The sequence below is a fragment of the Papio anubis genome, chromosome 12 (genome assembly GCF_008728515.1).
Source record: "Papio anubis isolate 15944 chromosome 12, Panubis1.0, whole genome shotgun sequence".
NCBI lineage: Eukaryota > Metazoa > Chordata > Mammalia > Primates > Cercopithecidae > Papio > Papio anubis.
Genome location: NC_044987.1, coordinates 118076951 through 118147245, shown reverse-complemented (window position 1 = coordinate 118147245; position 70295 = coordinate 118076951). Strand labels below are relative to the sequence as shown.

At 51.3% G+C, this 70295-nt stretch overlaps 2 protein-coding genes across 3 annotated transcripts; one reads left to right on the top strand and one right to left on the bottom strand.

The window, feature by feature from the left end:
* Positions 1–12294: 12294 nt before the first annotated feature.
* Positions 12295–49495, bottom strand: IGHMBP2 (immunoglobulin mu DNA binding protein 2). 2 transcript variants are annotated; one of them, XM_031653785.1, is made up of 15 exons: positions 49282–49495; positions 47134–47303; positions 43062–43254; positions 42767–42864; positions 40254–40417; positions 36908–37108; positions 33684–33831; positions 23774–23948; positions 19546–19728; positions 19113–19231; positions 18460–18554; positions 17547–17670; positions 15885–16733; positions 14587–14759; positions 12295–13408 (listed from the first exon to the last, which is right to left on the bottom strand). In XM_031653785.1, the coding sequence occupies exons 1-15, from the start codon at positions 49365–49367 to the stop codon at positions 13211–13213; spliced, it is 2976 nt and encodes a 991-aa protein (XP_031509645.1). In that variant the 5' UTR covers positions 49368–49495; the 3' UTR covers positions 12295–13210. The 2 variants fall into 2 exon arrangements, with proteins under 2 accessions (XP_031509645.1, XP_031509646.1); XM_031653786.1 differs by having other exon boundaries at positions 36914–37108.
* A 1-nt stretch (position 49496) lies between these two features.
* On the top strand, positions 49497–62547 carry MRPL21 (mitochondrial ribosomal protein L21). The gene is made up of 7 exons (XM_003909431.5): positions 49497–49628; positions 53498–53555; positions 56116–56201; positions 57448–57611; positions 61060–61112; positions 61522–61625; positions 62428–62547. Exons 1-7 carry the CDS (start codon positions 49529–49531, stop codon positions 62490–62492), a joined length of 630 nt encoding a protein of 209 aa, XP_003909480.1. The 5' UTR covers positions 49497–49528; the 3' UTR covers positions 62493–62547.
* Positions 62548–70295: the final 7748 nt, after the last annotated feature.

The window sequence follows — 70295 nt, the reverse complement described above, 5'->3', positions numbered from 1 at the left end:
GGTGCAGTAAACAACTGGGGACCCCAGGCCGTTGAAAGTCGCAGAAGTGAGCTGGCACTGCCTATTCCCAGGAATTTCTCCCAGGGAAAGATTTCACTGAAACGACCCCACAGAGCTGCCATGCAGATGAAAAGACGCAGTGCAGGTGCAGGACTCGGCGTAACGCCCGGCACACAACACAGACTCAAACGTGACTTCACTATTAACGACTTGCATGTAGCCCTCACTCCGGGCCAGGGCGGTTCCTGGCGTCGTAAGGAAGTTAATCACTCAGGCCCCCACAGCGCTGGATACTACTGTTCCTAGCACTATCCTCGTTTTACAGGCAAGGCCACGGAGGTCTGGAGGGGTTGAGTGGCTTGTCACAAAGCCAGGAGGCAGCAGAAGTGGACTCTGCAGCCAGATGTTGGGGCTCCAGAGCTGTGAGCGAGCATAATCAACAGGCTATTCTCGCTCTCATGGGGGGAAAGTGCGTCTCCTCCACCGTCTCACGCTCTCCAGCCAACCCCGAGCCCAGCATGGAGCCTGCATCCAAAAACACGGGCGAATGCTTAGTATCCTCCATCTCCAACAAAGCTCGGGTCTGCATTCGGGGCACCAGGTGGGACCAGGACAGGGATGACGCTCATTCTGAACACTGAATGAAAAATCAAAGTGCACACTGGTCGGGGGACACCCCAGCTCCCTGGGCAGAAAGTTAGAAGATTCTCCACTGGGTGCATTCATTACCTGGAGAGTAACTATGGCTGCTGGAACAAATGACTACTCAGGAGTGTGAGGTGCGAGGATCGCTTCAAGCCAGGAGGCGGAGGTTACATGCAGTGAGCTGTGATTGTGCCACCGCACTCCAGCCTGGGTGACAGAGTACAACCTTAAAAATAGAACCAGCATGATGGCTCACACGTGTAATCCCAGCACTTTGGGAGGCCGAGGTAGATGAACTGCTTCAGCCCAGGAGTTTGAGCAGCCTGGGCAACGGGTGAAACCCTATTTCTACAAAAAATACAAAAATTAGCCAGATGTTGGTGGCGCACGCCTGTAGTCTCAGCTGCAGGGGAGGATGAGGCAGGAAGATCGCTTGAACCCAGGAGGTTGAGGCTGCAGTGAGCTGTGATTACACCACTGTACTCCAGCCTGGGCAACAGAGTGAGACCCTGCCTGGAAAAAAGAAAGAAAATGTAAATCAGATCTTTCCCAGAGGCCCCCAGCTGTCCTCCCCTCTTCTGTTCGTTAAACAGAACCAGGTTCCCAGGTTCCCCTGGAATCAGGCTCCCAGGACCACCTAGAATAGGCACAGGTCAAGGGGACAGGCTTGCCATGACTGGCTGAGACCCCCATAACCCATCCCCTGGGGCCACGCACCACACCTGGAACCACAGCTGGGCTCTCCTGGCCAGGCTGATGTCAGATGTCTCCCCCAGCAACCAAGAGGCAGAACGTACCAAGGTGTCAAAACCTCTGTCAGAGAAGCACACAGTTCTACCAGCAGACAAGCAGGTACTGACACCTGCCATGCGACACAGCGGGCCTGTCACAGGAGGAGCTTGGCCCCTGTTCGGCTGACCCAAGTGACAGGAGGAGCTCGGACCCTGTCCGGCTGACTTGGAAAGGGCCAGACCCAGAGCTGCGTCCACCGCTGCTACAATGAGGACAAAGAGCTCTCAGCGGGGGAGGGGGGAAGCTGCAGCCTTCCCTGCTTCTGCTCACGGTGAGGGGCCCCAGGGAGCTCTGTAGAATTGTCTGGCAGATGCCAATCAGCCTGACATCACTAGAAAACCCGGAATTCTGCATACACAAGCATTTCCAGGAGTGCAGGACTTCTGGGTAGCATATGTACATTCAACAAGAAAGAAACACAATTATTATTATTAAGAACACTTGGACAGCGCTTCCTGAGCCATTAAGTCACTGGTCCCCCAAGCCAGAAGCGTGGGGATCTTCCCAGCCCCTCACCCCTGCAGAAGGCCTGTTTGCAAGTTCTGATGACAGAGCCCACGCATAGTCAGCAGATGCGCCCCTCTGTACCCCACCTGGCCTCTCCAGACTATAGCTGCTGGCAGGTGTTCTACCTCAGACACCTCCTCAGGGCAGCCACCAGAAGGAATTTTCTAAGACACAAACTGGGCCAATTTCCCTCTCCTCACTGCCCACCTGTGCCTCACCCCAGCCCACAGCCACCGAGACCACACAGGCCTGGGATGGAGAAAGAACGTGGAGGACCCCAGACCCACTGAAAATCTGGCCTTTCCTTGGCACTTGCTGAAAAATGGGAGCAGCTGCGACCCCATCGGCTGCCTAACTGGAAAATCAGCAGGAATTGTCCTGTTCTGATTATAGAACCAACATTCAACATTGGAGAAACTTTTTTTTTTTTTTTTAAGAATAAACGAGAGACCAAGAATCACACCAAATCCCAAAGATCAGAGGTGTTTACAGTGGCCATACGCCTTTGTATTTTTTCTTTTTCCTTTTTTAATTTTAGAGCCGAGGTCTCACTATGTTGCCCAGGCTTGCCTGGGACTCCTGGGCTCAAGCGATCCTCCCGCCTTGGCTTTCTGAGGAGCTGGGACTACAGGCGTGCGCCACCACACCCGGCTCCATCTTTTCTGTGCATATGTGTGTGTTTGGCGTAAGTGTGAGCATGCTGATTATGTAGTTTCATCTCCAACTTGTCATTAAGCACTAACATTAAATGATTATGTAGTATAATGTGATTATAAAATGATTCTCCTAGTTGCTTACAAAATATCTGCAAAGGGCCAGGCATGGTGACTCACGCCTGTAACCCCAACACTTTGGGAGGCTGAGGCAAGAGAATCACTTAGCCCAGCAGACCAGCCTGGGCAATATAGCAAGACTCTATCTCTACTAAAAAATTTTTTTTAAAAATTAGCTGGGCATGGTGGCGTGTGTCTGTAGTCCCAGCTACTCAGGAAGCTGAGGTGGGAGGATCCCTGGAGCCTGGGAGATTGAGGCTACAATAAACCGTGATTGTGCCACTGCACTCCAGCCTGGCCAACAGAGCCAGACCCTGCCTCAAAAAACAAAGTCTCAGCAAAAGATAACTTAAATATTACAGAGCAACAGTCCCCAGCCCGTTTTGGCACCAGGGACCGTTTTCATGGAAGACAATTTCTGCACGGACCAGGCCGTGGGGCGGCAGGGGAAGTGATTTCAGGATGACCCAAGCATGTGACATTTATTGCACACTTTATATCTATTATTGACATTGTAAAATATAATAAAATAACTCTACAATTCACCATAATGTAGAATCAGTGGGAGCCCTGAGCTTGTTTTCCTGCAACTAGACGATCCCATCTTAGGGTGATGGGAGACAGTGACAGATCACCAGGCATTAGAGACAGGAGAATCGCTTTGAACCTGGGAGGTGGACGTTGCAGTGAGACTCATAAAGAAGCGCGCCGCCTGGATCCCGCGCATGCGCAGTTCACAATAGGGGGGGTCGCGCTCCTATGAGAATCTAAGGCCGCCGCTGATCTGACAGGAGGCGGAGCTCAGGCGGTGATGCGAGCAATGGGGAGTGGCTGTAAATACAGATGAAGCTTCTTCACTCGTTCACCCACCGCTCACCTCCTGCTGTATGGCCCAATTCCTAACAGGTCATGGACCGGTACCCCTGGGACCCCCCATACAGAGAAACGTCCATGTAATGTTGGCGGATTGAACACACACATCTACACAAGGCCACTAAATAAACTGATGCCACGGAATCACCTAAAGGCTCAGGAACTGGGTGCCCTGGGAGGCCAAGAAGTGGGGGAGGTGGGGGGTGGGGAAGGAACTAAAATAAGGTGGGTGAATGAAAGTCTTTAAAAGAAGCGATCAGTCATGGAGACAGAAAATGAATAGAGATTCCAGCGGCTGGGGGCCGGGCTGGGGAGTTGGTATTTGATGGGGACGGAGTTTCCATGTGGGAAGATGAGAAAGTTCTGGAGACAGATGGTGGTGATGGTTGCACAATGCTGGGAATGTAAGGGATGCCACTGAGTTGTATGCTTGGTTACACAATGGTTAAAATGTTAAATTTCATGTTATATAGTATTTTACAATTTTTATAAAAGCAGCAGCAATCAGATCTTCTAATCCCATCTGCTACTCAGAGAAGCCTCCTCCTCTACTGTGAGAAAAGACCAAATACCCGACCAGGCTCTGCAGGGGGTAAAACAGAAGGAGTGTGCTCGAGAGTCCCAAGGCATAGCTGGGCAGGGGGACCCCGTACTGCGTGGAGGGTGATTAAGTGGGTGTATGAACAGAGACTGGGATTGCAACCTGGCACTTTCGGGGGGAAGACTTCTGCCCCCTGGCTCATCGGCCGGCAGCTGATGCCTCAGCGAAGCCCACGGTCAGCGGGTCCTCCGCACAGTCTGGGAGATTCAGTCCCTGGCTGATAGGAGGGGACACCTAGCAGAATCTGCAGAAAGCAGTGCGAAAGGCAGACGGAAGCCGTTCGGAATCAAAACACTGCAGGAAAAAGAAAGCATCACACTCCACAAAACCACACCCGCAGAGAGAAAAGAGGAGACACAGCCATGCAGGGAGAGCGCTGCAAAAGTGGACACGAGGGAAGGGCTCTTGGATGCTGAAAGGAAAATGGTGTGAATTTTTAAAACCTAAACAAAAATAAGGTTGGAAAATAAGGCTGAGGAACATCTCATTGTTTAAAAAGTAAGAGATGGAGAGATAGAATACAGGAGAAAAGATGTAAGAAGGCCAGATGCTGTGGCGCACACCTGTAATCCCAGCCCTTTGGAAGGCTGAGGCAGGAGGATCACTCGAACCCAGGAGGCTGAAGCTGCAGCGAGCTATAATCGCACCACTGCACCCCAGCCTGGGCCACACACTGAGATGCTGACTCAAAAGCAGCAACGGCTAGGTGTGGTGGCTCACGCCTGTAATCCTAATAGTTTTGGAGGCCGAGGAGGGTGGATCATCTGAGGTCAGGAGTTCGAAACTAGCCTGGCCAACATGGCGAAAACCCTCTCTACTAAAAATATAAAAAAATTAGCTGGGCGTGGTGGTGGGCATCTGTCATTCCAGGTGTAATTCCAGCTACTAGGAAGGCTGAGGCAGGAGAATCGCTTGAATCCGGGAGACGGAGGTTGCAGTGAGCCAAGATTACGCCACTTCACTTCAGCCTGGGCAACAAGAGTGAAACTCTGTCTCAAAAAACAGCAACAATGACAACAAACCCAGAAACTGATTCTCTCGTTTCAAGATAAAATCTCGAGGGGTGGCTCTGTTCTGCGACTTCCGGCTTCTGGGGGCTCTGCATTCCTTGGCTTGTGGCTGCACCATGCCAGCCTCTGCCTGTGTTTGCAGGCAGCCTCCTGATCTTCTCACGTGTCTCTTAGAAGGACTTCTGTCATTGGCTTTAGGGCCCATCCAGGTAACCCAGGATGATCTCAAGAACCTTTACTTAATTACATCTGCGACGACTCTTTTCCTAGATAAGGTCACATTCGCAGGTTCGGGGATTAGGATATGGACTTACCTTTGGGGAAGGAAGTGAGTGTTCAGTCCACTCCCCAGGGGCAGACCAGGCTTTGGATTCTGGAGGTGCTGCACTCGCCCGCCTACTAAACATCCCAGGGGGAATGTAAGTGGTACGTGGAGTGTAGGGAGGGATCAAAGCTGGAGATAATCAGCACATGACTGGCACCTAGGGCTGAGAGGCTGGGGACTGACGCTCAAGTCCGGTGCCCAGAAGACAGCCTGAGCCAGGGGCATGCGACTCACTGGGCGACTCTCAGGGTGGGTGCTGGGGAGCTAAGCAAACATGGGGTCTCAGCAGGGGACAAGGTCGGCCTGAACCCACCACAGCCCCCGGGGCAAATTTCACCTCAGGGTCAGTCCCACCGTGAGGCAAGCACCGGCCTCTCGAATCTCCATGTTCACTGTGCTCTGTCCAAATTCTTGAGCCACAGAACCCACGAATATGATAAATGGCTGTTTTGGGTAGATGTGTTATGCAGCCATAGTAACTGGAACAGTCTTTTTTTTTTTTTTTTTTCCTCTGATGAATCAGAAAGTCCTTCCTTACCATCTAGTTTCATAGTGTGAGCCTGGCTCAGATCCCACCTTGCCATTTGTGTTCCTTTTGCCCACAGGAAAAAGGCTCCAGGCTGCCCCTGCTCCCAACAGACGAGGACCCTAGCAGGTCCACAGCGTCCCCTCCTCGGCCAGCCCTGTTTCTTTTTCTTTCTTTTTTTTTTTTGAGACAGAGTCTCGCTCTGTCACCCAGGTTGGAATGCAGTGGCGCGATCTGGGCTCACTGCAACCTCCTCCGCCTCGTGGGTTCAAGCAATTCTCCTGCCTCAGCCTCCCAAATAAGCTGGATTACAGGCATACGCCACCACGCCAGGCTAATTTTATATTTTTAGTAGAGATGGGGTTTCACCATGTTGGCCAGGCTGGTCTCAAATTCCTGACCTCAGGTGATCCGCCCGTCTCAGCCTCCCACCGCACCCGGCCGGCCCTGTTTCCCTCTGTGGTCTGGAATACGGCGGTGTTTATCTTGAGTGTGGCTATATGTTTCCAAAACTCTTTCCATTTTCGCTGAGTCAGAGACGGGTCGGGGGGCACGTGCCTCTAAGCGTAAACTTGCAATGTCGCCATGACCAGAAGGCCGCCCTCGTGGTGGGGACGGGAGGAGCCTGTGGCATTGGCATGGCACAGAATTGAGAACCCAGAAATGAACCCCTCCATTTATGCTCAAACAATATTTAACAAGATGCCAAGGCAATTCCATGAAGAAACAGGAGTCTTTCAACAATTGCCGGGACAACTGGAGATCCGCATGCAATAACAAACCAGCTAACCCAACCAACCTTTGGCCCTTGCCTTATACCAACACATACATGAAAATGAACTCAAGACGATCACAGACCTGAACATAAGAACTAAATCTGTACAATGTCTAAAAGAAAACATAGGAAAAACCTCTGTGATCTTAATTTAGGTAAAGAGATGTTAGACATGACACCAAAAGTACAGCCATAAAAGAAAAAAAAAATCGATAAACTGGACTTTATAAAATTAAAACTTTTGCACTTCCAAAGATAATATTAAGGAAATGAAAACAGAATCCAAAGACTGGGAGATAATATTTGCATATCATACATCTGATAAAAGACTTCTATCCAGGCTATATAAGTATTTTGTTTTTGTTTTTGTTTTTGAGACAGGGTCTCCCTCTGTTGCCCAGGCTGGAGTGCAGTGGCATGATCTGGGCTCACTACAACCTGTGCCTCCCAGGTTCAAGCGATTCTCCTGCCTCAGCCTCCTGAGTAGCTGGGATTACAGGTGCGCACCACCACACCCAGCTAATTTTTGTATTTTTAGTAGAGACGGGGTTTCACCATGTTGGCCAGGATGGTCTCGATCTCTTGACCTCGTGATCTGCCCGCCTTGGCCTCCCAAAGTGCTGAGATTACAGGCATGAGCCACCATGCCCAGCCTAAAGATATCTTACATCTCAATAATAGGACATTTCAACTTATCTTAAAAATGAGCAAAAGATTTGAATAGAAATTTCACCAAAGGGCCAGGCACGGTAACTCACGCCTATAATCCCAGTATTTTGGGAGGCTGAGGCAGAAGGATGGCTTAAGCCCGGGAGTTCAAGACCAACCTGGGCAAAAAAGCAAGACTCTGTCTCTACGAAAATATATATAATAATAAAAGAGGCCAGGTGTGGTGGCTCACACCTGTAATCCCAGCACTTTGGGAGGCCAAGGTGGGCAAACTGCTTGAGCCCAGGAGTTTGAGATCAGCCTGGGCAACATGGCAAAACCTCATCTTTATTTAAAAAAAAAAAAAAAAATTAGCCAGGTGTGGTGGCATGCGCCTGTAGTCCCAGCTACTCGGGGAGGCTGAGGTTGGAGGATCCCTTGAGCCCGGAAGGTCGAGATTGTAGTGAGCTCTGTTTGCACCACTGCACTCCAGCCTGAGCTACAAAGACAGGCAAGAAAGAAAGAAGAAAAGAAAAGAAAAGAGAGAGAGAGAGAAAGAAAGAGAGAGAGAGAAAGAAGGAAGGAAGGAAGGAAGGAAGGAAGGAAGGAAGGAAGGAAGGAAGGAAGGAAGGGAGGGAGAAAGAGAGAGAGAGAGAAAGAAAGAAAAAAGAAAAAAAAATTTACCAAAGGAGATATTGAAATGTCCCATAAGCACATGAGAAAGGTGCTCAGCATCCTTAGTCTTTAAGAAAATACAAATTAAAAATACAGTCAGATCATAGTATATACCCACTAACATGGCGGTGATAGTAATCATAATCAGACAATACCAAATGTCGGCAAGAACAGAGACACTGGAACCTGCATACATAGCTGGTAGGAATGTAAAATGGTATAACCTCTCTGGAAAAGCTTGGTAGTTTCTTAAATAAATAAACTAACTTATTATCATATGACCCAGCAATTCCACTTCTAAGAATCTACCCAAGAAAAATGAAAATGCATGTTTTCACGGAAGGACTTGAACAATGAATATTCATAGCAGCCTCATGGGTCACAACAGCCAAAAAGCGGAGGCACTCTGAATATCCAGTAGATGAATGGATACACTAAATGGGTATATCCATACGACCGGTCATTGTTTGACGATAAAAAGGGCTGAAACACTGATACATGCCACCACATGGGCGAACCTCAAAAGCATCAGGTGAAGTAAAAGAACCCGGATGCAAGGGGCTGGATACAGATGTTCCTCCACTTATGATGGGAATCCGCACAAATCCATGGGGAACTGAAAATATTGCAAATTGAAAATGCTTTCAATACACCTGACCTCCTGGGCCTCATAGCTTAGCCTAGCCTACCCTACACATGCTCAGAACACTTACTGAGCACACCCATCTAACACAGAACCTATTTAATACAGTGTTGAATTTCTCACGTCATTTACTGAATACTGTACTGAACGTGAACACAGCATGGTGGTTTCTACTGAATGCATATCAGCCTTTGCACCATTGTAAAGTCAAAAAATCATCACATCAAAACCACTGGGACTTGGGGACAGTCTATATTTATATGAAGTTTCCAGAAAAGGCGAATTTATAGGGACAGAAAGCTGATTGGTGACTGCCTGGGCCTGAGGGCAGGAGCAGAGATTAACTGCAGACCAGCACCCAGCAGTAGGGACGGGTGGGGTTGGGTGGCCCAGCCCCATGTTTACTAACATCATCGAATCTGAATAGTACACTTACAACGAGTGCATTCTATGGCATGACAATTACACCTCGATAAAGCTGCACAACAAAATAGCTCATTGGCAGCTGAGGGCCAGGGAGATCGTGAGCTGTGGCTTCAGTGGAGAAGGCCAGAAGTGAGGGAGCGAAGTAATTCATATCCCGGGGTAACAAAGAACTGGCCCCAGTCTGCCCACCCACACGAGAGGCTGCTTCCCCACTCCGCTTTTCCTGCAAGCAAAGAAGTTTCCAGACCAAATAAGGCTGCAGCTTTTGCTATGCTCCCAGCAGTGACCGCAATTCCTTTTAAGTGCCAGGGTTATAATGTGGGCCTAAAACCTCCCAAAGCAGTGCGGTGCCCATCAGCCCACTCCGGGATCCCTCTGGGCAGCTCCAAAGAAACCAAGGTAAACAGAGCAGGCCTGCCCAAGGCCCGCCCTTGGCCCACTCGGCACAGGGCGGGGGCGAGCTGTTTGGGTGCAAGGAAGCCAGGCACACCTGCACCAGGGGACCCGCGACCTCCACCAGCAGCCAACCGGCGGGCTCGTGGGGCCTGGGCGCTCTCCCCTCTGTCTCTGGTAGGAAAGGCCATTTGCTGAACCCCTTCTATGGGCGGCACGTGCCGTCTCGTTCCTCTCCACTCTGCTTTGCCAGATGACGAGGACGGCAGCACATTTATTAGGCGCCAGGCGCCGTGCCCAAGGCCTTGTGTGTTTGATCATTTCATCTTCACAGCTGCCCTGAGACAGGTCGTTACTTCCCCATTTTACAGAGGAGGAAACTGAGGCCCCAAGGCATGCAGCACATCCCAAGTAAACTCAGGAGCAAAGCCCAAGGCGGGCAGGGGCTCCCGCCTGTGCCCACTGCCCTGCCTGGCACCCCCAGAAAGGAGCACATGGCAGGGCTGCCTCAGGGGAGCTGCACAGGTGGAGGTGGGCAGTTCCCCTTGGGAGGGAGTCCTCCACTCTGGGTGGTTCCGGCCCGGCTGGGCTACAGCCTGCAGCTACCGTCAGCAAGACTGTACTCCGCTGGCCAGGGAGACGTTTGGCTCGGGATATTTTTTTCTTTTTTTGGGTTACCCTGTCCAGGACAAACTGTAGGGTACTTTTCAAACAACCAGCTACAAATATTTTCCTAACAAGGTCTCTCTGGGATGAAAAATGGAAACTTTTTGTTTTGCAACCTTGGGTTCTGGCATTTGAACAATGCATCACCAAGGGCTGTGGTGGTCAGCAGTGGAGGAGAGAAGGCTCTATGTGGGGGGCTGGGGGGCACAGCCAGGGAGACCACGAACCCGGACCCAGGCCCTGCAAAGGCGTGATGCTGCACACCTCATTTCTTCCACTTCTCAGCACAGCTGGCGCGGCAGCAACTGTTCCCGTTCCACTTCACAGATGACAAACAGGCTCAGTGAGGGCAGGCAACTTGCTGAGGCCACACCTCAGGGGATGGTGGTGCTGGCTGGCGTTCAGACTCAGGTCCCTCCAATTCCAGAGGCTTCCACCCCGCACCCACCCCACCCACCACTGGCGCTGGCTGCCTTCCTCTACTTCAAGCTCCTCCTGGTGGGACGGTCCACAGAACACCTGGATAAAGGTACAGGCCTTCTCTAACGAGTGGGGCAACACTAATTCCGCACTGCCTCCATGCTGGGAGGGGTATACCCGATAAGATATACAGATGTGGGCATGACTGGGTCAGCAAAGATTCTTTGGCAGCAAGTGACAAAAACCCAAGGCAGATTTCTTCAGCTAAAAAAGGGGATTTGGCCGGGCGCGGTGGCTCAAGCCTGTAATCCCAGCACTTTGGGAGGCCGAGACGGGTGGATCACGAGGTCAGGAGATCGAGACCATCCTGGCTAACACGGTGAAACCCCGTCTCTACTAAGAAATACAAAAAAGTAGCCGGGCGAGGTGGCGGGCGCCTGTAGTCCCAGCTACTCGGGAGGCTGAGGCCGGAGAATGGCGTGAACCCAGGAGGCGGAGCTTGCAGTGAGCTGAGATCCGGCCACTGCACTCTAGCCTGGGCGACAGAGCGAGACTCCGTCTCAAAAAAAAAAAATAAAAAAAATAAAAAATAAAAAATAAAAAAGGGGATTTACTAGTTCAGGACACCAGGAAGAATGGGGTGGAGGTCAGGCACGGCTACATCCAGGTGATCTAACACTGTCATCAGGTCACTCTTCCACCCCCATTTTTGGGTCTGTTTCTCTTTGGCCTCCTTCTTACCTGCAGACAGGCAACCTAGGAGGCAGGGAATGCGGCTGTCGGCTGTCTCCCACAGAAGAGCCAACATCTTTCGGCATCCGTGTCAACCCCGGGGCAGGAGTCTGATCAGCTGTTTGGATTCTGGGAAGTCAGGGAGCTTAAGCAGGCACCCCCACCCCCGCCCCCGCCCCCACAGGAGGAACACCTGTCCCCGTGTGCTGTGTCAACCGAGATGCTTCCAATGATGCCCTCATCCCCCATAAGCATCATTACACGCACGCCTCCCACAGCCACGGGTCCTCTAGGAGCATGAGAACTGCAGCCTCCTGTGCGCGGTGCTCAGCCTGCCTGCAGGAGCGGCACTCTACGCTTACGGAAGCATCCAGATGAACTCTACCGCACTTGATACAAAATGCAGTAGAGTCCTGGTCCCCTTCCCAAACAATTCAGTCCAAAAGCCACTTGACGGGAGCAGGCAAGGCAAGCGTCCAGGACAGGGGGGAGGAGGAGGGGCCCTAGTGGCCCAGGGTGGGGCGTCAGCCCGGGTAGGAGGGGAGAGTGGCCCAGGACCAGCAAGAACAGGGCAGTCAAAGCATGCAGGCCTGGCTTGAGGACACACTAGCCGAATGCACTGCGTAAGTGGCCTCTGGGGGACAGTCACCCTAGGTGCAGGTCGGGGAAGCTCAACCTCACTCAGAACCATCGGGGACATAAAAGGACATGAATGGGATTTACAGAGAGAGGAGCCTGCACTGGGAGAGTCTGTCGCAGAGAGGTCAGAGGGAGACGGGGCTTGAGAGACGCGGCAGGGAGGGCACAGCAGCCGAGCAAAACCGGCAAAGGGTGCGCCCCTTAGACCCGCAGCAGACACACTGGAACAGTGCGCAACATTTTCATTTAATGTTTGAATAATTTATATCCCTCTGAAACAAAACCCTGAGGCTAAGGTACATCGTCTGAGGTTCTCTTAAATAGAAGAGTTGGTACAGGGCACCGGGGAAGGCCGGGAGGCTCTGGATCCGTAAGTGCTGATGGTGCTGAGGCTGTGGGACAGCCGGCTCACCTGGTCTCCATGGCGAGGCGCAGCAAGGAGGGGCTGGCACAGGCCAGGCGCCCTTATAAGCCAGAGAGGTGCACAGGCCAGAAAGAGGTGACCCCCAGACTCACAGGAGCCCTGTGGTGAGGGGGCAGGGGAACGCTGCAATCACCAGCGAACGGCGGACGGAATGAAAGTGGCCCTAGCCTCTGGCTGCACGGGGACATGGGGACGTGCAAGCCAAACGCTGCTCCCTGCTCCCCGCCTGAGCGCCATTCGCAGAGTCTTATTTCCTGTTTCCTCTCAGCACCCTCATCCTAATGGGCTGAGCTGGCAAGTCCCAGACACTGGAGGAGTGACTTCAATAGTTTGAGGCCCTGGATATTCTCCAAGGGACTGGAACCTTCCCCAGGATCCAGATGCTGGGATGTGGGTTCTGACGGGGAGTGAGGAGAAGGGACGGGGAGTGAGGGGAAGGGACGGGGAGTGAGGGGAACGGACGGGAAGTGAGGGGAAGGGACGGGGAGTGAGGGGAAGGGACATGCATTTCCCGAGCCCCACCTGCATGAGCACTGTTGTCCCCCAGGTGCTTTTCTCCACATTTTGACATTGGAAAAGTTCATCCCAGGGTCCAAAAACCCAAGCTTCCCCCACAGGCCCCTCCGCTCTTCCTCCCTGGTGTAGGCAGAGCGTGGTCTGGTGGCGCCTTGGGCTGGCATGGAGAGAGCTCCGCGGGGCCTGTGAGGATGTGGCCGGTCACGTCCCCCTCTCCTTCCTCCGGCTGGTCCTCTGGTTGCTGAGCTCGCTCAGCTTCTTATCCAGCCTCCTCTGCAGCTGGGCCCTCTTGGCTGGGTCCAGGGATCTGTCCTTGGTCCCGCTGCCGGCATAGAGGATCCCTTCCCGGCTGATTCTCTGCCGGGCGTGGGCGCGAGCCCTCTCACCACAGCCATGGATCTGGGGAGGACACAAGAATCAGCGCTGAGCTCACTGGGACAAGGAGACAGACCCTGCAGCTCTGCCCATCAAAGAGGTGGAGGGCCACAGGCACCCCAACAGAGAAGACCACTCCTCCTGCCATGTCAATCCTTCACCCTGCAGGCTGCTTGGTAGGAGGGCAGCAGGATGGTCTGTACCCTGGTGTGGCGGGAGCTCCCGAGTGTGCACACAGGAAATGGCACCACCCTGACTGACCACACAGTCCCTGCAGCCACTTCCCGCTGCCTCCCAGCCTCCGCCTACCTAATCCATACTGCAGCCAAGACCAGTGACATCACAGCCCTGCTGACACCCTCCAGGGTACCCCACTGCCTTCAGATCAGGCCTGACGCCTCCAGGCAGCTTGCCAGGCCTTGCCCAGCTGCAACTCCAGCTATCCTGCCTTACACGCTACTCCCAACTCCCTGACTGTGCCTGAGGCCTTATGCATGTTCTAAGGGTAGATAGCCTGCCTGCCCACCCGCCATTGGCCCTGTTCTCCCCAGCCCAGATCCCACCTTCTGGACCACAGGTCTCAGCCCCAGTGTCACTTCCTCCAGGAAGCCCACCCTGACTGCTGCATCTGGGTTGGTTCCCTGCTGCCATCTTGGCCCTGGGTTTCCTTCCTTGGAGCACTCAATACCTGGTACTGTATACTGGTCTCTTACTGAGATCCCCCACCAGGCCCAGCATCCTCCAGGGTAGGGACAAGGCTGGTTCAGACCTCAGCTTCCCACAGGAGCCCACACCTGGTCCCGGGGGTTCTCATCGACCCAGGCTCAGAATGAACGACACAGCAGCCAGGCCATGGCCAGTTCAGACCACGGGCTGCAGGCTCTGCCTTCCACCTCCCCTATCCCAAACAGACCAGATTAGGCCACTGACAGAACCCAGGGACACTGGGACAAAATTCCCTCTGCCCAGAATTCCCACTAACGTGGCTGCAGCTCAGCAAATAAGGCATTTTGTTTGCTTATGCCCTGATGTGCTCAAAACAGATCATGAGTCAGTGTCTGATTTCTGTTTCCGAAGGTATCTGGAGCTCGTTAATGAGCTAATTGTTCCAACTGGAACAAGTCTGCCCAGGGTCTGCTTCCTGGAGACGCACCCCACCACCCCTCCCCACTGTCTGATCCCAGGAGCGGAGGCCGACATACCTCGGGCAGGTGGTGGCTGAGGCAGTAGCGGCGGCTGCAGAGCTGGCAGAACTGGCCCAGGGCTGTGACGCTGGCTGTGCACTTGGCAAAGCCACAGGTGTTATCAGCCTTAATGGCGGCAGAAACCAGGGCCTCAAAGTCCTCCTCCGTGGGCAGATCTATGGCCGGATGTCCTGAAGAAGACCCGTGTCACTCAGGCAAACGGAAAGACAACAATGCCACACTGGCCCCTTGTTTAAGGTTTCAAAAGCAATTCACAGCTGCGCACAGTGGCTCACACCTGTAACCCCAGCATTCTGGGAGGCCGAGGTAAGAGGATTGCTTGAGGCCAGGAGTTCAAAACCAGCCTGGGCAACATAGAGACATAGTGAGACCCCGTCTCTATTAATTCCAAAAAAAAATTAAAAAGCAGCTCACGTGTCTTCCCTCTGCCACCCTGTGGGTGCCTGGGGGCAAGGGTGGCACCAGTCCTGTCCTCTAGCACAAAGCGCGGTATACAGTAGCTGCTCAGGAAGGGTTTGGAGTGAATTCCTCTGGAGCCCCAGGCTCTGGGAGGCCCCTTTCAAAGCCATGCATGTGCTGGTGGAGCTTCGCTTCAGGAATTCAATGAATCAATGCGAGCTGGAACTCCTGCATGGTCGTGCTGAGGAAAATGGCGGCAGCAGGAGTTCCCCAAGACCGATCAGGTCTACAAGCTCGGCCAGCGTATGCCTGGCCAACTCCCAGTGCATGCCTGGCCAGCTCCTGTGGGGTGGGCACAATGCAGGATGTGGGGTGGGCACAATGCAGGATGCGGCAAACGGAGCAGTGCCCACTCAGGGACTCCGCATGGCCAATGGGCAAGAATGGTTTTGCGCTCAGCCAGCTCCTGTGGTTCTGAGCATTTTGCCCAGGACGACTTCCAGGCAAAGTGCACCCCGTCACTGTGCAAGACCCCCACCCTCCAGGACCACCGTGGCACAGGAGCCCGTGACTGCTCCGTTCCCAAGGGGCTCCAGGGAGCCGTCCACGTCTGCTCTTCCAGGCCCCGCCCGCTGCCGTAAACATGCTCTGAGCGCTGCCTACTTGCCGAGTCCCACACAGGCTCCGGGACAAGAAGGTGCCTGTGACCTGATCGCTGACCTAGGGGGGCCCAGACGGAGCTGGGAGTGGCATGACTGAAAATAAAGCTAAAATGACACAAGCATGGTGCCACCCGGAGGAAGCCCTTCCTTCTGTTGATGGTGGCAGGCAGGTTCCAAGTGGGGCCAGCACCCCAGTGAGGGGACACTGCCCCATGTTCTTGTTAGTTGACTTACCTTTGGTTTCTTTTTTCTTTTTCTTTTCTGGAAGTTTCTGCTGCCCTGAGGCCTGCTGCTCCTTGCTGGCGGGCTGCCCCTGCGCACTCCTGACCCTCTGCAGTCTCAGATCAGGCTGGTCTGGGCCACGCTGCTCTCTGGGAGGCTGCTCCGTCCGCGCAGGGCTGGGGGGCACTGGCTGGAGAGGGGCTGGGCCACCGGTCCCTGCTGGGGGTCCCGGGGCTGCTGGGGGTCGCGGGGCCGGCGGGGCCCTCTTGCTCACGGTGATGAACCTCCTCTTCCCTTCCCCGGAACTGTCGTGCCTCAGCCCGTGCTCCTCGGCTATTTGGTGGACCCGCAGCCTGTCGTGGGAATTGAGGGAAGGTGGAAACTCCAACTGCGTCTTATCACTGGCCATGAACTCCGCAATCATGGCCCGGAAGTGGTCCACGCCGTCTTGGCTCTCCACTCCCTCCAGGCTGCCTCCGTTGAGGCTGGGCTGAGATGGGGCTTCAGCAGCCAGAGACTTTCCAGCTGGCTTCTTCCGGCCCTGTCTGGCAGCTGCTGCAGACTCCCGGCCTCCCTCCTGCCGCTGGCTTCCAGTCCTGGTGGATGTAGCAGGGCCCTGGGGCTTTGTGGCAGCATGGCTGGGACCCTGGGAGCTCTCATGGGAATAGTTTTCTGGGACAATATCATCAAGATACTCAAAGGCTGTGCGTACTTCCCCATGCTGTGTGAAATACTCCACCAGGGTCTTCAAAAATGCATGGTTGTTGACAGTACGGGAGTCACAGATGACCGCCACGTGGCGCCGGGCGCGGGTGACGGCCACGTTGATCCTCCGGTCCTCAGCAAGAAAACCAACTTCACCTACAAAAGGCCAGAGGGGAGTGAAAAGCAGGTTTCAGACTAAGAAACAGAGTCAGGCTCCTATGCTCTTATCAGTAACCACCACCAAAAGTGTGGTCCCCTGCACGTGGCCCACCATCTACACAGCTGCCCAGCCACGCATGGCGCCGTGATACCACATCTCCCCTGGCATCTGGCTGCCACAGCTGACTGAGTGGGGCTCTGGGGAACCCGACTGGGTTCTGTCGCTCCTTTCCTTCCACCTAAGCCCAGCCTCAGGGACTGTCTGGGGTGTGGCTGCAGGTGGCACCCGGGAGAAAGCACAAGAAACCTTCCAGCACCTTCCCCGCTTTCCCCCATAGCTTCTAGGCAGGCCTCATCTGCTTTCTGCCTTCTGAGAACGTCTCACAAAGCGCATTCACTAAACCTGCTTCTGGAAACAACTCTCGTCCCGAGTGGAAAGCCCACAACCCACAGCGGCACAGAACCCACAGCCACGGCCACCACGCCCCGCGGCGCTGTGCACAGAGGCTAAGGGCCAGCTCTGGGCTGGGGGCTCCACCTCCCCAGCAGGGGGAACCGGTCATTCCCAGTCCACCCTGCGCCCCCAGCTGCCACCCCAGCCACCTGCTCCCTGACAGCACACTCACGCCTCGGAGCCTCCGCAGACTCTCTTGCCTATGCTTTGCCTGATGTGAGCTTACTGAGGACAGAAGCTGCACCATGAGTACACTGGCAGAAACCAGTGTGGCACCCAGCAGACACCTAATATGCCCCTGAATTAATAAATGCACTTCTGCGCTGTCCCCAAAGGACTCTGGCGAGGCTCCATACCTTTCCTGTTGGACCTGACGAAGGACAGTATCACGGCCTCCTTCTCTCGGCCTTGGAAGCCATCGACGGACTTGATTTCAAGCTCGGGGTGCCTGTGCGCGAGGCTCTGTCTGAGCAGGTCCACCTGAAACAGCAGCCAGGCTGTGGCTTCCTCACCCCCATGCCAGCTCGGCAAGACCCTGCCCTTCAGCTCAGCAGAGGGACTCGTGCCGCCCAACAGCCAGGACCTGGGGAGGGGAGCCTGCAGCAGCCCCACGGGGAAAAGCTGCCCGTCCGCCCTCCTCACGGGCACGCATGATGCCAACACGACACCCTGTGGCTGGCGTTTTATCATTTCTTTCGGCTCATGACAGCCGCCAGCCTCAGACAGCGCTGTGTGTGATGCCCGCACACCAGGAAGGGTGATGGCCACTTCCACAGACCCTCCCCACACTCCCGCAGGTACGTTTTTCCTGCCAGATGAGACACGCGTGGGAACACGACCTGAGCCAGACCAACAAGGTTCAAGGCTGAGGCCCCTGAGGGAGATGCCAGAAAAGGACAGGGTGTTCTGCTAGGGCTGCCTGTGGAAGGGCTGTGTCAGCCTGAGGCTGCTGGGGTCACCCGGGAAGTCTGGCCAGAACACAAGCCAGTGCAGAAGGCTGGGGCACTGGGCAGGGCAGGGCAGCTGGGGCAGGGTGGGGCGGGGCAGGGTGGGGCGGGGCGGGGCAGGGTGGGGCGGGGCGGGGCGGGCAGACGAACACGCAGAACGGCCCTGACGACATCATGTGGGTCCTGGATCCAGTCACAATAAGGTCGGCCCTACCCCTGAACCTTTCAGTCACCACAGCCAGCAAATCACCCTTTTCCTTTCAGCCTCTAGGTTGTGTGAGCCCCAGCTGCTCTGCAGAGGGACAAAAGGAGCCCCTCGCACCTGGAGGTTGTATGGCGAGACCACGGCAACGTCACGGGCTGGAACACCAGCGTCCACCAGAGCCTGGATGTGCAAACTGACGAGGCGGACTTCGCCTGGAGGGAAAGAAAAAACGGTCGAGGCAGCACAGGCTCGCCCCGAGCGGGCATCCATCACCAACACATGTTTCGGGCACGTTTCTGTCTATCATGGCCAGCTGATCCTCCACTGTGCCTCAGGTGGCTTCCTGGGAGCTAAACATCTGTGTCCCAGGGCCCCAGGACCAGCCATGCCCAGCTAACTTGAATTTCACATCAGCAATGAAGGCCTTCTGACTCCTATGGCCGTGCATCCTGTTCAACGTGGAACTGGGGAGATGGTGGTGTCAGCTGAGCAATGCCAGTTCCCATGGCCAGACCAGCCAGGCAGAGCTGGGCCACCATTCAGGAGAAGGCCATGAAATGCTGCCAGGCCCATCTCACCCAGTAGCGGGCTGCTCACCCTGGAGAACACAAAGCTGCTCAGCCTCTTGGAGTGTGGGGCTCTAAACCTTCCACCGCCATCAGCAACTGCTCTCAGCTCCTCCCGGAATTAGGCAATTAAAATGCCTTTAATTTTTAAAGAGCTCGAGGAATGTTTAAACAAAAAAGCTGGCCGTCTGCAAGCAAGCTCACCAGGGTTCCCTTTTGACTGTTCATCCTCTTCCTCCAGCTCAAACAGCCCGCAGCCGGCGGTGTCCACCAGGAGCAGGGGCACACCCGTCTCTTCTGTGGCAGCCACGCCTGGGAGGTCCCTGGCACACAGGTAGAGAGCGAGCACATCAGGGGGGCCACAGTGCAGCACTGAGGCCCCACCCAACAGAACCGACCCCTCCCACGAGGAAAAGGCCTAGGCGGGGGAGGACAATGAGCACATCAGGACATCAGATGGGAGCCAGCGGGCCTGACCCAGCTCTCCAGGGCAAGGCCACCTTCTCTTCCAAAAAGCTAGCCTCAGAGTCGACTTTCATGCAGAAAGCTTCACTTTAGCTTGCTGTGTAGAAACAGGTGACGCAGAGGATTAGCCAGGGCAAAAGGATGGGGCGGGGGGTGGGGCCGAGCTACTCACCTCAGCAGGTGCCCCGCCACAGAAGGGTGGGCCGTGAGCTGCCCGTGGTACATGGTGTCAGAGGCCCAGCGCATGATGGTCTGGTGCATGCGGTACTGCACCGTCAGCGTCCGCACCGCCCTCGCGCCATACTCCTCGGCCAGGCGCTCCATCAGGCTGAGCGACAGTCCAGCCAACGCGGCCCTGCGCCCAGGAGGGAGAAACGGGGAAGGCAGGCCTGAGCCCCAGAGTCCAGGTGTGAACCACGGCAAGTGAGGAGGACAGGCCCCAAACCTCAGGACCCAACTCTCCCCTGGGTTCCAACCCAAAAGTCACCAAGGAGCGGGGTTGGCTGAATCACGGCCCCAAAGGCACCTACATCCAATCGCCAAGGCCTGGGAATGTTCCCTTATAGGACAACAGGGACGCTGCAGCTGAGCTGAAGTTAAGGATCCTGGGATAGGGAGGCAACCCTGGATGACCCGGGTGATAACCCAAGGGTCTTAGAAGAGGGGCATAGGAGGGTCAGAGACAGAGAAGGCCACTGAGGGGAGAGATTTGAGGACGCAACACTGCTGGCTTCATAGACAGAGGAAAGGGCGACAAGTCAAGCAATGGCCTTTAGGAGCTGGAAAAGACCAGGAGATGGGTTTTCCCCTGGACCCTCCAGAAGAAGCAACCCCACCCGCACCTCGATTTTTTTTTTTGAGACGGAGTCTCGCTCTGTCGCCCAGGCTGGAGTGCAGTGGCCGGATCTCAGCTCACTGCAAGCTCCGCCTCCCGGGTTTATGCCATTCTCCTGCCTCAGCCTCCCGAGTAGCTGGGACTACAGGCGCCCGCCACCTCGCCCGGCTAGTTTTTTGTACTTTTTTAGTAGAGACGGGGTTTCACCGTGTTAGCCAGGATGGTCTCGATCTCCTGACCTCGTGATCCGCCCGTCTCGGCCTCCCAAAGTGCTGGGATTACAGGTTTGAGCCACCGCGCCTGGCCCGCACCTCGATTTTAACCCAGGGAGACCGATTGCGGACATCTGACCCCCAGATTGACGTTTCTGGAGGTCAGAAAATCTGTTGTCAGCCACTAAGCTTGTGGTCATTTGTCACAGCCACAGTAGGGAACGAACACACTCCAGCATGCTCCTGCTGTCGGCAGTCCACTCCCAGCAGGGACGGCTGCAGCGGCTGAGCACTGCCCAGCGCCAGGCACTGCTGGGTGCGCCAGATGGGGATTCACTCCCTTCCTCCTTGTAACAACCTCATGAGGTGGCTGCTGTTATGACTCCCCTGTTACACGTAAGAAGGGTGAGACAGAGAGGGAGGCCACCAGCCCACAGCTGCCCCACTAGTGAGCTGCAGAGCCAGGACCTGCCCGGGCTGCCTGGTGCCAGAGCCCACCCTCTGCACCACTACAGCTCACCAAGCCCACCAAAACCCTGGGGCAGTGCCACCCCCACTTCAGAGACCTTCCCGCTGGAAACTTACAAGACCTCTGTGATTAACCTATTTTTAATTCCAACAAAGTGAGAACAGCACGCGATCATCAGTACCGACCGCAAACCCAAAACCCCCAGCACAACGCCACCCAATGTGTTCCCCAAAACCATCCTACTCTCTCCAGGGAACGCCACCCAATGTGTTCCCCAAAACCATCCTACTCTCTCCAGGGAACGTCACCCAACGTCTCCCCCAAAACCATCCCACTCTCTCCAGGGAACGCCACCCAACGTCTCCCCCAAACCATCTTACTCTCTCCAGGGAACGCCACCCAACGTCTCCCCCAAAACCATCTTACTCTCTCCAGGGAACGCCACCCAACGTCTCCCCCAAAACCATCCTACTCTCACCAGGCACACAACGGGGTCCCTGCCCAAGGGCACAGTTCCAAACTTCCTCCACCCAAAGGCTTTCCCGAGGACGAAGACCTCCTTTAAGGACATCTTGAGAACCTCTCCTTGGAAGAAGCCACTGAATAAGCGTCCTCCCACGCCTGTCCTCCCTGCTCCTAGGGAGGTTCTGATGGCAGTGGCTGTTGCCATCATGCCGGCGCAGCAGGGAACCCTGGCTGTGGCTGCACACTCCATGGAGCCAGTGGGAGCCCCGCCCCTCTGAGTTGGAGAGGTCACTGCAGCCCAGACAGCCCAGACCCAGGCCTCCTGCTCCAGGAGGGTGGGGCTACAGCCGCCCAAACTGCAGCAGCTGTGGATCGGAGCCTTCCCATGCTCTTAGGGGAGCCGGGAACAGGCAGGATCTGCCCTCCCGGGTGCAGCTGCAGCTGCCAGACCTGTGGCTGCAGACCTGGGCTTCCTGCTCCACGAAGCAGGCAGGAGCCGGGAACAAGCGGGAGCCCAGCCTCTTCTGAGGTGGTGGGGCGGGAGCTCCTGGGTGCAGCTGTAGCTGCCCTCCCACTCTGCAGCCCGTACTCTCAGGTGCCCCAGGAAGGACAACCCCCCACCATCCTTGAAGGCTCACGGGTGTCTGCTTCCACTGCCTGGCCTCTCTCGGCTCCCAGCACCCACTCCGACCTCAGAGTGGGATTGTGGCCAAGCCCCGGGGCCATGAGTGGCAGCAGGAGGCAGACAAGAGTCCTGGATGGAAGAGGACGGTGGAAGGCCAGGGAGGGCCTGGGGGCTGAGCTGCCAGACCTGTGGACCAGAGTGAGAACTCATGGTGCCTCTTCCAGGCCCGCCCATGGCCACCCGAGGACCAATTGGCATGTACTTCCTTCCCTCTGAGGTCCATAAAAGCCCTGGGCTCAGTCAGAGAAGGCGAGAGGATGGCCAGAGGACAGAGAGGGCAGAGAGACAATAACAGGGCACAGAGGAGCGAGACTGCAGAGATGTCGGAATGACGTGCCTGCAGACAAGAGCCGCCCTCTCCAGGGCTTCCTCTCTGCTGACAGCTGAACACTGGACAGGATGACCTGCCTACAGAGAGGAGCGGGCAGCTCTGAGCTGTTCTAACACTAAATAAAACTCTTCTTCACCCTTCCCTTATCTGCATACCTCATTCTTCCTGGATGCAGGACAATAACTAGGGCAAAGGTGCTGCGGCCACAGAGGTTTCCAGCCAGAAAAATCGACACCCGGAGATCCTGTAACATTTCCACTCTAGATCCCCACGTGTCTCCCATCAGGACAATCTTTCAGAGCACCTTTCCCCAGCACTCCCCTTTCTTCCACCGTCTTTATTTCCAACATCTTCCTCCCAAAGCTCACTCTCAAGCAGTATTTTTGACACCTCTCTCTACATATCCACAAACTCCTGCGCCGCCCACTCCCCTTTGATGAGATTCTACTCGACAGGCTTTCTTGCACATCTTTTTCTGGTCCTCAGAAACAGTGAAAGTTCTGAGTTCATTGCTTCTACACACCCACAGTGAAATAGAGAAGTGCTTCAAAAGGCAACAGAAATCAGAAGAAACCAATCTTCCCCCAGTGGAAGTAAGGGCCAGGATGCAGGAGTCTTGAAGTGTTTCGTTCCTCAGGGACAACTTTCTGAACAGGGACTTGTCCAGAGACAGTCCACGTGCCAGGGCCTGTTCACAGGCCTCGTGTAAGGGCAGTCAAGGGATACCATGCAGAGGGTTCATGCGGAGGGAGGGCACGCCCACGACACCCAGGCGGGAGTGGCCCAGGCAGAGGGGCCAGCGAGGCCTGTGTGGCTGGAGCAGTGAGCGCAGGGTAGTACAGGGAGGGGTGAGAGGGGGCCAGGGGTGGGCAGCACTTTCTCCACCAAGACAGCCTGGGCCAGGCCACTGCATCAGGGCTCAGGTGTCTCCACAGGGCAGAATTGTGGTTTGCTGCATCTCTGCCCTGGATGCCCTCCATCCAGGGATGTGTCTACAGATTGAAGACTAAAGAACCTAAGAACCCACATCCATCCAGAGGCCAGTTAGCCCAGCCCACGGCTCTCACGGCACTCTACCATCAAACTTGCCTGGTTCGTGAGGGGCTATTCAACTCAACAAGCAGGGATGGAGCACCAGAAACGTGCCAGGCCCTGTGTCCAGTTCTGAGGCTACAAAGATGAAGGTGATGCGACCCCACCCTCAGGGAGCACATGACCTCACAGATCTGACGTCCAGATGAATGAATGCTGTAAGACGGGGTAGGAGCGGTGCCGAGAAACACGCCGAGGTGGCACCGCAGGGGCTCCTGGTGAGCCTGGGGCTTCTGGCTGAGCCTAGAAGGACTGCATCAAGGGGTGGCGAGCAGGGGCAGAGAAAGGCACGTGCGGCAAAGGGGTCTTACTTGTGAGAGACTACGGTGGGGGGCAGTTGCTTGTGATCGCCCGCCAGGATGCACTTTCTGGCCTTCAGCAGGGGGATCCAGCAGCTCGCCTCAAGGGCCTGGGCACACTCATCAATGACCACCACGTCGAAGTGGCTCTCGGGCAGCAACTTCAGGGGGCCGTCGGCAGACGCACCTGGTGGAAACAGGGAGCCAGGAGTCTCCAGGGGCACGGCTGCTTCCCAACAGCTGCAGCCACACCAGAGGAGACACCACCAAGCCGGGGTTTCATCGAGGCTTGTATTACAACTGTGTGGGATACATTTGTATCTTGTAATAAAAACTTGGCCAAGACATTTTAGAACTCATGGTTCCAGCTCACCTGTGTTTTAAGCAGTGGGTCCTCTGGCCACAGGCCCTTCTGACCTTCAATCGGCAAAATTAATCACCCTTCGGGGCTGCGACCCCGAGCCCAAGGGACGCTGTCTGAGTTCTAAATATTGTAACTCAATTATTTTCTAAATGTAGAACCTAATTCTCCTCTAAGGTGACTTTCTTGGACATACAGAACAATCAACTGCTGGCCGCTCACCCAGAGAAAAGCCTCCACGCATTTGGCAACACAAATCCACTGTGGCAGCTTTTCCTTCCTGGGACGTGGAGCGGCAGAGTGCAGAGTTCAGCCGGTGAGCAGGACTCGGGCCCACGCCATCTCCAGCAAACAGCGTGGGGCCCTAGGCGAGCCTCCCACCCCCAAGCCTGTTTCCTCATCCACAAACACGGACAACGGCTGCATGTCATGCGACTGCACCACAAAGGACAACATATATAAAGTGCCCGGCACGAGAAGGCAGGTTTCCACAAATGTGATCCATGTTAGTTCCCACCCTTTCTGTCTTCCATCTGAGTGAATTATGCTAATGATATGTACATAATGCCATGATGAAGACAGACACTGAGAAATTTCTGAAGATTGACTCTCCAGAGATGGCTAGCAAAAGCACCCACAGGGGAGACAGAACTTGACTGGGCTTTGGATAATTGAGAGACATGTTTAGGTCACAGACATGACTTCACAGTCCAGAGAGAAACCAGACTTCGTGACGGAGAAGCACTTCCAGGAATTCACTCTAGCTCCCCAACAACCAGGAGGGAACAGAAAGGCCACACAGGCCACAAGCTGACCTTGTGGGGCTCTGGGGGTGCCTCCTGATTTCCAGCAAGTGCTGTCCTTGAAGCCAGAGAAGGATGTCAGCAAAGAGATTCTCACAAGCTCTGAGAATTCTCTCCTCCACGAAAGCAACACGACATCGGCAAATGGTCAGAATCAACTTTCTCAGAACTCTGGAAACTCGCCAAAGGCTTGCAGCAATCAGGGAAATGTTCATTCCAGAAAAGCGTTTGAATCCCCGTCAGCATGGGAGCTCCATGACACTGAAACCTGCCCTATTCCCAGCCATCCCTCCCCATCCTATGGCAGCCTTGAAACCCTCAGCCTGAAGTCAGGGTGAAAATCAGCACTTGGCAGCCCCGGGGGTGCAGAACAGGGTTGGCATTCTTGCAAATCCCCACTCCTGAAACTGTGCTTATCTTATCTGTCTGGGAATCCTCTGGTAGACCACACTCAAAAGACTTTATCTGAGCTCGTGTGATGCAAACAGCCTTTTCCCTGGTGGTGTCTGTCAAAAACAACCAGAGGTAGCTGCTGAACATCATAGTTTTCTAAGAAAGGAAGTAATGGTTGGAGCAAATGATAGGATAACCAAACAAAGTTTTAAGCTGGGGAATGAGATATCCTCAGGGGGCTTTGAAAAGCTCCAACATATTCCTGGGAATCTAGAAGACCACACACATGCACAGGGCTCACGAAAGACCTCAGGAGGCCCTCAGCTCTCACCTGTGGCTCAGCTCAAGGCACTGCACAAACAGGAAGTGAAAGCTGAGAGTCACGAACAGCCCGGCTCTGTGGTGGGGGTATGCTCAAGCACACACACAGAGCCACTCAGCAAAGACTGGGGCATTTATGGCTCCAGGAGTTCAGGGGGACTTCTGTCTCATCACTAGCTGGCCACTAAGCTATATTAGATTTTAGTGGCCACAAAAGACAAAAAATACAGATTTTACAGAATTAGTCCAGAAAAGTCGCTAAACAAACAACAAGTGGCAATAACAACAAACCCTGCGGTGGGAAGAGAACCTGACTTCCAGAGTTGCCACACTCTATTAGTTAAATGATTCATTTTCAACAAGAAACTACAAGGCACGTAGACAGTCATCAAAATATGGCCAATATACAGGGGAAAAAAGGCAATCAACAGATACTTGAGGCCAGGAGTGGTGGTTTATGCCTGTAATCCCAGCACTTTGGGAGGCAGAGGTTGGTGGATCACCTGAGTCAGGAGTCTGAGACCTGCCTGGCCAACATGGTGACCCCATCTCTACTAAAAATACAAAACTTAGCCAGGCGTGGTAGCAGACGCCTGTAATCCCAGCTACTCGGGAGGCTAAGACAGGAGAATCACTTGAACTCAGGAGATGGAGGTTGCAGCAGGCTGAGATCACACTATGGCACTCCAGCCTGAGCAACAGAGTGAGACTCCATCTCCAAAAAATTAAATAAATAAATACACCGGATACTTGAGAAAGCCCAGATGCTGATCTTACTAGACAAAGACTTGAAATATCAGCAATTCTAAGTATGTTCAAACAGCAAAAGGGAACCAAGTCTAAAGAAATAAAGTATGAGAATACTGTCTCACCAAATAAGAGAATATCAATAAAGAGACAGGAATAATTTTTTAAGAAGTACCACACAGAGGCCGGCATGGTGGCTCATGCCTGTAATCCCAGCACTTTGGGAGGCTGAGGTGGGCAGATCATGAGGTCAAGAGATAGAGACCATCGTGGCCAACATGGTGAAACCCCGTCTCACTAAAAATACAACAATTAGCTGGGCGTGGTGGCACACGCCTGTAGACCCAGCTACTCAGGAGGCTGAGGCAGGAGAATTGTTTGAACCTGGGAGGCAGAGGTTGCAGTGGGCTGAGATCACGCCACTGCACTCCAGTCTGGTGACAGAGCAAGTCTCCATCTTAAAAAAAAAAAAAAAAAAAAAAAGTACCGCACAGAAATTCTGGAGTTGAAAAGTATAACTGAAATTCACTAGAAGGATTCAACAGGACAGAACGATCAGCAAACATGAAGAGAGATCCATTGAGAAGATCCAGCCTGAAGATCAGGAAAAAAAAAAAAAATTGGAGGAAAATGAATAGAGCTTCAGACACCTGTGGGGCACTATCAAGTGAATCAACGGATTCATAATGGGAGTTCTAGACGGAGTGGACAGTAGAATAAGGGCAGAAAGAATACCTGAAAAAATAATGGCTGAAAACTCCCCAAATTTGATGAAAAACATGAATCTAAACATCCAAGAAGCTCCACAAACTCCACGTAATTTACTCACAGAGATCCACACCTAACACATCATAATCACACCCTCAAAAGACAAAAGACAACACTTGAAAGCAGCAATAGAGTAGCAACCTGTCACATATAAGGAGCCCTCAATGAGAGCAATAGCTGCTTTCCCATCAGAGACTGTGCAGGCAGCGGAATGACACGTTCAAAGGGCTGAAAAAAACTGTCAACCAAGAATTCTATACCCAGCAAGACTATCCTTCAAAAATGAAGGAGAAACTAAGACATGTCCAGATAAAGATGAGCTTAGAGAATCTGCCACAGCAAACCTGCCCTTCAAGAAACACCAAAGCGAGTCCCTTGAAGATAGTAACTCAAATCTACATGAAGAAATAAAGGCAACTATACATGGGTAAATATAAAAGACCCCATAAATGTATTTGCTGCTTGTGACTCTTTTTCTCCTGTCTGATTTAAAATACAACTGGATAAAGCAATAACTATAAAGCCAATTAGAACCTAGCCAGGTGTGGTGGCTCACTCCTGTAATCCCAGCACTTTGGGAGGCCAAGGTGGGCAGATCATTTGAGGTCAGAAGTTCGAGACCAGCCTGGCCAACATGGTGAAATCCTGTCTCTACAAAAAAATACAAAAAAAAAAAATTAGCTGGGCATGATGGCATGTGCCTGCAATTCCAGCTTCTCAGGAGGCTGAGGCACAAGAATCACCTGAAACCGGGAGGCAGAGGCTGCAGTGAACCAAGATTGTACCACTGCTCTCCAGCCTGGGTAACAGAGTGAGACATTGTCTCAAAAAAAAAAAAAAAGAACCTGGACTCTGTTCCTTAGAGCAGTCCAACAGCTGAGAGGTTGTAGCAAACAGACTCTAAGGCAGGGATATGCAATCTTTTGGCTTCCCAGGGCCATATTAAAAGAAGAATTGTCTTGGGCTACACATAAAATATGCTAACATTAACAATAGCTGATGAGCTTTAAAAAAAAAAAATCACACACACACAAATCTCATAATGTTTTAAGAAAGTTTACAAATTTGTGTTGGGCCACATTCAAAGTATCCTGGGCTGCATGCGGCCTGCAGGCCTTCGGTTGGACAAGCTTGCTTTAAGGTATGCCCCAGGATCCTGGCCACTGGTATTCACATCTTGCATATAATCCCTTCCCCTCGAGTATGGGTGGGGCCTGAGACTTGCTTCTAATCCACAGAATAGGGCAAAGGTGATGAGATGTGGCATCCTCAATAACATTACATTAAGACGATAACCCACTGTGCTAGGAGACTGTGTCTCTTGCTGGCTTTTAGGAAGCAAGCAGCCACGTTGGCAAGGCCTACGGGGCAGGCAGCTAAGAGCGGCCTCCAGCCAACACCCAGCAAGAACCCACAGGGAACTGAATGCTGCCAACAACCACATGAGCCTGAAGGCAGATCCTTTCCAGGCAAGTTTCAGATGAGACTGCAGCCCCCACTGACACCTGCATCGCAGCCTCATGAGATTCTGAGCAGAGCACCACGTTCAGCCGGGCCTGGGCTCTCCGCCCAGAAAAACTGTAGAATAATAAACGTGGGATGTTTTCAGCTGCTACCTTTGTGGTACTATTATCACACAGGAACAACCCAGAGGTCTCACAAACACATTCCTAAACCCCAAAAGGGCAGCTGACAAGATTCCCACAACAGTTACAAGGCGCGCGGCTCTGTAATGGGAGTGCTCTCTCCCAGCTACGAGAGAGTGTGTGTCCTCCACCTCTGCCCTGGATGGAGCAGCAGGGACTGCATTTACTCTCCCATCTCAAATAACACCCCCTGCCCCCGCCAGCTATTTAACATTTTTTTTAAATAAGCGAAACCACACCCTTCAGGACACTAGACAACAGGTAACAAAGAAAAGTAACCCCTGACTAACGACAGACAAAGGAGGTGAGCCCTGGAGTTGCCCCCGTTTTCTGCCTCGCGTTTCCAGGAGAGAGTACAGAGAAGGGGCAGCCAGGTGGAGCCTAGAAGGCTCCCTGAGTTGAGGAGACAAGGCTGAGCATCTGTGGAGACCAATGCAGGCAGTTTCCAGGACAAAATGCCAAAGAGATTTCCACACAGAGAGAAAAAACCCTAGCGATCTGCAGACAGGCTCCCTCGGGTATTGTGATTAGCACATGCTTACAAGAAAACTACTCCAAGCCTGGGAAAAATACCATCCCAAACAATGAGAGAAAAGTGCCCAGTGCTCACATGAGGCTGGGAATAGCACCTAATCCCATGAGTCAGACTCGAAAATCTCATGATGCAGGGTGTAGTGGGGAGAAAACTCAAAGGGTCTCACCTAGGTACAGGGGAATATTAACCCTGGACTAAGCACTGATCCAGACCCTAACACATCTCAAAAGTTAAAACTCAAAAGGTTAAACTGTTTACAAGCAAATTTACTGCTTCCTAAAACCAAGCGCAAGAATATTATAGGAGACTGGGCGTGGTGGCTCACACCAATGCCAGCACTTTGGGAGGCCGAGGCAGGCAGATCACTTGAGGTCAGGAGTTTGAGACCAGCCTGGCTAACATGGTGAAACCTCACCTCTACTAAAAATACAAAAATTAGCCAAGCATGGTAATGCGCGCCTGTAGTCAGAGCTACTCTAGAGACTGAGTTAAGAGAATCACTTGAATCCAGGAGGCGGAGGTTGCAGTGAGCCAAGATTGCACCACTGCACTCCAGCCTGGGTGACAGAGCAAGACACTCTTTCTCAAAAAAAAAAAAAAATCTTAGCAATACAAAAATATTCGATACTCAGCATGCAACAACATAAAATCCCCAATGTCCGGTATCCAAACAAACACTAGCAGGCCGGCAAAAAGGTAGGAAAACACAACCACTCGAGGGGAACAGTTCATTGAAAGAGACCAAAAATGTCACAGGCAATAGAAATAATAGTCTAGAACATTCAAAAGAGTTATTACAGGCCGGGCGCGGTGGCTCAAGCCTGTAATCCCAGCACTTTGGGAGGCCGAGACGGGTGGATCACGAGGTCAGGAGATCGAGACCATCCTGGCGAACACGGTGAAACCCCGTCTCTACTAAAAACTACAAAAAACTAGCCGGGCGAGGTGGCGGGCGCCTGTGGTCCCAGCTACTCGGGAGGCTGAGGCAGGAGAATGGCGTAAGCCCGGGAGGCGGAGCTTGCAGTGAGCCGAGATCGCGCCACTGCACTCCAGCCTGGGCGACAGAGCGAGACTCCGTCTCAAAAAAAAAAAAAAAAGAGTTATTACAGTTGTATTCCAAATGTTAAAAAATTAAGTAAAAACGTCAAAGATATAAAAAGACTCAAATCTTATTTCTGGATGTCAGATGAAAGTTACACTGGACGGGACAGATGTTAGATTAGGCATGTGAGAAGGAAACGAGTGAACTCAGAAACAGCAATAAGCAGGTATAAAGCTTCAGCTGTGCAAGATGAATCCTACAGATCCGCTGCACAACACGATGCCTGTAGCTAACAATATTATACTGTATACTTAAACATTTAAGAGGGTAGATCTCATGTTGTGTTCTCACCACAATTTTAAAAAACATGAGGCTGGGCACAGTGGCTCACGCCTGTAATCCCACTACTCTGGGAGGCCGAGGCAGGCGGATCATGAGGTCAGGAGTTTGAGACCAGCCTGGCCAATATGGTGAAACCCCGTCTCTATTAAAAATACAAAAATTAGCCAGGTGAGGTGCTGGGCGCCTGTAATCCCAGCTACTCGGGAGGCTGAGGCAGGAGAATCGCTTGAACCTGGGAGGCGGAGGTTGCAGTGAGCGGAGATAGCACCACTGCACTCCAGCCTGGGTAACAGAGTGAGACTCTGCCTCAAAAAAAAAGCAAAACAAAAAACCAACCAGCCATGAAGCAAACAGCACCAGGGCAAATTGTAGTCAAATTGCTTAAAACCAGTGATTAAGAAAGCATCATTTTCTTTTTTTTTTTTGAGACAGAGTCTGGCTCTGTCATCCAGGCTGGAGTGCAGTGGTGCAATCTGAGCTCACTGCAATCTCCGCCTCCAGGTTCAAGCGATTCTCCTGCCTCAGCATCTGGGATTACAGGCACCCGCCACCACGCCTGGTTAATTTTTTTTATACTTTTAGTAGAGACAGGGTTTCACCATGTGGGCCAGGCTGGTCTTGGACTCCTGACCTCAGGTGATCCACCCACCTTATCCTCCCAAAGTGCTGAGATTACAGGCGTGAGCCACCGCACCCAGCCGAAAAAATCTTAAATGCCGACAGAAGAAAAAAGACACATTATATACAAAGGCACAAAGATACGGATGACAGATTTCTCTTCAGAAATACTCAGGCAGATGACAGCGGACGACATCTTTAAAATATTGCAAGGAAAAGTGTTAATCTAGAATTCTCACCCAGCAAAAATATCTTTCAAAACTGCAGGTGAAATCAAGCTATTTTCAGACATATAAAAGCTGTTAGACTTCATCACTGGCTGACCTACACTACAAGAAATGATCATGGACGCCTTTCAGGTGGAAGGAAAATGATACCACATGGAAATACACCACCTAAACCAAAAAAAACAAAGTACCAAAAGTGGTAACTACATGGACAAATACACAAGATACTTTTCTTATTATTTAAATCTCTTTAAAGATAACTCACCATTAAAACAAGTATTGTAAGGTTTAGAATATACGTATAAGAAAAATAAATGACAAAAGCAAAATGCTAAGAGGAGAGAAATGTTAGCTTGCAATCATAAAGCTCTATACTCTATGTGAAGCAGCATATGAATAGACTATGATGATTTAAAGACACATACTGTAAGGCCTAAAGTAACCACTGAAAGAATCAAATAAAGATATATAGCTAACAAGCCAACAAAAACAAAAATAGGCCAGGCATGACGGTTCATGCCTATAATCCCAGCACCAAGGTGGCCAAGGTGGGAGGAGCCCCTGAGTCCAGGAGTCCGAGACTAGCCTAGGCAACATAGCAAGAACTTGTTGCTACAAATCATCTTTTAAAAATAAATAAATAAATAAAAATAAAATCCTAAGAAATCTTTAATCATGGGGCATAGTGAGAACTTATGTGGAAAAAAAAAAAAAAGAAATGTTCAATTAATTAATGAAAAGAAAGCGGAAGAGGAGGAAAATGTAACAAAGAACAAACAGCAGACACTGTCAACTGGGTAACAGAGCAAGGCCCAGTCATATATTACCTACAGAGAAAGCAGATCAACAACTGAAAGATGTCTAGAAATTTCCCAACTATTTGGAAACTATACAACATTTCTAAAAAACCAAAAGGCAAATGAGATGGCATTTTGAAATGAATGCAATATAACATATTAGAATTTGTGGGATGCCACAAAAGCAGTACTTAGGGAGACATTTATGGAGCTAAATGCTTGTATCAGAAAAAAAGAAAGGTCTCAAATCAATGATCTCAGCTTCTACATTAGGAAGCAAGAAAAAGAACAAGGCCAAGAAAACAGAAAACAATAAAGATTAATGTGGGAATAAATGAAACAGAAAAACAACAGAGAAAAAGCAAAAGCTGGTTCTTTGGGAAGATCAATTGAAACCTCCAGCCAGGCCGGACGGGGTGGGTCACGCCTAAAATCCCAGCATTTTAGGAGGCTGAGGCAGGGGAATCCCTTGAACCCAGGAGTCTGAGACCAGCCTGGGCAACATAGTGAGACCCTGTCTGTTTTTTAGTTTTGCTTTGTTTTTTTGGTTTTGGGGTTTTTATTTTTTTGAGGTGGAGTCTCACTCTCCGCCCAGGCTGCAGTGCAGTGGCACGATCTTGGTTCACTGCAACCTCTGCCTCTAGGATTCAAGCGATTCTCCTACCTCAGCCTCCAGAGTAGCTGGAATTACAGGTGCATATCACAACTCCTGGCTAATTTTTGTATTTTTAGTAGAGACGGGGTTTTGCCACGTTGGCCAGGCAGGTCTCAAACTCCTGACCTCAGGTGATCCACCCACGTTGGCATCCCGAAGTGCTGGGATTACAGGTGTGAGCCACTGCACCTGGCAGAGACCTTATCTCTTAAAATACATATATATGTATATATAAAATCTAAATTAAAAAAAAAAAATCCTCCAGCCAGAAGAGCAGGGAAAAAAAGAACACACAAACCAGTATCAGGAATAATACAGGTTATATCATGACAGATTCTGCAGATAGTAAAAGAATAAGGGCATATTAGGAACCACTTCATGCCTCTAAATTCAACAATTTAGATGAAATGGACAAACTTCTTGAAAGCTACCAGCTCATGGAAGAAGAGAACCTGAACAGCCCTTTATCTATTGAAGAAGTTGAATTTGTAGTTCAAAACCTCTCTTTGAAGAAAATTCCAGATACGGAGGGCTTCACCAGTGAACTCTACCCAACTTTTAAGAAAGAAATACCAATTCTAAACAAACTCTTCCGGAAAACGGAAGAGGGAACACACCCCAACTCCTTTTCTGAGGCCACACGGGCAGGATGGAGATGCCCCCTCACCTGTGTTTGTTGCAAGGACCACGTTTGCCGAAGTGAGGCTCTCAAGTATAGCTGCTTCTTCCCTCCCCTTCAGTTCTTTTCTTAACAGCTTAACTTCATTTCGAAAATTACTTTTTTCTCTCTTATCCTGGGTCTTTTTGTTTTTCACCTATAAAGAAAAACAAAGAAGATACACGTATTTCAATCCAACTTTGTACTTCTTCAACTCTATTTATGAAGTGCTTCTATTTACATCATTTGGTCTAGTTCAATAAGCTCCTTAAAAAACACTCAGAAACCTTCCTTGAAAAAGACGCAGATACACACACACAACTAAGCACCTTACATCCTTACTTGCCTTGAAGTCACAGGAAGGGAAATTTTAAGTCCTGGAAAGAGACCACGTTTTTAACTCCAAGGAGACCAGAAATTGGAGCAGCCCTGCCCTGCACAAAGGCATTTGATCCTGGGGAAGAAACAGTGCCTGCCCACCTCAGGATTTGGGTTGTAGGAGCTTACGAATGGAAGAGCTTCACATATTATTCCTTTTTTTTTTTTTTTTTGAGACGGAGTCTCGCTCTGTCACCCAAGCTGGAGTGCAGTGGCCAGATCTCAGCTCACTACAAGCTCCGCCTCCCGGGTTCACGCCATTCTCCTGCCTCAGCCTCCCAAGTAGCTGGGACTACAGGTGCCCGCCACCTCGCCCAGGTAGTTTTTTGTATTTTTTAGTAGAGATGGGGTTTCACCGTGTTAGCCAGGATGGTCTTGATCTCCTGACCTCATTATCCGCCCGTCTCGGCCTCCCAAAGTGCTGGGATTACAGGCTTAAGCCACTGCGCCCAGCCCTTCACATATTATTCTACATTTTTCAAGAGATTAAAAAAATTTTTCAACCCATAATCAAAACCTCACTTTAATATCTCAAAAAGATGGAACTGGCTGGACGTGGTGGCTCATGCCTGTAATCTCAGCATTTTGGGAGGCTGAGGCAGGCAGATCACGAGGTCAGGAGATCGAGACCATCCTGGTTAACATAGTGAAACCCCGTCTCTACTAAAAATACAAAAAATTAGCCAGGCGTGGTGGCGCGTGCCTGTAGTCCCAGCTACTCGGGAGGCTGAGGCAGGAGAATTGCTTGAACTCAGGAGGCGGAAGTTGCAGTGAGCCAAGATCATGCCACTGCACTCCAGCCTGGGTGACAGAGCAAGATTCTGTCTTAAAAAAAAAAAAAATGTAACCTTTCGTTATTTGTGATTTCTACTTTGGGGGATGGAGTTTTGGCAGGGGTGATAGAAAGTGTTTTACTGTGCATAATTTACAGAGAAAGAAAATCCCCAAAAGCACCAATTTCATCAGGAAATGAAATCACCTACATTCGTGATAAGCAAACAACATCACACATATTCCTCCGCCACCTCAAACCTGCGTGACATGCATCTATCCTTCCTCCACCTCCCAGTAGGTGGCCCATCCCCACGCTGCCACCCAGGCAGCCTCGACGCCACAGGCCCATAGCAAACACTGGCTCCCAGGACCCTCCCTGCTGCCGCCACTCCTCTGAGGATAGGACACTGAGGGGTGCTGGTGCCGACCGTGAGCACACAGGACAGGATATGAGCACAGACGTTACAGCAAAGACTGGCTCCCAGCACCCTCCCTGCTGCCATCACTCCTGCACCGAGGGGTGCAGGTGCTGACAGTGAGCACACAGGACAAGAAGTGAGCACAGACATTAGTGCAAAGACTGGCTCCCAGCACCCTGCCTGCTGCCATCACTCCTCCGGGGCTAGGATATCGAGGGGTGCAGATGCTGACAGTGAGCAGACAGGACAGGACATGAGCACAGACACTACAGCAAAGTGTACACGGGAGAACCAAAGAGCTTAAAAGTGTTGGGCTGGGAGGAAAAGGCCCTCTCAAACGGAATGAACCCACCACTGCCCTACTTCTTCAGTCGACTGGCGTCCTCTTTCACAAGGAGGTGAAAGGTGAAATGAACGGAAAGCACTAGGAGGATGCCGGTTTTTTCAATGTTTATTTTCAAGCTACGTTTCTCCCATTGCCACTACTAGGAAGATAATAGGACCAGACAGAAAGACACCCAGGAAAATGTTTGCTTGGTTTTTTTTTTTTTGAGATGGAGTCTTGCTCTGTCACCGAGGCTGCAGTGCAGTGGAGTGACCATGGCTCACTGCAACCTCTACCTCCCAGGTTCAAGAGATTGTCCTGCCTCAGCCTCCCAAGTAGCTGGGATTACAGGTGCCCGCCACCACGCCCAGCTAATTTTTGTATTTTTAGTAGAGACGAGGTTTCACCATGTGGGCCAGGCTGGTCTCAAACTCCTGCCCTCAACTGATCTGCCCACCTTGGCCTCCCAAAGTGCTGGGATTGCAGGCGTAAGCCACTGCGTCCGGCTGGAAAATGTTTTCTTTACAATTCCTCACACCTACTAACCAAGTGCTCTGAAGACAGCTGAGTCTCTGTTAAATGCTAAGTATAATTCTCTATCAAACATGGGCAGCCCTGGCCAGGCGAAGTGGTTCACACCTGTAATCCAGCACTTTGTGAGGCTGAGGCGGGTGGATCACTTAAGGTCAGGAGTTCGAGACCAGCCTGGCCCACAGGCGAAACCCCGTCTCTACTAAAAATTAAAAAATTAGCTGGGTGTGGTGGCACATGCCTGTAGTCCCAGCTACTTGGGATGGTGAGGTGAACCCAGGAGGCAGAGGCTGCAGTGAGCCAAGACAGCGCCACTGCACACCAGCCTGGGTGACAGAGCGAGACTCCATCTCAAAAAAAAAAAAAAAAGGTCAGGTGTGGTGGCTCACACCTGTAATCCCAGCACTTTGAGAGGCCGAGGCAGGCAGATCACCTGAGGTCAGGAGTTCAAGACCAGCATGACCAATATGACGAAACCCCATCTCAACTAAAAATAGAAAAATTAGCCAGGCATGGTGACACGCACCTGTAGTCCCAGCTACTCAGGAGGCTGAGGCAGGAGAATCGCTTGAACCTGGGAGGTGAAGGTTGCAGTGAGCCGAGATTGCACCAGTGCACTCCAGCCTGGGCAATGAGAGTAAAACTCCGTCTCAAAAAAAAACAAAAAAGGCAGCCCCATTTTTTAAATTATTAAAGGAATCGACGGAAGCGAGAGAAGAGCAAGAGGAATGTAGATAAATCTGCTCCTTCAAAAGACTGCGGATCAGAAGCCCACGCCTCACGCGGACACTGGCCATGACACCTACAAAGACCTGGTCAATGTCCTTCCTGATGTCGGCAACAATCTGGGCGCTGTCGCTCCGCGCTACAACCGCATCCAGGGAGTGCTGCTGAATGGACTCCAGGAGGCGGGCGGGGTGCCCCAGGCGCAGGATCCGCTGCTTACACAGAGCCAGGCGCTCCACCAGATTGTCCACCGCGATGTTGGAGGGGGCGCAGCACAGAACCTGGGAACCGCAAGTTAGGATTTGGTCATTTACTTTGTAATCAAACCACTGACATTGACACTAAAACAACAAAAAGCCTTAAAGGTAGAGAGAAGGGCAGGGCAGGCACACGCGTGCACTCAATCAAACTTTGCATTCATTTTCCAAACCCACGTGTGATCCGATTCTTCCGGGACGCCAAGACAAGAACCCGGAATACAGAAAGCCCTCTGTCCTTGTGATAAGGAAGGGGAACTAATTGAGCTGGTTAACATAAGCCGCCTACAGACGGCAAACTGAGAGAGCACCCTGTAACACACAGAGCTGTAGACATCCACCCCAAGACACTGCCATGAGGTCGGAGCCCCACAGCCTGCCTGTCTGTATGCTTCCCCAGAGGTTTGAGCAGCGGGGCACTGAAGCAGCGAGCCACACCCCATCACACACCCTGAGACGGAGACAAGGGAACTTCCCGTTTCAAATGGACTCAGAGTTGTCTCCCGAACCTCCACTATATTTTTCTTTCTTTCTTTCTTTTTTTCTTTTCTTTTTTTTTTTTTTTTTTTTTGAGACAAGGTCTTGCTGTATGGCCCAGGCTGGAGTGCAGTGGCAGGATCATGGAGAAACCGGCTCAAGAGTCTCAGACAGTTGTTTTTGGATAAAGTGAAATTGACCATCTGCTGTTAAAGCTTCAAACTTATTTGTGTGAGTTCCTTCCTTAGAAAAGGACATTTAGGCCTCTCAAAAAAGTATCAAAGATCTGAAAATCACCAGACCACTACAGGTGCGGTGCCTCCTTGCCCTCCCTAGTTCCTGTTTCTTACACATTGCTACATTTCTTCCCTGCTATATAAACCCCTAGTTTTAGTCAGTCAGGGAGATGGGTTTGAGGATAAGTTCCCATCTCCTTGGCTGTACCATCTGATTAAAGCCTCTTCCTTGGCAATACTCATCCTCAGTAACTGGCTTTCTGTGTGGCGAGCAGCAAGACCTAGACCATGTTCCTGGTGTTTCGTGACTTCCTGGGCTCAAGCTATCTTCCTGGCTCAGCCTCCCAAGTAGCTGAGACTGCAGGCATGCATCACCATGCCCAGCTAATTTTTTCTATTTTTTGTAGAGAATGGGTCTTGCTATGTTGCCCAGGCTGATCCCAAACTCCTGGCTTCAAGTGATCCGCCTTGGCCTCCCAAAGTGCTAGGATAACAGACATGAGCCACCGCGCCTGGCCACAGCTCCACTATTAAAAGTGAGATCCTGGCCAGGTGCGGTGGCTCGTGCCTGTAATCCCAGTACTTTGGGAGGCCAAGGCGTGAGGTCAAGAGTTCAAGACCACCCTCGACAACACAGTGAGACCCCACCTCTGGGGGGAAAAAAAAAGAGTAGGTGGCAACCAGCAGAGAAGGCAGAGAGTCCCTACAGACCCTTAAGCTCAAGACAAACAGCAGCTCAGGAAGGAGGCTCAGACACCCACTCCCCACGCCTGGCATCACCTCCCAAGGCACATCTCCACAGAAGCAAGCACATAGGTGTGTCTTGGCTCACTCTAAGTGAATAGTCGGCACCCAATTAAAACCACCAATCTGCTCCCTTTCAATAAGTCATCTTTTCTTACCAGTTTTCGAACATGTGCAAAGACTCATTCATAGGGAAACTGTTGGACATAATCTTTTAAGCAAGTGGCAGGCTTCCCTGCAGCTCTGCCCAAGTTCCACTGCTGGCTCTGCCACTTTGAGTGCTGGGCACTTGACCTTGTTTCTCAGTTTCCTCGTCTTTTTTTTTTTTTGGAGATGGAGTTTCGCTCTTGTTGCCCAGGCTGGAGTGCGATGGTGTGATCTCGGCTCACTGCAACCTCCGCCTCCCTGGGTTCAAGAGATTCTCCGGCCTCAGCCTCCTGAGTAGCTGGGATTACAGGTGGCCGCTACCACGCCCAGCTAATTATTTTGTATTTTTAGTAGAGACGGGGTTTCACCATGTTAGCGAGGCTGGCCTCAAACTCCTGACCTCAGGTGTCCCACCCGCCTCGGCCTCCCAAAGTGCTGAGAATACAGGCATGAGGCACCGCGCCCGGCCTCCTCGTCTACAAATTGGGGCCACTAACCACCTGCCTTGGCACAAGGTTTCAGTGAGGATTAAAAGGGTGCTCAGAAGGATGCCTGGTGATAGGCGGCACCCAGTAAACGTCCACCTACAAAACTGGCCATTATTCCAATTCTCATCATTATCCAACATTTTTATAAACCAGAAAGGTTTTTCAAAAAGCTCTCCATGTGCCAAGATCCATAATGACTCAAGCTGAGGCAGATGATGATAAAAGGTCCTTTCTCAGTCCTTAAAAATGTAACTGGGCCAGGCACGGCGGCTCATGCCTGTAATTGCAGCACTTTGGGAGGCCGAGGCAGGCGGATCACCTGAAGTCAGGAGTTTGAGACTAGACTGGCCAAGGTGGTGAAACTCCATCTTTACTAAAAATACAAAAATTAGCCAGGCATGGTGGCGCGCACCTATAATCCCAGCTACTCAGGAGGCTGAGGTAAGAGAATCACTTGAACCCGGAAGGTGGAGGTTGCAGGGAGCCAAGATCCCGCCACTGCACCCCACACTCCAGCCTGGGTGACTGGAAAATAAAAATAAAAATAAAAATAAAAATAAATTAAAAATGTAAGTGAATAATAATGTACAGTATTATATTCCACATCTCAGAAAATCAGTCATCTGTGCACTAGACATGTGCATCATATCCATTAACCAGACTATCTGATTAGCCGTTAACGCCTCAACCAGAAGCTGAGTTCCTGATGGGCACAGACCAGGCCCGGGTCAACTCCAGGCCCCTGCATGGGCCTGCACACGGAGGAGCGCGAGCACAGCAAGCATGGTGAGCAAATAAACCCCGGGCCAAGGCCTGGCCGACACTAAGGCTGCCACGCCTCAGAGGGCTCCAGGAGCCTTTCTCAACAACCCAGGCTGTGGTGCCTGTGCGTGCTCCCCAAGACTCACGGGGCTGCTGGAAACCAAACAGGGCCAGTCCAACGCTCCACCAATAAATGCTCAGCAATGTTCTCAACCCGTCTCACCAGAACTGAGCTGGAAGGCCGCTGAGCACCCACTGAACACAACAGACCAGGAGCTGACGGGCTCTGACAGGGAAGTGGTGTGCACTGCCCACCTTTAAGCCTTGTTTCACAGCTTGAAGAATTATCTCAACCACAGTCGTGGTTTTCCCAGTGCCAGGAGGTCCGTGGATGATGGCAAGTTCTTTCTGCGACAGCGCAAATGAAACCGCTTCTTTCTGGGAGGCATCCAAGGAGGTGTTGAAGAATGTCAGCGGGTCTGTGGAAAGAGAGCAGTGTGAGACTCAGGAGCTCTGGGGAGCTCTGTGACTGTTCCTCCTCACAGAGTGTGCGCCCCCAGGGATGAGTGATGCCTGTCAGGAACGTACTGGACCTCCCCAGGGGCAATCCAATCAACACAAAATTAAGTCCGCTTTATTTTCACAAGGTTTCTCCTTGAACAGGGATCGGCAAACTATGGGCCACATCCAGTCGGCTGCCTGTTTTGGTCAGTTTCACTGGAGCACAGCCACGCCCATTCATTTACATACCATCTACAGCTGGCTGCTGCTATGACATGGCCCACAAAGTCTAAACATTCACAATCCATCCCTTTATGGGAAAAGTTTGCCAACCCCTGCTCTAGAGTAACAGGAATGAAGGAAATGTTTCCTAGAGCATATTCGTGTCTAACATATTGTTCCTCTTTTAAGTGCTCATAAAATGATAAAGAGACAAATGACAAAAAAAATGATTAACAAATTCTAGGATCGTGTTTCTATTCTGAATCTTCCACAACCAAGACTAAAAACCTGCTTTTTTTTTTTTGAGACAGAGTCTCGCTCTGTCGCCCAGGCTGGAGTGCCATGGTAAGATCTCAGCTCACTGCAACCTCCGCCTCCCGGGTTCCAGCGATTCTCCTGCCTCAGCCTCCCGAGTAGCTGAGACTACAGGTGAGTGCCACCACGCCCAGCTAATTTTTTGTATTGTCAGTAGTGACAGGGTTTCACCGTGTTAGCCATGATGGTCTCGATCTCCTGACCTCATGATCCACCCGCCTCAGCCTCCCAGAGTGCTGGGATTACAGGCGTGAGCCACCGCGCCTGGCCAAGACCTGCTTCTTATGCTGTGCTCTTGAGAGCAGGTGCTGTTGTGCTCAGCCCTGCAGCCACGGCATTCGCTACACGGTGCCCACCACACAGAGACACCTATTGGATGAGGAGCAGCTCATAAGCAAAGTGTGTTTGCTGACCCTGACTTGTGAGACTGAAGCCAACATGGAGGATGGCAGGGTGTGGAGCTAGTAACAGGCCATCGAACCCCATGTTCCCATACTATAGCCAGGCTATTCCAGAGTCCCTAAGACACAGTACATACATTTCTAATTCAGTTTCTGACGCAAAGGAGCCCTTCAGTAAATATTTCATAGAAATAAAGTGTTATTGAAATGTGAGTGCATTTAGAATTTCCAAAGGAAAATGCAAAAAGAAAATGAGTGTTTACAAAATAAGACATCTTGAGGGACTGCACACTGAAAGAGCGCTAGAAGTAGTCTTGCATGTTTGAAGCTAACACAACACTGGCTTGCCTAGCACAGTATGATAGAAAATAGCTGTGGGGAGGCCGGGCGCGGTGGCTCAAGCCTGTAATCCCAGCACTTTGGGAGGCCGAGACGGGCGGATCACGAGATCAGGAGATCGAGACCATCCTGGCTAACACGGTGAAACCCCGTCTCTACTAAAAAACACAAAAAACTAGCCGGGCGAAGTGGCGGGTGCCTGTAGTCCCAGCTACTCGGGAAGCTGAGGCAGGAGAATGGCGTGAACCCGAGAGGAGGAGCTTGCAGTGAGCTGAGATCCGGCCACTGCACTCCAGCCTGGGTGACAGAGCAAGACTCCATCTCAAAAAAAAAAAAAAAAAAAAAGAAAGAAAATAGCTGTGGGGAAACCCTTGCCTGAGGCTTGGCCAAAGCCATTGCTTTACAAATGGGCCAAGTCCAATACTCACATTAAATCTGCCAAATCATGGGCAGTAACTGGATGGGACAACAAACTCCTCTCAAAAATGACATTCTCCAAGAACCGCGAAGGACATAAAAAGTGCACAGACCGGGCGCGGTGGCTCACACCTGTAATCCCAGCACTTTGGGAGGCTGAGGCAGGTAGATCACCTGAGGTCAGGAGTTCAAGACCAGCCTGACCAACATGGTGAAACCCCACCTCTACTAAAAAATACAAAAATTAGCCAGACATGGTGGTGGGCACCTGTAGTCCCAACTACTCGGGAGGCTGAGGCAGGAGAGTCACTTGAACCTGGGAGGTGGAGGTTGCAGTGAGCCAAGATCACACCACTGCCCTCCACTCTGGGTGACAGAGCAAGCCTCCATCTCAGAAAAATAAAAAATAAATAAATAAAAAACCTCAATGGAATGAGCTACTTCATTAGGACTGAGTATGAGGAGGACAGCCCAGTTCATACAAGGCCTTCTGAGACATTTCTACAAAGATGTTCAGGGAGATTTCTTCTAGTCATACTTTCTCAAACTCTTATTAAAACGGCCCAAGGTCACACTGTTCTCTATACTTTCGGTAGCGATTTCAACCAAAAAAGAAAACTCAAAAGTTCTTACGTATTTCACTGGCAGGACTGGGAGCAGATCTGCCAAAGAGCACTTCTATGAGTGAGGAGGCTGGGCCAGAATGATACTTCTTTAGAGCAATCAGAGCTCTGCCGAGGGAGAAAACGAAAATTAGAACACCAGCAATTCAGTGGCTGAGCCTCTGCCCCAAAGGTGCCGCCAACTCACAAAAAGGCCACGCCCACACCCGGACCTGTCGCTCTCTTTTGTGCGACAGGCATGGTAGGAATGAGTTAGCTATGTTGAAGGAAGATGGTACTTAGGATTTCCAGTCACATCCACTTACTTTTTCAGTCGCCTGTAAGTGACATCATTGGCAAGTTTTAACAGTCTGTAGGAATTCTCTCGGTCCAAACTCAACTGGAAATCGTGGGACTCATCAAAGGCCACCGTGACCGACTTCTGGGTGACCCGGGTCAGGATTCCGGTGGCCAGCTGACTGCCCTCATTAGCAGCATCGTACAGGCCCACTATATCACCTGCGAAACACAAAGACTCAGTTAGGCAAGACACTGGGGAAAGGTTCAATACCATTTTATGTAATAAAATCCAGCATACTTCAAATATTTTATCTTTGTTAGTTTCTTTACTAAATGCAATCACAAACAGTTAAAAAAAAAAAAAGTTTAACACCTAAATCATATAAGAAACTCGACTTGAGATCAATGAACTATTCAAACCAAGCAAGACACTCAGGAAAATATTTAAAGTGCCTACTGTGTACCAAGCACTGTTTTGGCTCTGTTCAGTGCTACGAGTAAGGACAGTCCCTGCCCTCACGTCAGGGAGGAGAGAAAGAACAAACACAGCTATCTATATCAGCGCTAAGTGCTCTAAGGAAAAATAAAGCACAGGAAGGGGATGGAGAGGGATGAGGACACTATTCCAGAAAGAGTGTGCAGGAAGGGCCTCTGTGGGGAGCCGGGTGGACGTGGAAAGCAGCAAGGGCCACAAGCACATCTGGAAAAGAACATTCCATGCAAAAATGGCCACGCAGCACAGCCCTTCCTACTGTCTATGACAAGTGTCTTGTGTCTCCCATCTGTCAGGTGAGTCACGGGGTTTCCCCTGATCCACGCTTCAGCCATTCAGTGCTTCACATGCCCCCTGGCCACAGTGACTGCTTCAGGGATGGGCATGTGGCCAAGTGAGAGGCCTGAGATGTATTGAGACTTGTGCTTGGTCATCTGGATAGAGATACTCAGTCTCTCCAGCGAGACCGGAGACCTGAGAGGATTAGGGGCTAGAACTGCTACCACGAGGCACCTGAGACAAAAATCAACACAAGCCAGGCACAGAGGCTCCCGCCTGTAATCCCAGCTACTCAGGACACTGAGGCAGAAGGATCACTTGAGCCCAGGAGTTCAAGGCTGCAGTGAGTCAAGATTGTGCCACTGCACTCAGCCTGAGCAGCAGAGCAAGACTTGGAGTCTAAGAAGGAAAAAACCAAAAAAACCCAAAAACTCAAAAGACGGCAGAGTCAAGAAATGGAGAGAAACTGAGTCCTGGCGCGCTCCTCTGGGTCCCGAAGTCAGCCTTCAAGTTACAACAACTGATGCGTTCCCTTCTTGCTTAAGCCAGCTTGACTCAGATTTTCATCACTCAGAACATAGGCAGTTATAACTGAAACAGAACCCACTCTGAGATAAAAGCACGGGTCACCCACACCTGTTCACACTCCATGTATTCCCCATGTCTGAAATCTAGACACTGAGCTTCATCTGTACATCGAATCACGTTTCCTTTCCTAAATTTACAAAGAGTAGGTGGCAACAAGCTCGCAGGACAGAGGCTCTGTGCACAGGGGCCGCTACGGGCCTAGACAGAGGATCCCAGCCCTACTGCAACTTTTCCACAAGCCGCCTTATATAGAGCCCCACATTTCTGGATGTCTATTTCTTTTTTTTTTTTTTTTTGAGAGGGAGTCTCGCACTGTCGCCCAGGCTGGAGTGCAGTGGCCGGATCTCAGCTCACTGCAAGCTCCGCCTCCCAGGTTTACGCCATTCTCCTGCCTCAGCCTCCCCAGTAGCTGGGATTACAGTCGCCCGCCACCTCGCCGGGCTAGTTTTTTGTATTTTTTAGTAGAGATGGGGTTTCACTGTGTTAGCCAGGATGGTCTCGATCTCCTGACCTCGTGATCCGCCCGTCTCGGCCTCCCAAAGTGCTGGGATTACAGGCTTGAGCCACCGCGCCCGGCCTCTGGATGTCTATTTCTGAGCTACTGAGACTTAAGCCTGCTCCTCAGAAAAGGAACAGATAACCACTCTACCTGAATCTGATCAACAGCTTTATCAACAACCAAAATTTCAGTGTGCTACTTTTCTATATAAACGCTGCTTCTTCTGACTTACTGTTTATGAACTATTATTAACCTCTTAGGTCATGCACTCCACACTTACTAATAAATACACATTTTTACCTTTGCATTTCAGAGTTTTCAAACCACCTGCACACACCTTCGATCTTGATGGCAAAGCTACAAGGTACTGCTGTTCCCAGTCTTTGGAAGGTGAATAACTAACTCTAGGTCACATAACTAGTAAGCATAAGATCTCAAACTCAGCCGGGCACAGTGGCTCACGCCTGTAATCCCAGCACATTGGGAGGCCGAGGCGGGCAGATCACAAGGTCAGGAGTGCCAGACCAGCATGGCCAATATAGTGAAACCCTGTCTCTACTAAAAAAATACAAAAATTAGCCGGGCGTGGTGGCAGGCGCCTGCAGTCCCAGCTACTCGGGTGGCTGATGCAGGAGAATCACTTGCATCCAGGAGGTGGAGGTTGCAGTGAGCCAAGATTTCACGACTGCACTCCGGCCTGGGCGACAGAGTGAGAGTCTGTCTCAAAAAAAAAAAAAAAAAATCTCCAACTCTGCTCAGGTCTGACTCCAACCTGCAGGTTCCCCTCCTGGCCCTCTCCTCTCTCAGTACCCTCATCTCATCTCCAAACCCAGTCGGTATTCCAGTAATTGTTGGGCAAAAGTCTATGGAATCAAAATACGAAATTTAAAACTCTGTCACCACCAAAACAAGGCAGAGACACTTTCCTAGTAAAAAGTACGGCCCTGGCACCGCTGCTTCCTCCAGGCTTCCAGGGTCGTGGTTGTCCAACACAAGCGTCCCAGGGGTGTGGTTAAGAAGTTTCTTCGAACTGCCCCTCCTTTCCAACCAGGCTGGCACAAGTTTAGCCAAAGCATGCTTGGCACAAGAAAGGGCTGGGAATACAGAAGTACACACACTGCATGTTTACTAGCTGGACCAAGGCTGCCCATTACATAGAAATATAATGAGAGTCACATGTAGTTTTTTCTTGTTTTTGTTTTTTGTTTTGTTCTGTTTTGAGACAGGGTCTCACTGTGCCTCCAAGCTAGACTGCAGTGGCGTAATCTCAGCTCACTGCAGCCTCAACCTCCCAGGTTCAAGCGATCCTCCTGCCTCAGCCCGTCAAGTAGCAGGGACTATAGGCGCACACCACCACGTCTGGCTAATTTTTCTATTTTTTGCAGAGATGGGGTTTTGTCATCTTGCCCAGACTGGTCTTGAACTCCTAAGATCAAGCGATCCACCCACCTCGGCCTCCCAAAGTGCTAGGATTACAGGCACCCAGTCACGTGTAGTTTTAACTTTTCTAGTAGCCATACTAAAAAATTTTAAAGAGGCTGGGTGCAGTGGCTCACGCCTGTAATCCCAGCACTTTGGGAGGCCAAGGCAGGCGGATCACCTGAGGTTGGGAGTTCGAGAGTAGCCTGACCCAACATGGAGAAACCCTGTCTCTACTAAAAATACAAAATTAGCCAGGCGAGGTGGCGCATGCCTCTAATCCCAGCTGCTCGGGAGGCTGAGGCAGGAGAATCACTTGAACCTGGGAGGTGGTGGTTGCAGTGAGCTGAGATCATGCCACTGCACTCCAGACTGGGCAACAAGAGCGAAACTCTGTCTCAAAAGAAAAAAAAAAAAAAGACAGAAATGGGTAAATTATTTTAATAACAATATATTTTATTTAACCCAATATACGAAAACTATTATTTCAGCATATAATCAGTATTCAGAAAAATTACTCAGGATAATCCCAATTGTTTTTTAACATACTCTTCCAAATCTGGTGTGTATTCTGTACCTACAGCAATCACGAGCCACACTTCAAACATTCGGTGACCACGTATGGCTAATGGCTACCGTTTTAGACAATGCTGATCTAGACAACTAAAACCCACATCAATTGTTGGACTTCTGATTAAGAGCTCTTCATTGCAATGCTTTATTCTCCAACTGGTCACTGTAATCCAGTCTTTATGAGGGTACAATTCGTGGTCTGAATGCCAGTAAATTTCAATGTCTGTCTAGGTCAATACGCACACACCAGAAGTAAAGCTGTTACTGGGAAGAGCTGCCACAGACCCGCATCGCCTGGGCTCAAAGGTGACCAGCAGCCGTCCATACAGCCCAGTGCGCTGGCTGGATACCTGGAGCTTCAGCAAACACACGCCTCGGCTCTGGAGCTCTTTCAGAGAGACGTTCTCCTGCCAGGACCTGGAAGATACCCGGTATTGATGCTTCAGGATTTTCACCAATTTCTACTTCCACCCACCCGAAAAAGTAAAAGGGAAAGAAACACAGAAAAAGATCTACTCACGGGCACTAAGTATGTCCCAATGGAACTCTGAATCTGCCCCACTCCCAATCCCGTTCCTCCTATATCCCCCTAGGGTAGTTAATGCCGCAACCCTTCTCCCAGGTACCTGAGACAGATCCTTCAATCGGCATGCCCCTCTCTACTCCCATCTGTCACTAAGTCCTATCAGGCCCCTCCCATTTCCACCTGGACTTCTCTGCCTCTCATCCTGGCCGCCACAGCCCCGGTTCAAATTCGCATCACTGCTCACCTGGACTAAACGGAACCTCTCAACTACCTTACCTCTGGCTTCTTCAGGTCCAATCAAAAGCAGGAGACCCAAGAGATCCTCCTAAAATGCAAATCTATTCGCCTCCCTCGCCTGCTTAACCCCGCTGATGGCCCATCCTCCACACACAGAACAGAAGACTAGCTCCTTAGCCAGGGCCTTCCCAGGCTCGCCCTGCCAGTCTGCTCGGCATGCTCAGAAAGAGCCACTGCCATGGGGGCTGACTCTGTCCTTGACACCGTGCTGAGCACCTGACTGACAGGGGATCGTTTCATTCTCAGAGCAAGGCTGTGAGGTGGGAATCATCCCAGTTTTACAGTTGAAGTAAGGCTCAGAGAAAGAACCCGCAAAGTCACACAGCCATAAATGAAGCAGCTGGGATTCTAATAAAGTCAACATAACTGCAAAAGTTCTCTATTGCCATGATCAAAAGCATCTCAGACAAATCCTACCGACAGATGGCTGACTGCAAACTCTGGAAGCAGACTGCCTGACAGCAAATCGGGCTATAGTGTGTCACCCTGGGGCAAGTTACTTAACCCCTCTCTGTCTCCATCTCCTTAGATGGAAAATGATAGTAATAGAAACCTACACTGCGGCCACGCGCGGTGGCTAGCGTCCCTAATCCCGACACTTTGGGAGGCCAAGGTGGGCAGACCGCGAGGTCAGGAGATCAAGACCATCCTGGCCAACATGGTGAAATCCATCTCTACCAAAAATACAAAAAAATTAGCCGGCCGTGGTGGTGCATGCCTGTAATCCCAGCTACTCAGGAGGGTGGGGCAGGAGAATCGCTTGAACCCGGGAGGTGGAGGCTGCAGTGAGCTGAGATTGTGCCACTGCACTCCAGCCTGGGCGACAGAGCGAGACTGTCTAAAAAATAAAAAACCTACATTGTAGGGTTGGCATGGGATGAGGTGTAAAGGAATTAACGCATGGAAAGTATATAAATGTTAGCTCTGGTTGTTTTGGACAAATAAATAGTCCCATTCGGAAACAAGCCCGGCTCTCACTTGGCTCCCCACCCCACCCCGCATCCACCGGCTGAACTCCAATTTTCCTTCAGGCACCACTTCCTCCTGAATCCACCTTGACCCTCCCCAGGGAAGAGCGTTCCTCCTCCAGGCTCTTTCCCCGCCACACGCACGCAGCCGGCCCTGGACGCGCTGGAGGGGAAGGGACTCTGCTCATGCCCAGCCCGCCGTTGGCCGCATCGGGGGCAGCCAGTGCACCTGACTCACGCTGCCGGGGCCTGGCCCAGAAGGGGCGCAAACCATGTTTACTGAATGAACAAGGGAAAGGGCTGCTAACCCGCTGCGGGTGGAACTGGGGTCGGGGCCAGGGCCCAGGAGTGTTAGCTTAGGGGGGTCTCGGGTCGAGAAATGAAAGTGCGTCTCCTTAGGCCCAAAACGGAACGCGCTGCCCGGGAGGTGATGAGACTGACAACTCGGGAGGTGGCCAAGCAGGGGACAGACGGTCCCTGACCCGGACTCCAGGGGTCGGAGACGAAATTCCCGCCCTAGACTGTGAGGCCGAGCCCCTCGGAGACCCTGCCCGGGGCACGGCGGGACCAACCGCGAGGGAGCGGCGCCGGCGGCCGCCCGTACCTGCGCTCCTCCACCTCCGCGTCTCTCTCGAGCTCCAGCAGGTCCAGCTGCTTGGTCACGAAGCTCTCCACAGCCGCCGAGGCCATCGCCGCCGCCAGTCGGGGCCCCGGTCGCCGACGTCCAGCTTCCGCGCCGGGCCGGTGTTACAGCGCGGCAGGTGTTACAGCACGATCTGTGTTCCCCGACGGGCCCGTGAGTTACGCACGCGCTTCGCGTCGTTTCCGTTTCCGGTCGAGGCTGCGGGAAAATGGCGGCCGCCATGGCAGCATCCCCCTTGACGGTCACCTTAGGGCGGCTGGTGTCCGCGTGCAGCCGCAGCATCCTGAGACCTTCGGGGCCTGGAGCAGGTGAGACCCGGGATAAGGGGGGAAGGGAGGACGCAGAGCGAGCGCTGCTCCCTGCGGTCTCGCCACGTATGTGCCTGGGTCCGACCTGGTGCCTTGTGTGTTGATCGCATTTGTGGTGAATATAGCACGGGTTTTGGAGTCGGGGTGTAGCAGGAGGAGCCGCAGACAAAAGTCCTCAGACACCGAGTTAAAGAAGGAAGGGGTTTATTCGGCCGGGGGCATCGGCAAGACTTCTATCTCAAGAGCCGAGCTCTCCGAGTGAGCAATTCCTGTCCCTTTTAAGGGCTCACAACTCTAAGGGGGTACGTGTGAGGGGGTCGTGATTGATTGAGCCAGCAGTGGGTACGTGACTGAAGGCTGCATGCACCGGTAATTAGATCGGAACAAAACAAAATAGGGATTTTCACAGTACATTTCTGTACAATGTCTGTAATCTATAGATAACAGAACCAATTAGGTCAGGGGTGGATCTTTAACTACCAGGCTCAGGGTGCAGCGCTGGACTGTCTGCCTGTGGATTTCATTTCTTCTTTTTTTTTTTTTTTTTGAGACGGAGTCTCGCGCTGTCGCCCAGGCTGGAGTGCAGTGGCCGGATCTCAGCTCACTGCAAGCTCCGCCTCCCGGGTTCACGCCATTCTCCGGCCTCAGCCTCCCGAGTAGCTGGGACTACAGGCGCTGCCACCTCGCCCGGCTATTTTTTGTATTTCTTAGTAGAGACGGGGTTTCACCGTGTTAGCCAGGATGGTCTCGATCTCCTGACCTCGTGATCCGCCCATCTCGGCCTCCCAAAGTGCTGGGATTACAGGCTTGAGCCACCGCGCCCGGCCTGGATTTCATTTCTGCCTTTTAGTTTTTACTTCTTCTTTCTTTGGAGGCAGAAATTGGACATAAGACAATATGAGGCGTGGTCTCCTCCCTTAGGGGAAACCCAGATTCAGATTCTGATTCCTTCAGTTAGTAGCCTGAATACTGGCAATAGCCCTTGAACTTTGGTATAGCTCCTATGTTATGGGGGAGCAGAGTGAGGCTCAGAGGAGCTAGGTAACGTGCCCAGGGTCACACAGCGGGGAAGTGGAGGAAGAGTGCTTCAGGCTCAGTCATTTCGGCTCCAAAGCCTGTGCTTGAACCACTGCCCCCAGGCTGCGAGCCGGTCTGAAAAATGATGATGGATATCCTCGCCTAATCTGAACTCATTCAGCAAAAGAAACAGCCGTATTTAAGGCACTGAGCTGATACGAGGCTCCATAAGGGTTATATTCGTTAAAAACTCTATAAATCTCTGCCTGAAAATGGTTGGCGTGTGTGTTTGTGTGCACGAGTGTTTACATATGTTTTAAACCTGGGTCTCATGTCTCACCATGATCCCAAAAATGAAAAACTGGATCTAACTCTATATTGGACAATATTAAAAGAATTGTTCCATAATGCCCAAAACTTGGAAGCAACCCAGATGTCCTTCAGGAGATGAATGGTTACATAAACTGTAGCACATGCATACAGTGGAATATTATTCAGCAATAAAAAGAAATGAGTCATAAAGAGAGATGGAGGAAACTTACATACATGTTACTAAGTAAAAGAAGCCAACGTGAAAAGGCTACATCTTGTAGCCTTTGACATTCTGGAAAAGGCAAATCTAAGGAGACAGTAAAAAGATAGATGGGGCGTAAGGGGATTGGGGGAGAAAAGGATGAATCGGTGGAGCTCAGAGGATTTTTAGGGCGGTGAAACTATTCTGTATGATATAACGGTAGATACATGTCATTATAAGTTTGTCCAAATCCATAGAATGTACACCACCAAGGGCGAACCCTAATGTAAACTATGGACTTTGGATAACAATGATGTGTCAATGTAGGTTCATCAATTGTAAGGATTGTACCACTCTGGTGAGGGATGTCGATAGGAAGCTATGGGCACATGGACAGGGGACATATGGGAGCTCTCTGTACCTTCCACTCAATTTTGGTGTGAAACTAAAACTGACTAAAAAATAAAGTCTATTAAGAAAGTAATAATAATCAGAGTTGGGCCAGAGGCAATGTAGATGCCAAAATGGGCCGTGAGTTGGTAACTGTTGAACCTGGAAAGGGATAATTGAGAGAGAGTTCACTATTCTGTTCTCCTTACTTTTGTATGCTTGACATTTTCCATAATAAAACTTAGGTTTAAGTAGGCAGGAAAGTTTTTACAAAAGCAGTGGGGCTTACTCCATTCTGCCTACCTACATGAAACCATCCCTGCAATGCTATGTTCAAGTATAGACTTACGCGTTAAGAGAGAAAGACACACAGTGAAGTGAGTAGAGACAAGATGACCAAAACAGTGAGCAGCTGAGGCCTTGAAGAGTAAGCAAAGGAGACAGGATGGAAGTCCACAGTCACAGTCTCCAGGACGATCTAAAGGAAATCCTGTGGGAGAGTGTTTGTTCCCTGTGGACCCAAAGACAAAGCTAGAAGCAAATTAGGTACAGAAGCCTACTAAGTCTTTAATAGTGAGATGGATTTGCTGAATGGGTTGGCTGAGTAGTGTGCGAGAGAAGGGTCAAAACTGATGGAGGTTTGGGGCCTGAACAACTGGGAGGATGAAGTTGCCCTCATGAGAGAGGGAGGAGTGTGGGAGAAGCAGGCATGGGAAGAAATGAGGAACCTCTGGAGGTGTGAGGTGCACGTCAGACATGAGTGGCTAAGGCAGATAGACAGGTGGGCATGCAAATCCAGGAGAGACGCCCTGGCTGGAGTTGTAAACTTGGGAGTCGCCAGCACATTGGGGGCATTTAAATCCATCGGACTGGATGCAGTCACCAGAGGAATGGCTGTGGGCGGAAAAGAAGTCAAGGCCAAGGGTTGAGCCCCAGGAGCCCAAATGGGAGAGGAGAGGAGAAAGCAGCCGAGGAAACGCAAATGGGGAGCCAGTGCTAATGGGTGAACTGTAAAAGGGTGGTTTTTATGGTGTGTAAATTATAGCTGAGTTAAAAGTGATTATTGAGAAACCGTTCTCTGCTTTTTACACCTAAGCACTTACTTTGAGCCCCTGTCTTCTCAGTAGACTGAATGTCTTTGTTTCCTGGTGTATTCCTGGTATTCGTTATCTACGGTTACATCAGAAATGACCCCACAACTTAGCAGCCTAAAACATTTATTAACTCACACCAGTTCTGAGAGTCAAGAACACAGGAGCAGCTTAGGTGGCTGGTTCTGGCTCAGGGTCTTAGCTTGCAGCAAGCAAGTCTGCAGGGGCTGTAGTTATCTCAAGACTCCGCTGCGCCAGCGGCTGGAGAATCCACCTGCAAGGTCGTTCCTGTGGGTGTTGGCGACAGGCCCAGTTCCCCGCCACGTGGACCTCTAGGTAGGGCTGCTTACAGCAGGGCAGCCCTAGGGCCAGTGATCAGAGAGGGTGAGCGCGGGCATCCAAGATGGAAGTCCCAGTTGGTTATCACCTAATCCCAGAACCCATGTGCTAGCACGTCTGTCACAAGCTGTCGGACACACAGACCACTCCCAGTGGGCCGATGGGGTAAGAATAGCAGGAGGTGGGGCTCAGCAGCGCCATCTTGGAGGCTGCTCCCACACTTGGACACAGAACAGGGTCTGAACCTACTGGGCAGTTAGTCAAGGCATGGTTAGTGGGCAGGAGGTTCTGGTCTGAGGCGCTTGTAGATGGTGTGGCAAACTGATCTCAACACATATAACCGGTAGCTGTAAGCGATGTTCTTGTACTTTTGCTCACCTAGGTGTTTCTATGGGCAGGCTGTCATGCAGTGGTTTATACCACATACCAGGAGCAGCAGTCGTGCATTTAGCATCGTAAAGGGCAATTTGCATTTGTAGTATTAATAGTAATGATCTGTGTTTCTCTTCTTCCCTCAGCCTCCCTTTGGTCTGCTTCTCGAAGGTTCAATTCACAGAGCACTTCATTTCCACCAGGGTAATATCAAAATGTGGGTTTTGGTGCCGCTTTTCCTTTCATTTGTAGAACCGTCTTTCTGAAGTCAAAACTTCCTACCTTTTGGTTCTCAATAATATTTAAATTTCCTCTTTTGTTTTTAAGACACAGAATTTCACTGTGTTTCCCAGACTGGTTTTGAACTCCTGGCCTAAAGCGATCCTCCCACCTCGGCCTCCTGAGTAGCTGGCATTACAGGCATGCACCACCACTTTCAGCTTTAACTTTTTTGACAGTATTTTTCTCAGATCCTTAAAATAAATAAAGACGTAACTGCAAGAGACCAAAGAGAAATTCCATATGTGTTTGCTTTCTTTTATTATGGAGGAGCTTGAAGTCCTAACTCAATGAGTTATGATGAGGAAGGTTGTATCAGAGTCTCTAAGAGAAACTCATTATTTGAAAAAGCACATTCAGTGTTAACATTTTATACTTGAGAAAACATTTTTAAGGTATTATAAACTGCAGGAAACATTTGACAAAGTCCCCCTCACTGGTGGGAGACAGTGGAGCAGTGCAGGGATAGCAGTTACTGTAGGGACCCCCCGGCGTGCAGTTCCGGCTGCCCCTCACAGCCTGGGGCACCAGCTTCTGCAAGATGGAAGTAGTGTTTTTTTCGATCTGCATGGGTGTTGGAGAGGATTAAGTAAATGTATACATTTAAAGCGCTTAGAACAGTGCCTGGCATACAGTCAGCACTCACAAAATGTTGGCTGCTGTTACTGCTGCTGGGACTCCAGGGATCCTCTGCAGTGGGGAGATGCGGGAGCCTTTTTTGCTTCTCAAAGGAAGTGGAGAAACATTCTGAGCGTAGGAAGAAGTTGTAAGTGAGCATGTGGGTAGTAGGTTGTGCTTACTCCCCTGTGTCCTGTGTGAGAGGTTAGCACCTTCCTGCCAGCATGTTCTTCTCACACTGGGCACTGCTGGACCCATGTGGGGAGATCAGACATCAAACAGGTCAAAGACATTTTGTAGATAGCAGCACCTTCCATGTCCTCCTTGACTCTCAAGGTCATTGACCAATCACAGACCACGGAGTTCACGTTTCTAGGAGCTCCGAGCCCTACGCCACTGGGAAAATACTCATTCCTCTCCCAGATTCGTGTGGAGCCCGTCCTGCGCGCCGGCCAACAGGACGGGTGGACCTGGTCCTCGATGTGGAGGCCAGTGCGTTTTGCGTATGGAGCAAGTCGTTTTCTTCCTCCTGATGCAACCCTGGAGTAGAAAGACTGAACTTTTACTTTGCAATGGCAGCAGCAATAAAAGCTTAAAAACAGTTCTGAATAATTTGGCTTGGGATCTACCTACCCTCCCTCTTTGTAGACTGCAGAAAGAAAGACCCCCACCTCCTTTTGAATCTAGGTCCCCCCTTTCTTTCCTCCCTTCTTCTCCCCCTCACCTACCTGAGGCTGAGCAGGCAGGGGAGAGTTAGGAAATAAGATGTTGGGCTGGGCACGATGGCTCATGCCTGTAATCCCAGAACTTTGGGAGGCCGAGGTGGGCAGATCACTTGAGGCCAGGAGTTCGAGACCAGCCTGGCCAATGTGGCGAAACCCCATCTCTACTAAAAATACAAAAATTAGCCAGGCGTGGTGGCATGTGCCTGTAATCCCAGCTACTCAGGAGACTGAGGCAGGAGAATCGCTGGAACCCTGGAGGCGGAGGTTGCAGTGAGCTGAGATCAAGCCACTCACTGCATTCTAGCCTGGGTGACAGAGTGAGACTACATCTCAAAAAAAAAAAAGGCATTGCCTGCAGCAAGCTTGGCATCCTGAGGGTTGGGAGGGGAGGTGGTTGGGGACCGCAGTGCTATAGCTGCTGGGACTGAGCACTCCTAACACCCGACCCTCACTGGCCGTGCTGGGGCCGGCTGTGAACAGTAGCCCTCCAATCCTAACAGCCCTTTCAGGCGGGTGATTGTTTTCCCATTTGCTCAGTTGCAGACAGTAGGACACAGAATTGTCTGGGGTTCCAAGCCAGTGCTGCCTGGCACTCACCTGGGCGTGAAGGAAGAGCGGGCACCTACCTGGGAGGAGGAGGAGGTGGAGGTGGAGCAGGGAACATTGTGGTCCTGTTTGAGCAGGATGTGGTGAAGGGTCATTGGAGCTGCCATTCCAGGGCCACTAGATGCCAAGGGAGGCGGGAGGGCTGCTGGCCCTGTGTCCCGGGTTGTGGGGAAAGTGGAGGGCTGGGCATTTCAGCCTGTGCCTCCAAGATAAATGTGCCCCGAGACACCACAAGCCCAGCCTTCTTGGATGGGCACCCTTCCAGCACTGAGAAGCACCCAAGCAGGGGCTCTTTTGCAGAACGCTGAGAGTTCCTGCTTTGATTATTGAATGATGAGCCATTGTTCCCTGTGGCTCTAAGAAGATATAGGGAGCCTGTCCTCGGGGTTACCCCAGAGGGGCGAGGCCCGTCCTAAAGAGGGAGCCTTTTTGTTGCCTGGGGTCCCTTCCTAACATTTGTGCATGGCCATTTCTTAGAGGATTTGAGCTGCCTTTTCAAGTGCATGTGACATTTGTCTGCGACATGTGTTTTACAGATATGTTCCTAGAACATCCCTGAGTTCACCACCTTGGCCGGAAGTTGTTCTGCCAGACCCAGTTGAGGAGACCAGACACCATGCAGGTGAGACTTCCCTAGGAGACAGAGCTAGAGGGCACCACCCAGACCCTGCTGCAGTCGCCCACAGAGGCGGTCACCGGGCCGCAGAGCGAGCGAGGGCTTCATCTTTCGGGGTTCCACACACTGCACAGTGCCCGCACTCATGCCCATTTTCTCCCGTTAACACCCGAATTTCAGATGTTTTTCATTAACTGCTCCCTGAACACCTGCCACACGGCAGGCAGGTGGCATAAGTGAGGGCAGGGCCCCGGCTCCATCTCGTCTCCCGCTGTAGGTGGGCGCAGAGACAGCTCTCCCCAGTTAGCACGGTTAACCACGATTACTGGAAGCCGGTGCCCCCCGGGCTGTTGGAGAAACATGCAGGGGTGTCAGGACTCATGTCAGCCTGGAGCCCGTGTCAGAAGGGACAAGATCATTAGCCACTATTGCCATGATCTTCACTTGCCAAAATGCTGGAAATCAACATCCTCGAGTGGACTCTTCTTATATGTTAAACACCGTTTCAGATACCGCAAGTGAAACAAGTCCGCCGAGAGTTGCGCCCTCGGTGCTGGTGCTTCTGGTGTTGCCAGTGTTTCCGGGGCAGGCACTCTGTCATCCCTTCTGTGTGTCTCGCCCTCGCTCAGGCCGGGGGGTCGGTGCCCATTAAATGCTTGTTCAGAGTAAACAGTGCAGGAGAGAGGGGACTGTGACCTGAGTCCGAGCAGCAATAACAGGAACTGAGTACAGAGCCCCTGTGGGCGCAGGCGTGCAGAGGGAACACGTCCTGCCCTGGGGGTGGGATATGGGGATGGGATGCGCGGGGGGTTCCTCATTGCAAAGGCCTCTCCTTTGGCTTCTCAGGGTTTGCACACTCCTGGTCTGCTGGCTCCTCATTCTCATGAGAATGAACCAAGTGGAGGGTTTCGCCCACCCTAGAGTTGTAGAAACCTAGCCAGGCATGCCGAGTGCTTAGGCGAGGGCATCACAGGAGGTGGTCTGGGCATTCTCCGCAGTCTTGGGGAGCTTCCATCTGTGAAAGCCCCCATATGCCACGGTGCCCGTGCTCCTGAAGCAGCAGATTGGCCCTGTGCCTGCACTTGTGCCTGCAGGGGGTGGGGCAGGAGCTGGGCCGCCAGCAGTGAGGTGCTCATGAGGGGTGCTGGCTGTCACGTCCACCCTAGGGCCCTGCCGCCAGGAGCTGCACATCACACTGCAGTGCGTGGGGGAGCAGGTGAGGGTGACTGGCCGCCCCCGCCTTCCCCTGCAGAGGTCGTGAGGAGGGTGAATGAGCTGATTGCCACGGGGCAGTATGGCCGGCTCTTCGCCGTGGTGCACTTTGCCAGCCGCCAGTGGAAGGTGACCGCTGAAGACCTGATCTTAATTGGAAATGAACTAGACCTTGCGTGTGGAGAGAGAATTCGACTGGAGAAGGTGAGGCCGCCGAGCTTCTCTGGATATTCAGGGGCTCAGCCACCAAGTGTGCAATCCCCACACCCCAGCTCACACTGAGGAGGAACCCCCCACCCCAACCCCGTCTCAGGCAGAGGACAACAAAGCTGAGGCCCAGAAGGGACTGTGGGGGGCGCCCACGGCGGGGCTGGGGTCCAAGGGTAGGGCAGGCCTCTGCTGCTCTGAGGGCGGCACCTGGCCCGGCAGGTCTGCTCCCTGGAGGAAGGGAGACGGCACATTAAACAGTGCTGAGGACAGATACATGTCTTTATTGTGTTCCAGTCTTATTAATGTATTCCCAGAGAAAAATGCTTGATTGCAGAGATAATAAAAATGCCGGCTAAGGATGTAGTGCACTTTCTAGCCCCTGTCAATGAGGAAAAACTGTTAAGTTTCTGCTAAGACACTACTCTGCCATTAGCTTTGACAGCTGCTGCTGTTTTTAAATAGTAAAGACTGGTTGACAGGCATTTCCCTGGGTACTAATTTACCTCACTGACCATTCATAGTGCATGGTCTAGGCCAGGCATGGTGGCTCACACTGGTGACCCACCGCATTGGGCGGCCGAGGTTCAGGATTGCTTGAACTCAGGAGTTCAAGACCAGCCTGGGCAACATAGCGAGACCTCAGAGACCTCGTCTCTACTAAAATTCCAAACAATTAGCTGGGCACGGTGGCACACACATGTAGTCCCACCTATTTGTGGGGCTGAAGTAGGAGGATCACTTGAGCCTGGGAAGTTGAGGCTGCAGTGAACCGTGACTGGCCACTGCACTCCAGCCTGGGCAACACAGTGAGACCCTGACTCAAAAAACTGCATGGTCTGTTTATTATTATTTTTCAGACTGAATCTCACTCTGTCACCCAGGCTGGAGTGCTGTGGCAGGATCTTGGCTCACTGCAACCTCCGCCTTCTGGGTTCAAGCAATTCTCCTGCCTTGGCCTCCCGAATACCCAGTATTATAGACGTGCGCCACCACACCTTGCTAATTTTTATATTTTTAGTAGAGATGGGGTTTCACCATATTGGTCAGGCTAGTCTTGAACTCCTGACCTCAGGTGATCCACCCGCCTCAGCCTCCCAAAGTGCTGGGATTATAGGCATGACCCATCACGCCTGGCTGGTCTGTTTATTTAACTAGACATTTCTAGCCTTCAGCTATAATTCTGTTTGCTGGGAGCGTCTATTTAGTTTTTGCCTACTCTTTTCTTTTTCTTTTTTTTTTTTTTTCTTTTCTTTTTTTTGAAAAAGAGTTTCTCTCTTGTCTAGGCTGGAGTGCAATGGCGTGGTCTCAGCTCACCGCAACCTCTGCCTCCCGAGTTCAAGCAATTCTCCTGCCTCAGCCTCCCTAGTAGCTGGGATTACAGGCACGCGCCACCACGCCCGGCTAATTTTGCATTTTTAGTAGAGATGGGGTTTTTCCATGTTGGTCAGGCTGGTCTTGAACTCCTGACCTCGGGTGATCTGCCCGTCTCGGCCTCCCAAAATGCTGAGATTACAGGCATGAGCCACCGTGCCCAGCCTGCCCACTCTTTTTATAAAATTATAATTACCTCTGCAACAGGTAATTTTCTGGGATGCTTAATTATTAATATAAGATACATGATTTTCTTTATGAATTTAAACTCCTCTGGAGGCAGACCTTTGCTTTTTATTTATTTATTTATTTATTTTGAGACAGAGTCTCGCTCTGTCTCCCAGGCTGGAGTGCAGTGATGCAATCTCGGCTCACTGCAAGCTCTGCCTCCTGGGTTCACACCGTTCTCCTGCCTCAGCCTCCCGAGTAGCTGGGACTACAGGCGCCCGCCACCACACCCGGCTAATTTTTTTTGTATTTTTTTTAGTAGAGACGGGTTTCACCATGTTAGCCGGGATGGTCTCGATCTCCTGACCTTGTGATCCACCTGCCTCGGCCTCCCAAAGTGCTGGGATTACAGGTGTGAGCCACCGCCCCCGGCCTGACCTTTGCATATTTGAAACATTTCACATCAACAAAAAATTCTAGAAAGCCCCTCCTAAGCAGATTGCTTTTTATAACAGGAAACCCAGTGGGAGTGAGCATGTCATGCTGAAACAAACTCTAAAAATACTTATTTTGTTATTTGTCTCTATCTAATATGCATGTCCGCTGAGTTTGTTATATGATATACTTAGTCTCTAGACATTTAAGTTTAGTATGATTGGATTTTTTTCTTATCAGTAAAGTTTAAGATGATCTCCAACATCTAATAAAAACACTGTAGGCCGGGCGTGGTGGCTCACGCCTGTAAATCCAGCACTTTGGGAAGCCGAGGCGGGTGGATCACCTGAGGTCGGTTTGAGACCAGCCTGGCCAACATGGTGAAACCCTGTCTCTAATAAAAATACCCAAAAAATTAGCCAGGCTTGGTGGCAGGCACCTGTAGTCCCAGCTACTCAGTGGGCTGAGGCAGGAGAATCGCTTGAACCTGGGAGGCGGAGGTTGCAGTGAGCCAAGATCACTCCGGTGCCCTCCAGCCTGGGCAGCAGAGCGAGACTCTGTCTGAAAACAAAAAACAAAGCCCACTGTTGCATTTGGAAGGCAAAGGTGTCTTCATCTGCAGCCACACTTGGTGTCGTGATTTCCCTGCATTGAGAATGGTTGCCTGGCTCTTGAGAATTTTGCAGTCGTTAAAAGAATACAGTTGAGCCTAAATCATTGCAAGATTAGCAGAACTGGCCGGGCGCGGTGGCTCAAGCCTGTAATCCCAGCACTTTGGGAGGCCGAGACGGGCGGATCACGAGGTCAGGAGATCGAGACCATCCTGGCTAGCACGGTGAAACCCCGTCTCTACTAAAAAATACAAAAAACTAGCCGGGCGAGGTGGCGGGCGCCTGTAGTCCCAGCTACTCGGGAGGCTGAGACAGGAGAATGGCGTAAACCTGGGAGGCGGAGCTTGCAGTGAGCTGAGATCCGGCCACTGCACTCCAGCCTGGGTGACAGAGCAAGACTCCGTCTCAAAAAAAAAAAAAAAAAAAAAAAAAAAAAAAAACAAGATTAGCAGAACTGTGAACTGTGCCAAGAGACACGATGGTATGATGTGTGCTTTTTCTCTCTGTGTTATGCTTTGATAGAAAGGGTTTTTGAAGTCACCGTTAATATGAGGGTTACAGCAGCTATCTGGATGCATATCCATGGTATCTAATCATCAAATTGTACGTCTCCTGCCTCTGAGGGTTGGAGCGTGTCCCTCAGGCAGTCCCATGGCTGTGCAGTGCTGCCACTTGTCAGCTCACAACCCGGTTGTGGAATATTGAAGAGATCATCAGACAGCAGATGAAATTCATATCACAACGTTTTCAGTCTTTCTCATTTTGTGTGGTGTTCACGTCACTACCTGTTATTAGCGACTGTTCTCTTACTTATTGTAATGAGCCACTGATTAAACACAGCTGTTGAATTTTTTCAGGTCCTGCTGGTTGGGGCAGATAACTTCACGCTGCTTGGCAAGCCACTCCTCGGGTAATGGCTGTGAGGTGCTGGGCTTTGTCTGGGGCTCCAGGGCTGGACATGCCGACAGTGGTCACAGTGCAATTAGGTCACGTGGGGGGTTGCATTCATCTTCTCTGTTGACACCAAACACAGCATTTATACTTAATAATAGTGGACATTTAAGGCCCATGAGAACATCCAGGCCAAATGATTGGTCTCTGGCTATTTCATGATAGTGTGGTCCTCTTAAGATTTGTTCAGATTCCCTGGAACTGTTCTTTGTGGTCCTTTTTCATGGTTTTTGAAATGTTTCCATTGAGGGCATATTACTTTTATAATCCACAAAAGAGAAAGTATAACTTCATTTTAGAAATTCTCACCTAAGGCATTTGAAAAATAATCCAAAAGATGCATTATTATTGATTTTTCTTCCTTCTAGAAAGGATCTTGTTCGAGTAGAAGCCACAGTCATTGAAAAGACAGAATCATGGCCAAGAATCATTATGAGATTTAGGAAAAGGAAAAACTTCAAGAAGAAAAGAAGTAAGTTAGAGAAAGTATCGCTGGGCCCTGCTGCACGGTGCTGGTTGCCCAGGCTCATGCAGACGGAGGGTGTGGGGCACCTGGGTCTCAGGAGAGGAAGCCCAGGCAGGTCTCAATCCAGCTGCCACTGCCCACTTGTCACCCTCATCCTAGAGGGAGCACCCAAAGGACCCAGCCTCACTTCCCTGCTCCTCCACCCTCCACGTGTGAACCCATGACGCCTAGCCCTGCCCCCAAGGCAGCAGTGAATCCGAGAGCAGGCCCAGGGCTGTCCCAGCAGCCTGCACCGAGGACAGCCCCCACAGTGGGCATCCTGAGGGATGGCACCCACAGGGCATGGGCCACACAGATGAGTGGCTGCAGAAGTCTGTCCCTCACAGCTCTTGTTACTACTGCAGTTGCCGGCCTAAACCACCAACAGTGGGCATAGTTAAATATACCCAGAATACTGATATTGGCTGTCACCTTAGAGTCAGCTGGGTGGGGGAGCCTCTCGTGTACCTTCTGACACTTCCAGGTAGCCTCAGGGTCACTCAGGTGGGGCCATCCTTCCACGCACTCCACAGGTCACAGCATAGACAGTGTGGGAGGAGAGGTGAGGTGTCCAGCCTCTGCACCTGCCGACAGAGTGAACGAACAAGCTAGCGAGGCAGTCAGTGCACACCTGGCGATAAACGTGGCCGTGTGCAGCAGGGGACGTTGCCAGGGCCGCGCTGGCTGGGGAGGGCTGTGTGCAGAGCCCCTGCAGTGACTGATGACAACAGTCAGTCTGTGGTCAAGCCTGTGACATCTTTCCTTTCAGTCGTTGTGACCCCGCAGACTGTCCTCCGGATCAACAGCATTGAGATCGCTCCGTGTTTGTCGTGATTACCCAGTTAATACTTACAAAAGGGTAAAAATAAACTCCTGCTTTCCAAGGAGACCAAGTTTCTGTGTTCTGGTTTGGAGCCATGCGTGCCTGCTGTAGACAGTTTAACTGGAGCAGCGTGTCTGTAAGCACCGGCCCCCCGAGCCAGAGAAAACAGGAACTCGGAGAACAACAAGCATGGCCCTCCCAGGGCTGGACAGATAGTGTTCTCGGCAGCGCTCCACCCCAGGGCCCAAGGGAGCGGGGCGGGGACGCAGCTGGGACTTGGAACTGACTTCAAGAGAGGCGCAACCTAGATTCCACGAGATGGACGAGAACAGCAAATTCCCTCTGAGTAATCGAAATGGACCTGTCTCCAGCAGGGCTTTTGTAAGGCTGGGGTTCAGAGCAGGTGGCCTCGGGTCCCTGATCCTGGCCCTTCCATCTCATGCAGTCGACCACGGGCAGGGATCACAGTGCAGTGGGGGGCTGGGGGGGGTGGCACAGCGCAGCAGGGACCCAGGAGGGGTCGGTGGGACAGGAGGAGGGACAGCTGGGGAGTGGGCACAGCACGTTCTGGGAACTGACAACAGCAGGAATAGAGCAGAGGCCCAGGCTCTGCTGAACTCAGTCTTGGAAGTAGTGGGCAGTCCCAGAGAGCTTGGGCTGCCGGGATCGATAGGGATGGCTGAGGCGGGCAGCAGGGCCTGCTGGGAGCTACCCAGGTGAGAAGGGACAGGGTCCTGGAGCCAGAGTGGCGAAGGAACCAGCAAAGGGAAGGGCCTGGGCGTGGGGATCAGGGGCTCTCAGATGACGCCAGGCCCGTGGTTTGGTTCATTCACAGAGACGGGGCCATCCCCCAAAAAAAGGGTTAGGGCTCCAAGTGACAGATACAAACCTGTCATCCAAACGTGCTAAGTATTTTCCCCAGGAGTCCCATGGGGAGTCACTGAGATCTGGAGATAAGAACCCTCAGGGGCCCAGCGCCCTGGTGGATGCTGGCCCAGCTCCCCCGTCGTGTCCTCCACGTGCAGCAGGGGGCGCCAGGCCTGCCAGCCCAGCAGGCTGAGAGCTCCCAGCCCCGCCCATCCCCGGCTGCCTGAATTTGGAGGCGTGAGAACCCAGAGAGTCAGGCCTCCAGGGCTCTACATTGGTTGCAGTGAAGCTGGGGGTGGTGGGAGGGACCTGGGGCTGTGGTGTGCTTGTATCTGTAATGCAGCCACATCTGGAAGTAATAACTTTCTAAATGCGGTAGCTTGTGCTAGCTCTATCTGAAAGTGATGTGTCTGGAATCATGGGGCCTCGCATCCTTTCCCCTTACCCACCCCCTCTCTGGGTTCTCTCCCCACCAGTCCAGCAGCGTCTCCTGTGGTCGCTGTTCTATGTGCAGGATATAGGATGTTTAAGACAGGAATCACTGGCCTATTCCATGTTCTTTGACATAAACACATCTCCGTTTCTTACTATGCTTGAAATAAAGAACAGGTTCTGGAGACACCTGCTGCAGTCAGGCAGTTCAGCTGGGTGGTGGGGTGGGGTGTATATATGGGTTCTGCAGCTAGAGAGCTGAGTGTGAATCCCAGACCCACCCCCGTGAGCTGGGTGTGATCTTGAGCAAATTACCCAGCCCCTGTCTCATCTGTCAAATGGGAGTCACACTAGCACCAACCCTGCTGCGTTGCTGTGAGGAAGCCAGCAGTTAGCAAGCCACCCACAGCAAGGGCTCAGTCAGTGTTCACTATTTGTATTACCTACAGCCACTGCCGTCTGGGGAACTGTTTGGTGACATGCCTATAAAATATTACCAATATTGTCCGGGCGTGGTGGCTCATGCCTGTAATCCCAACACTTTGGGAGGCTGAGGCGGGCAGACCGCTTGAAGTCAGGAGTTCGAGACCAGCCTGGCCAACATAGTGAGACCCTGTCTCTACTAAAAATACAAAAATTAGCCAGGTACGGTGGCACGCACCTGAAATCCCAGCTACTGGGGAGGCTGAGGCAGGAGAATCGCTTAAACCCCAGAGGCAGAGGCTGCAGTGAGCAGAGATTGTGCCACTGTACTCCAGCCTGGGCTACAAAGTGAGACTCCATCTCAAAAATAAGCAAATACATACATACATACATAAAATATTATCAATATCAAACTGGTGAAAGTAAACTCATTTTAAAAACTAGACAAGTTTCCTCAAATTATCATGTGATCCAGCAGTTCCACTTCTGGGGCTATACCCAAAGGAACTGACAGCAGGATCTTGTTGTTTTTTTTTTTTTCAGATGGAATTTCGCTCTCGTTGCCCAGGCTGGAGTGCAGTGGTGTGATCTTGACCCACTGAAACCTCCGCCTCCTGGGTTCAAGTGATTCTCGTGCCTCAGCCTCCTGAGTAGCTGGGATTGCAGGCACGCATCACCACGCCCAGCTAATTTTTTGTATTTTTAGTAGAGACGGGTTTTCACCATGTTGGCCAGACTGGTCTTGAACTCCTAACCTCAGGTAATCCACCGCCTCAGCCTCCCAAAATGCTGGGATTACAGGCATGAACCACCACACTCAGCCAACAGCAAGGTCTTGAAGAGACATTTGTACACCCATGTTCACAGCAGCACTGTTCACAATGGCCAAACGGTGGAAACAACGCGAGGGTCCGTCCATGGATGGAAGGATCAACAAAATGTGGTTATCATTCCACAAATGGAATATCATTCAGCCATGTAAAGGAAGGAAATTCTGACACATGTCACAACACGGATGAACCTTGAAGACAGTGCGCTCAGTGAGAGAAGCCAGACACAAAAAGACAAGCATTTGTATGTTTCCGCTTATATGAGGTCCCTAGAGTAGTCAAATTCCTAGCAACAGAAAGTAGTAGGATGGTGGGTGCCAGAGGCTGGAGGAGGGAGGAGTAGGAAGTGAGTGTTTAATGGGGACAGAGCAGGTCAGGCGCTGTGACTCATGCCTGTAGTCCCAGCATTTTGGGAGGCCAAAGTGGGCGGATTACCTGAGGTCAGTTTGAGACCAGCCTGACCAACGTGGAGAAACCCCGTTTCTACTAAAAACACAAAATTAGCCAGATGTGGTAGCGTGCACCTGTAATCCCAGCTACTCAGGAGGCTGAAGCAGGAGAATCACTTGAACCCAGGAGGCAGAGGCGGTGAGCCAAGGTCATGCCATTGCACTCCAGCCTGGGCAACAAGAGCAAAACTCCATCTAAAAAAAAAAATTCTAAGGGAAAAGCCCTGAACTACAACCATTTGCTTCCTTTTTTTGGTTGGTTTTTGTTGTTGTTGTTGTTGTTTTTGTTTGAGATGGAGTCTTGCTCTGTCTTTTAGGCTGGAGTGTAATGGCGCAATCTTAGCTCACTGCCACCTCCACCTCCCAGGTTCAAGCGATTCTCCTGCCTCAGCCTCCCAAGTAGCTGGGACTGTAGGTGCCCGCCACCATGCCAGACTAATTTTTTTGTATTTTTAGTAGAGACGGGATTTCACCATGTTGGCCAGGATGTTCTTGAACTCCTGACCTCATGTGATCCACCCTCCTCAGCCTCCCAAAGTGCTGGGATTACAGGCTTGAGCCCCTGCATTTTGACATGATTTTTGCTGAGAAAAATGTAGAATTTCACTTACCTTTTAGAAAACTTAAAATTTCCCCAAATTTGCTCTTCTAAGACTCCTTCCTTTTGCCATCTTTGACACCACATGAAGAAATCTAGAGGAGACTTCTAGCAGCCCTGAGACCCCTTGAAGAACATAGAAAAAGGTGCCATGTACGTCCCCTATTTAGGGTCTTCTGTTTTCCTTGCGGAGCCCCAAGAGTCATGAGCTCCCAAGACCCTCAAGTCTAAAGCACTGTTGTCTTCTGCGTTGAGCTACCAGATCTCTGGCTTTTGAGATACCCAGGATTATTTTGTACTGTGAGAGAGTGCTTGACCTCAGTGTCACTGGCAAGGGCTACAGGCTACAGTTTTGGAGATGGCTGAGCGTGGTTGCAGTGAATAGTTATTACTGCAGGGGCTTCTTGTTTCTTTGTGACTTTCTATAAGAAAGGCACGGTTTGAGGCCAGGCACGGTGGCTCATGTCTGTAATCTCAGCACTTTGGGAGGCTGAGGCAGGCAGATCACCTGAGGTTAGGAGTTCGAGACTAGCTTGGCCAGCATGGTGAAACCCTGTCTGTACTAAAGATACAAAAATCAGCCAGGCATAGTAGCACGCGTCTGTGGTCCCAGCTACTTGGGAGGCTGAGGCAGGAGAATCTCATGAACCTAGCAGGCAGAGGTTGCAGCGAGCCGAGATCACGCCACTGCACTCCAGCCTGGGTGACAGAGCAAGACTCTGTCTCAAAAAGAAGAAAGGAAAGGAAAGGAAAGGAAAGGAGAGGGGAGGGGAGGGGAGGGGAGGGGAGGGGGAAAGAGAGAGAAGGAAGGGAGGGAGGGAGGAAAGGAAAGGAAGGGAAAAAAGGGAAAGAGAAAGGAAGGAAGGAGGAGGAGGAAAGGGAGGGAGGGAGGGAAAGAAAGGAGGGAGGGAGGGAAAGAAGGAAAGAGAAAAAGGAAGGAAGGAAAGAGAAGAGAAGAGAAAAAAGAAAAGGGAAGAGAGGGGAGGGCAGGGGAGGGCAGGGCGGCTTGAACACTGCTTTTAACTGGCCAGGTGTGGTGGTGCACACCTGTAGTTCTAGCTACTTGGGAGGCTGAGCAGGGAGGATCCTTTGAGCCTGAGGGATGGAGGTTGCAGTGAACCAAGACTGCACCACTGCACTCCAGCCTGGGTGACAGAGCGAGACTCTATCTCAAAAAAAAAAAAAAAAAAAAGGAAGAAAAGAAAAAGAAAAAGAAAAAAGAAAGAAAAGCTAAAACTGAAAAAGGAACAGAGAGTGTGGTGCCCAGTGCTTCTGGGTCCAGTGGAGCAGGAAGGTCCCTGACCACCGAAGGAGCTCACGGTGATGTTTGTTGAGCATTTCTTTGTGCAGAGCGCTGGACCAGGCACAGCCTGGGCAATTCCCCTAACTCCCTTCCTAGGAAGGGCCTTGTGACAGAGGCTCTGGGACTTTTCACATCTTACACGTGAAGAAACTGAACGGCACAGAGGTTCTGGTGAGTCTCACCCCTGGCTGCACTTTATTTTTATTTATTTTATTTTAGAGATGGTGTCTTGCTCTGTCACCCAGGCTGGAGTGCAGTGGCACAATCATAGCTCACCATTAACCTCCAACTCCCGGGCTCAAGCGATCCTCTCGCTTCAGCCTCCCGAGTAGCTGGGACCACAGGTGTGTACCACCAGGCCTAGCTAATTTTTGTTTTTGTTTTTTTTTGTAGAGATGGGGCCTTACTGTGTTGTCCAGGCTTGTCTCAAACTCCTAGCCACAAACAGTCCTCCCTCCTGGACCACCTAAAATGCTGGGATCACAGGCATGGGCCACCGCACCAGGCTCCTGACGACGCTTTAGAATCCCTTGGTGTGTTTGTTCAGGACAGGGTACGTTCTGCAACCATAACGAATAAGCCCTAGCCCTTGGGGGCTTTACTCTGTAAGATTTTATCATTTGCTCACAAAAATAAAACTGGCTCACATTAGACAGCCGTGGAATAATGTGAAATGTACTGGGTCTTTGTCCCCTGTTCCTGACATGGAGCACCTAAAACTCTTGGAATTTCCAGAGTCATAGGATTGTCTTTTGTGATTCATACTGTGACCTTTTGATCACAGCTGAGTTTATGCTAATGAGATAAATTAGGGTAGGGCCCCCCAGTAGCCTCAGATTGGGGAGGGTCTGCAGTCACCAGAAAGACCAAAGGACTCCAGGGCTGGAACTTTCAGCGCCTCCTGCTAGCCTCCAGGAAGGAGGGAGGTGGTGACTAGAGATTAAGCTCTATAAAAACTTTGTTTTGGCTGGGCACGTGGCTCAAGCCTGTAACCCCAGTACTTCGGGAGGCCAAGGTAGGTGGGTCACCTGAGGTCAGCCTTGACAACATGGTGAAACCCCATCTCTACTAATAATACAAAAAAAATTAGCTGGGCATGGTGGCGGGTGCCTATAATCCCAGCTACTCAGGAGGCTGAGGCAGGAGAATCGCTTGAACCCGGGAGGCAGAGGTTGCAATGAGCAAAGACCACGTCATTGCACTCCAGCCTGGGCAACAGAGCGAGACCCTGTCTCATTTTTTTACTTTTTTTAAATTTTTGTCATCCAGGCCCACCACCTCACCTGGCTAATTTTAAATTTTTTTGTAGAGAAGAAATCTCCCTATGTTGCCCAGGCTGGTTTGGAACTCCTGAACTCAAGGGATCTTCCCGCCTTGGCCTTCCAAAGTGCTGGGATTGCAGGCGTGAGCCCCTGCCCTCAGCACTACAAAAAATCTTGAACAACTAGATCTTTATGAGCTTCCAGGATGCTGAAAAGGTGGAGATGCTGGGCAGGTGGCAAGCCCAGAGAGGGGATGGAAGCTCCGTCCCAGCCCCGCCCCAGTACACCCTGCCCTGTGCATCTCTTCCATGTACCTGTTACTGAGTTTGGGTCCTTTATAGTAAATCGGTGAAGTGTTGCCAAGTTCTGTGAGCTGCTCTAGCAAATAACGGACCATTAGGAGAGTGTCATGAGAACCCCCCATTGACAGGCAATGGGTTCGAAGTGCCGGAGGCCTGAGCTTGGGCCTGGGATTGGCATCCAAACTGGGGGCAGTCTGTGGGACTGGATGCTTAACCTGTGGGGTCTGTACCAATGCCAGGTCGACAGGGGCAGCATTGGATTAAACTGTAGGACTGCCCAGCTGGTATTTGGAGAACTGCTTGGTGCGGGAAAAAACACCCACATCTGGTGTCAGAAGTAGAAAAACACCGTGTGTTTTCCCCGAATTGGTGTCAGAATTGTGAAAGGAAAATAAAACCTGGAGACCCCAAACCTGCTATGCCAAAGGGAAGGGCTAAGCTAGGAAGCCAAGTGACACAAAACCTGACTTTCCTTTTGTTCCTAAACACAGAGCAACACAGTAAGAGGCTACTCGTGGAGAGATGCCATCCTGACAATGTCAATTAACAGCTTATCTTCACAGGCATGGAGCAAGAGGAGACTAGAAATGAGTCCCCCTGGCCGGGCACAGTGGCTCACGCCTGTAATCCCAGCACTTTGGGAGGCTGAGGCAGGCGGATCACCTGAGGTTGGGAGTTCGAAACCAGCCTGACTCACATGGAGAAACCCTATCTCTACCAAAAATACAAAATTAGCCAGGCATGGTGGTGCTGGCCTGTAATCCCAGCTACTTGGGAGGCTGAGGCAGGAGAATCGCTTGAACCTGGGAGGCGGAGGTTGCGGTGAGCCAAAATTGTGCCACTGCACTCCAGCCTGGGCAACAAGAGTGAAACTCTGTCCGAAAGAAAGAAAGGAGGAAGGGAGGGAGGGAGGGAGGAAGGGAAGAAGGAAAGTAGGAAATGGTACCTGCCATCACCACCCACCTCAATGCATATTTGACTTCTTTCTCCTCTCCATATTTATCTTATGTAAAGTGTAGTTTTATTGAGCTCGAGAAGAATACATAATGGACCGTTCCTCTACCTCCTTTTCACATACAACCTGTGGATTCAGTAAGTGCTAACCAAAATGTCAAAAGAGTGTGACTATACCCTCCCTCTTTTTTTGTTTTGTTTTGTTTTATTTTGTTTTGTTTTTAAGACGGTGGCTCTGTGGGCCAGGCTGGAGTGCAGTGGTGCGATCTCAGCTCACTGCAAGCTCTGCCTCCCCGGTCCCAGTGATTCTCCTGCCTCAGCCTCCTGAGGAGCTGGGACTACAGGTGCGCACCACCACATCCAGCTAATTTTTGTATTTTTAGTAGAAATGGGG

Excerpts from the sequence above, each read along its gene's own strand:
- IGHMBP2 (XM_031653785.1), bottom strand. The coding sequence starts at position 49,367 with ATGGCCTCGGCGGCTGTGGAGAGCTTCGTGACCAAGCAGCTGGACCTG. Across the intron at positions 16,734-17,546 it reads CGTCAGGTCCAACAGGAAAG|GTGAAGTTGGTTTTCTTGCT; the intron begins GTATGGAGCCTC and ends GGCCTTTTGTAG. Across the intron at positions 13,409-14,586 it reads TCAGCCACCACCTGCCCGAG|ATCCATGGCTGTGGTGAGAG; the intron begins GTATGTCGGCCT and ends TGTCCTCCCCAG.
- MRPL21 (XM_003909431.5), top strand. The coding sequence starts at position 49,529 with ATGGCGGCCGCCATGGCAGCATCCCCCTTGACGGTCACCTTAGGGCGG. Across the intron at positions 56,202-57,447 it reads GGAGACCAGACACCATGCAG|AGGTCGTGAGGAGGGTGAAT; the intron begins GTGAGACTTCCC and ends CTTCCCCTGCAG. Across the intron at positions 57,612-61,059 it reads AGAGAATTCGACTGGAGAAG|GTCCTGCTGGTTGGGGCAGA; the intron begins GTGAGGCCGCCG and ends GAATTTTTTCAG.